We start from the raw sequence: 67,393 nt of genomic DNA, 5'->3' as shown, positions 1-67,393 counted from the left end.
GAGGAGAGACCCCCTCGAAATTCCTGGGGGCGTCTCCGAGATCCAGCAGAGGCACCTGGTCCAGGAGGGGACAGAAAAGGCATTTTACGGAAATTAAGGGAAATTTGGAGTATTTGGGCAAATTTTAGGGAATTCTGGGATTTTGGGGGGTCTTGGGGGGGGGTCTCGAGTTTGTGGGGTCTTGCATTCCAGGGCCACAGGATCATGTCCAGAGAGACCACATTTACAAGGAACAGGCATGGGACACCAACAAGATGGGATTCTACTTAGGAAACCATTTATTCAGCTCAGGAACAAACTCAGATCCAGAGACAGCCCCGAACAGAGGCAGGGAAATGGGGTTTGAGAACCAGAGTGGAGTTCAAGGTCAGGGACCACTGGGGACACAGCAAGGGAGAAACCCCAGGGGCCCAAACCCAATCAGAAATCCCTGGGCTGCCACCCCACGAGGGGTCCAGGGTGGCTTCTTCCTGGGCTCACAGGGCCCAACCTCTGAGGCAGAGGGATGGAATTCCCTCTTGCCCATGCCACTCACTTTAACACTGTTCATTTGAAACTCAATCTTTGCCTCCCTGGGCAGAGGCACCTCACACAAAACCTCACTCAGTAACAGGCACCCCCTCCATTCATCACCCCCAAACTTCGGCTGTCTCACTCCAGACCCCACCCCACCTCCCCAACCCTAACCCATCCCATCCCTGCTGGACATCAAGACCCACTTCCCAATCCCGATTTCCCCAATTTCACACCTCCCAATCCTCATCTCACCCCTCCTGATCTGCATCCCACTTCACCCAATCCCCTTCCAACCCCATTCCACCTGATGCCTTCAGAAGGCTGACCTAGAACAGAGGCCAAAGTTAAGAATAAAGTTTATTAAAGGGCCTTAAATGATACATCTAGAGCAGCACAAGAGCCTGGCCAGGGCTACACCAAGATGGACCAAAAATGGTCAAAAAAATGGACAACTGATCATGAGGTCTCACATTTTTAGAAGTTTAGGTCCATCTGCATATTTGGGTTCATTGTCCAATTGCAGCTTCAGATGATCAAGTCCCATCCTTCTTGTTTTCTCTCTTCAGTCTACCCTTGTTTATGCTTTTGGGCCTGAAACTTGTAACAATTGTCCTTGGTATCAAGCTAGAAAAGGAATTGTTTTGTCTACCTACTCTGTGAAGAGAGCTCACTAAGACTTAATATGAAGTTCAAAACTACAAACCTGGACAGTGCAGAATATGAAAAATATGAAAGCTAAAACTTAAGACATCACATCCTGAGTGGCTGTGGAATCCAGTAATTTTGGGTGGGACTGAGTAGTTTTCAGTGGCATTGAGTGGTTTTGAGGTGACAGATCAAAGCCTCTAGGCTCTTTGAGTGCCAAGAAATGGAGACAACTCCACCAAATATTCCCAAAATCCCCAAATACTCCCAAGTATCTCCTTGAATCCCAGATTCCCTTAAAGCACTAGTGAAAAGTGATGCTTTAGATGCCTTTGATGAAGTCATAGATTTTGCCCGTTTTGTCTGTTTTCCAGGAATGCAAATGAATCAAAAGATAGAACCAAACTAGAATGACCACCAGCCCAGTGTGTTGCCAACACAGATCACTGGGAACGTGGGTCATCAGGTCCTGCCCAACGTGGGTCCTCTGATGGGGGATGGAGCTGGGGCAGCACACGAAGCTCTTCCTCCACTTGGGGCACTCGCAGGGCTTCCCTTACCGGTGCCTCCGTTGGTGTCTGGTCAAGTGAGAGCTCTGGGTGAAGCTCTTCCCACACTGGGGACACTCGTAGGGCCTCTCCCCAGTGTGGATGCGCCGGTGCCTGATGAGGTTGGAGTTCTGCTTGAAGCCCTTCCTGCACTCAGGGCAGCGGAAGGGCCTCTCATCCGTGTGAATCCGCTGGTGCAGGAGGAGATTGGAGCTGGTCTGAAACCCCTTCCCACACTCGGGACACTCATAGGGCCTCTCCCCAGTGTGGATCATCTGGTGGATGGTCATTTGGGACCTCCGGATGAAGGTCATCCCACACTCCCCACACTTGTAGGACCGTTCCCCAGTGTGGGTCCTCTGGTGACAGATCAGGCTGGAGCTCCGGCTGAAGCTCTTCCCACATTCCCCACACTCGTAGGGCCTCTCTCCAGTGTGGATGCGCCGGTGCCTGATGAGGTTGCAGTTGTGCTTGAAGCCCTCCCCACAGTCGGGGCAGTGGAAGGGCCTCTCATCCGTGTGAATTCGCTGATGCTCGAGGAGATGGGAGCTGGTCTGAAACCTCTTCCCACACTCAGGACACTCGTAGGGCCTCTCCCCAGTGTGAATGCGCTGGTGACGGATGAGTTCGGAGCTGCAGCTGAAGCCCTTCCCACACTCCAAGCACTTGTAGCGCTTCTCCCCATCCTGAAGCTGCTCATGGACCACCAGCTCAGAGCCCCGGCTGGATCTCCGGCCACCTTCCCGGCACAGGGTGGGTCTTTCCTCCTCAGAGCACCCTGGGCTGGGTTTGGAGCCCCTCCTCCTGCGGGATCTCTGAAACTTTTCCTCCCCATTGGATTCCTGCACTGTGGAGCTGCTCAAAAAGGCTTCTTCCACCAGGTTCTGCTGTGGAGATTTGTCCTCCCTGGTCTCCATCCTCAGCTCCTTGTCTGGGGGAGGAAGGACAAGGAGAGGATGGGATTTGCCTCCGTGCCAGAGGGAAGGGGAAGGAGATCCCCTCAGTGCGTCCCCGGCAGGACGGCGTTGGCAGTGGGGTTGTCCTGCAGCCGGGGGCCAGGCTGGGCTGGGAGATGGAGCAGGAGAGAGGGGGAAAGGGGCACTGACTTCCTCCTCACCTGCCTGGGTGTCCTGGGGCATCTTCCTCTTCCTCACAGCCTCCTTCTCCATCTGACCAAGGTTTGGGAATAGGAAATCCTGGTTTAGGTAAAACGGGAGAAGAGTATCTTCAGTTTGAAAGTCCCTTGACTCAAGTTCATCTCTAGAAGTCACCGGGCATATGGGGTCCATAAAAACGTCCCAAACACCAAGATGCAGCCCTGAAAATGCCTCCCAGAAGTTCCCCATCTCTGTTCTCTCCCCTTTGCTGTTCAGGGGTTCCTCCCTGTCCCAGCTGCTGCAGGTCACGCTTGTACTGGGGGTCCCCTGTCTGCTCTGTCTGTCCCTGCCCACCCCAGGTTGCTGGGAGTGCCAGAAATCCAAAAACTTCCTCCCATTTCCATCTCCTCATTTAGGAAAGATGGGTTTTTTTGGATTCCCATGGTCCCTCCTCCCCTTATTCTCTGCTTGGGGGTGCAGGGGGTCCAAAGAGTCCCCCCTTCCCCTCTCCAGGCGGTTGAGTGTCCCGTGCATTGTGGCGCTCCCCCTCTCTGGGCTCCCCACTTTGGAGTCCTGGGGGTCACAGGGCTCTGCTCCTCCAGGCTGCCTCTGCCAGCAGCTGCCACCAGGACCCCCCAGTATCCCTCCAAGTAGGATTTTCCACTCAGCTTTGGAGTTCTTCATTCTCCAATCATCACCCCCAAAAAAACCCAACCGAGGGACCCCCCAGGATATCTGGGCCAAGCTCCCCTTCCCCAGCCACCTGTGGGATGGGGGGTGATGATCCCACAAGTGAGGGGCTGTGAATTCAGGGAGTGCTCGACCTCGTGTTTCCTTCTCCTTTCCATGATCTTCCTTTATCCCTCCTCTTCTTCTTCCTCCCGCTCCTCCTCTTCCATCCCTCCTGACCTTTTTCCTCCCTAACCTCACCTCCTGCTCCTACTTCCATCCCCTCTCTCTCTCCTTCTTCATCCCTCCTCTTCCATCCCACCTTCTCATCCCCCAGGAGCAGTGACTCCCTCGGTGCCCCGTTCCCAAACCCCTCACAGCCCACGGCAGGAGTGGGGATGGAGCCGGGACAGGTCGGGATGGGCAGCACGGGGCTCTCCGCTGCTCCCACCCGCTGGGGGCAGGGGGAACCCGGCCCAGGGAAAAGGAGAGGGAAACTGGGAAAATTGGGGGCTGCAGATCCAACCCAGGGCTGGCTAGGGACCCTGGCTGGGGACTGCCAGCCCTCGGGGCTCCTCTGGGGAGATGTGGGAGGGGGGAACACAGAGAGGGCTGGGGGATCCCAGGAGTGGCAGCACTGACAGGGACTGGTTTGTACTGGGATCATCCTGGCAGTGGCTGAGATTGCACTGGCTGTGTACTGATATCATACTGGGATCATACTGGCAGTCAGTAGGAGCCTGCAGGGGGCAATTGAGACCAAGTTGTCAGGAACTGGGAATATGCCCTGCGCTCCCCAGAAACCCGGGATCGACCCCCATGGGTCCCACAAGTGTTCCCCATAACCTCCGGAATCCACGAGTGCCCCCTCAGCGCCCGTTCGAGGCCCCCCAAAGCGTCCCTGGATCCCTGAATGCTCCCGACCCCACAGATTCCCCTTCCAGCCACTGCTGGGAATTCATCTCCCATCATCCCACAACACAGTTCCGCGCCCAAACCTCCTGCCATGCCCCCCGCCCTAAAGAGCACCGGATAGAGCTCCCCAGGTTCCCCCCAAGTGCTCCCGAGCCGTATACATTCACCCCGAGGACCTGCAGCCACGAATCAGACGCAAAAGTGCTCCCCAAGTGTCTCCCCACACGGCCAAACGCGCCTTCCGAGCCACTTCCGGGACTACAGCTCCCATCATGCTCCGCGGCGCCCATAGAGCGCAATTCCAGCCGGGACTGCATCTCCCGTCATGCCCCGCGCCTCACCGGAACCCATTGGCGCTGCGCCTTCAACTCCCGTGATGCTCCGTGGTTCCATTAAACCGTATTATACCGGCGCCTACACCTCCCGTCATTCCCCGCGCCCCACGGAGTTCCGTTACAGTCCCCCAAGTGCCCGCCCGGACCCCGAAGGGCCTCCGGATCCCCCTCCCTGACCTCCAAGTTCTCCCCCGGACCCCGAATTGTCCCACAGAATCCCTAAGTGCCCCTCCAAGTGCCCACCCGGCTCCCCAAGTGTCCTCCAGACCCCCAAGTTCTCTCTAAATTCCCTCCCCAGACCCAAAACTGCCCGAAACGTTCGTCAGAAAAATCTCCATAGACCCCAAAGTGGTCCCTTTTACCCTGTCTGAGAAAATTATTAAAAAAGATGATTGAAAGGCTAAAAATAGGAATAATTAGCATAAAGAGAGAGAAATAGAGGTCAATTAATTAATAAAGGGAATTATGATACTTAGAACCAAAGACCAATAATGTTTTTCGTCCCTGAAAATGTATAAATTCTTTTATATAAATATAAAAATTAGGTTATAAAAATACAGAATAATATTATTATAAAAATTAAAATTTTATTTTTATTAATTAACTAGATTTTAATGATAAAAAAGAAATTGATAAATGTTTTCAATGTTTTGGGATGTCAGTCCCAGCTGGGCGATGTCAGACATGCTGAGGCTCGGGGTGAGGAGCAGGTTGTCCAAACAGGGGCAGCTCACAAGGGGCTCATTCTTCTCTGTGACCAGACCTCCTCAGGAGACATTCAGCATCAGGATTGTAAAGAGCAAATCGTGACCTCCTGATCAGTACACAAAGATGTTTACAGTTTGAAGAGTAGAATGTTGTCACCGTAAGGTGCCTTCTTTGTTAATATACCTCACTTTGTGTCATGTTTGGTAAATACCAATGTTGTACCAGCCTTGTTAATGCCACCTGGCCTTGTCTATTGCCTCTGCTGCTCCCGGCACCCCCAATGGCACCGATGACAGCACCCAGTGTGTAGATGAGCCCAACTCCCATGGGGGGTAGCACCCAGGAAAAGTGGGATTAACATCCAAAGACCCCTAGAATCAGCGAGCCATGGCTCAAACCGGACTCCAAACTACACTCAGAAGCAAGGCAGAACACTGAGCAACTGACTGATATTCCGGACTTTGTCACCATAACTAAACAACATTTGCTCTCCACGACTACCCAAGATTTACAGTAAACCAGAGTCCTTCTAGAGGCTCTCCTGAAGACAGAAGCCCCAGCTCTGCCCTGTGGCAATATTGAACACTTTCTCCTCTGGGTCATCCATTGGGAGCAGCAGTGGTCAAGCTCCCCCACCTAGAGCTGCCCTCAATAAAGGCATTAAAGGAGCAGCTCTCCTTGCCTGTTCTTTTCAGAAGGACTGACCCTGTGGCAGTGACCCACGCTGCAGCACTGTGAGGGGCTGTTCTCCATGGGATGGACTCAGCTTGGAGAAGTTCCTGGAGAAGTCTCCGGTGGGAGAGAGCCCAGGGTGCAGCAGGGGAACGACTCCTGTCCCTGAGCAGCGGGAAAAGCCCCGGGGGATGGAGTGACCATGGCCCCATTCCCTGTGTCCCTGCACTGCCGGGGGAGGAGGCGCAGTTGGGAGGAGGAAGGGGTGGGGGGAAGCTGGTTTTAAGGGTCTTCCTTTACTTCTCATGATCCTGCTCTGAGTTTGTGGAGTTTTCTGCCAGAAATCTCTCTCCTCCCCCACTCATCCACAGGATTTGGGGCAGTTTTCCCTTTTTGAGGGAAATCCGAGCGATGCACTTATGCTCCCAATTAGAGGTGAGAGAAGTGAGGCTCCAGGGCTTCCCGCTGAGCCGGAGCCACCGAACACCCAGGGCAGGGAAAGGCGGACCGGGAGCTGCAGAGAACTTTGTTTGTGTTGGGAGCTCAATGGCGGCAGGGGCCGGGCCCGTTCCAGGGCTGTTCCTCATCTCCGCCCTTCCCCTCACACAGCCCGGGGGCGGGCCTGAGAGCGCGGGGCGGGACTGTGCCGTGTGCAGAGAGCCCGCCGCTGGCTGCGATTGGCTGCTGCTGCCGTCACTCGTGGTTCTGACGCGCGCTGATTGGGCAGAGCGGGGACAAGCCCGGCCCCGCTGGCGCCCCCAGGGCGGCCGCGGGGCAGGAGAGCCGCCATTGCCGGAGCGTCTGTGCGGGCCCGGGAGCGGCGGCAGCGGCCGGAGCCCGGTGAGGCGGCGGCGGAGCTCGGAGGCGGCCCCAGCCATCGCAGGTGGGAGCCGCGCTCGGTTCTGCGGGGGCTCGGGGCTCGCTGCGGGCCCGGGAGGGGGCGGCAGGGGGCTGTGGCGGGTTATTTGTGCCGTGGCCGGCCCGTGTTGGCCCTGGCGTGAGGGCGCTGCGGGAGCGGCTGCCCGCGGTCTCCTTCCCGCTGGGGCCTCGGCAGGAGCCGGTGCCGGAGCAGCGCTGGCTCGTCCCGGTTCGTGTCGGTAGCCCGGAGGTGGCTGCGCTGTGCCCGGGGCTGGGCGGGAAAATTCCCGGCGCCAGAGGTTTGTGTGGCCAAAGGAGCCCGAGGAGCGGTGTGAGAGTGACTTTATTGCTGCCCAAAGGGAGAGGCCATGGGGCATTTGCCATGTGCTCTCTCCAGTTGCTGGAGGACGCGGCCTCGTTTTTGTCCTGGTTTTCCCGGCCGCGTGTCCCTGTCCCTTTCCCCACTGGCGGAGGTGCTTGGAAGGTTCAGACTTCCCGATCTGCCTCCTGCATGTCCCGGTTAATATGTACCCACCACTTTTGTGTAACATCCGATATTGATGGCTCTGTTAAGTCTTTGTTCTTCGGGAAGTTCAGGAATTTAGCGGGACTTTGTCTGAGGAGCAGTCCTTGTCAATTAGTAACATTTTCTGAAACTGATGCTTTCTCACATTGCTTCCTTCTGTGCAAGTCACGGCCCTATCTGCAAGCAAATTCACTCACAGACTCCGTTTTTTCTTCCTGGATGTTCTTTGATTTTGGGATTGCTCTCAGTGCCCTCATTCGCTGTCCTTTTGTAGCTGTTTGTGGCTCAGGAGGCCTGGCTGCTCCCTGCATCCCCTTGCTCAGCTGCTGAATGAGCTGCACTCAGCAAGGTGTCCTGCATGGTGAAAAGATGAGAGTTGCTGTAGCACATAAAAGGAGAAACTGCATTCGTTTAACTCATGGTCTGCCAGGGAACCACAAAAAAGTTGCCCATTCCCATCCTTTCCATGTTTGGACCGGTACATGAGCTCTATTCTTATATCCTTTGTTATCTGTTTCTCCACTTTTCCTTTGTGATCTATTTGCCAACAGCAGTTTGAGCCATTTAATTTTCCACAAACTCTGCCTCCTTTTCCTTCTAAAAGATAATGTGACTCCATCCCATGGTGAAATGTTGTGTTCCTCATCTGAGTGGATTGGTTGGGAAGAAAGTCAGGAACTGGAGCTGTCTGGTTGGGTATTATTTCAAGGACATCCTGTAATCTAATTATGCCATGGAAATGATAAATAGTTTTTCTGGCTCCTGATATGAATTTGTTACGGTTCCCAGGGACTGGTCCATGGTGTTGCAGGATTTGTTCTGGTGGCTGTTCATCTTTTCCCCATTTTTGAGTGCTCCCTCCAGCCAGAGCTGCATCAATTTTTGGCTTTTCTCTAATTAAATCAGCACATACTTGGATTCCCAACTGATTTCCCTTAACTTGGGGTAGCAAATAAACCCCAGTGCTCTAATTCACCCTGGATAACACAGAAAGTGAGAGCACAAGTTGAGGTGGGGAGTGGGATGACTTCCCCGCCATTTTTTATAGTGAAATTTTCACAGCATTGTCCATTTGCAGTTTTCCTTTTCAGCTTAACCAATTTCTGCTGCAGTCACATATCCTCACTATGGGCTATGCCTTTAGCTGTGTAAATTCCATCTGTGCCCCCAGGCAGAGCTTGGGCTGAGGGGCAGAGGAATTCAGGCCAATTCCTCCCCCAGGCAGGAAGACCCTGGTACATTGTCCAGGCTTTGCCCCAGAGGTGTTAATTTGCATTTCTAAAGTTCCTCTCCTGGCTGCCTGGAATGAAGCTTCTCTTCCTGGGGAGCCATGGGATGACTCACATGGAGGGCTCCCTCCCCCATCTGCTGGTTTTTGGTTTTTTTTTAAACAATTTTCTACTAACTTTTTACCTTCTGGTAAGAAAGGTCTTCTGGTTTCCAAAATGCAGCTTAAAGGTGAACATTGAAAAACCCATACCATAATTTTGCTATCACTAAGAGCCATGCACAAACATAAAAACAAAAATTAGAAAGTAATCAAGTATTTTCTTTTACTTCTCCTCTGACTAAAAACTGATTCTCACACCACTGGCCCAAACAGGATGGACAATAGAAAAGCAGAATTATTACTTAAAGTTCTTCTAATGGTGTAATCCTTTCACTGGAACTGTGAAAAGCAAAAACTCTCCAAAATGTCTTTAGAGAAATAAAGCATTACTTGATTCTAAACAGAATCATTTCAACCACACCATAGTCTGCATGTGCAGAGAAAATCATTCCATGACATGTGAGTTTTACTTGATGTTTCTTAAACTTTATCCAGTCTGAACCCATGGAAATTCATTGGTTTGGTGTTCATTGTTTCCAAGTTGTGGAGTTCTCAGTGTTTGGTTTCCTGTTGCACCCGGATTTCTGTGCCTCTGATGTGAATGAGGTCTGCACTCCTGGATTTCCTGCTCAGCCTTTTCCAGACCAGGTGTCTCCAGCTGTGCCAGGGCAGAGTCTGGGGTAGATGTTGGTTGATGTTTGCTGCTGGGCCTTGATGTTTTGTTGATGGTCGTTGTCTTTGTGGGAATCTTTTGGGCTCTTCCCAGTCTATTGAGGTGTTAAGCTCATCTCTGCTGAGAGGTGGAAAATCTCTTTAAAGAACCCTTTAAAATTCCTTTCCCCAAGGCAAAGGCAAACCAAACCTGACTGGAGAAATCAGATAAAAAATAATTTTACACTTGGTATATTTTCCTAGAATCTAATCCCAGCCAGCCCAGAGTTTGAGTGTAATTGAGATCCAGAGTGGAATTCTCACGGTGCCTTCCCCAGCAGCTGTGGCGAGGGCAGGCACAGAAAGCCCTGAAGCTCCAGCAGTCAGGATTTTCCTGAAGTGGCTGGAGATGCCAAAGGAGGGTGCCCAGGCCGAGGATTTCAGCAGAGGATCTGTGTGCAGGCCCAGGGGCTTCCCCTGCTGGGGAGCCCTGGCTGCTGCTGCCTTGCCTTCAGTGCAGGCTCAGGGGCGGCCTCCCATCCTCCTGCTGCAGCCGGGAAATCCAAATCTCCGGGGCTTCAGAGCCCTTGAGCCGAGGCTGAGGGGTCCCCCCGTGTTCAGCTGTGCTGGGGCTGTTTCTGTGCTCAGGGACACTTGGAATGGGCCGTGTCACTTGGCCACCAGAGCTGCTTCTTTCCACTGCTTCGGCAGGACCTGATGTCCTGGTTGGGTGTGTCGTAGTAGAGATGGACAATGACACCTGTTTCTTCTTCCACCACAGCCAAAGCTTTATTGCACACAGCTTATATTTACATGGTTATCAGAAGGCACCGTGCTTAATTCCAGTTGGTTAGGAACTCAGTTCACTGGTTGGTAATGGTGAGTGTACACATCAATCCAAACTTTTCTCTCTAACAATGTTTTCATACTTTTTCTACTGATTCCCATGGGACAGATCCCTTGTTACTACAGGTGCACTTGTTTTTCTCCCCAGGAATAGTTTGTTATGTTAACAAACTTTTCATTCTCAAGATTTTTTTTTCATGGGAGCTTATCAGGCCAGCTGCTAACTACACTAAGCCCATGTATCAAGTCCTAAACCATGATTTTACAAGTTCTTTCTTTTGCAAGGTTTTACCTTTATGTGACAGGGTGTTGTGGACAGCAAAGTCCAAAGGTGGGTGTGTCTCAAATCTCTCCCAGCCCGGGTCTGGATCTCTCTCAATTCTTCCCAGCCCCCTCTCCAGGCTGTTCAAACAGGAGGCTGGGTTAAACCCTTCCCCTGTCCTCAATTCTAAATCCTCCTGTGCCACTGAACAAGTTTCATACTGCAGTCACCGAGCTCTGCTCATCCATTTAGGGGCTCTGTTGGGGTAAGTGGGAGAAGGTGAGGAGGGGTCCCCAGGGGTCGTGTCCCCCCCCGGGAGCACCTGTGACTCCCCCATGTCCCCCCCATGCCGGGCTCACCCCTTTTTGTCTCTGCCAGAGCTCCTGACCCAGCTCCTGCTGTGCCCTGGGAGGGGCTCTGGGGAGCCCCTCTGGGACCCCCTTGGATCCTGATTCCTGGGCCCTGGGACCCCCCCGCATCTCCTTCCCCAGCTCCGAGACCCCCTGCACCCCCTTCTCCTGCACCAACAGCGCCCTGCACCCCCTTTCCCGGGGATCCTCCCCTGCCAGCCCCTGGATCCCCCGGTTCCGTCAGCCCGGGGACCCCCGGAGCCCCATTCCCGGCCATCCCGGGGCACCGCACCCCCAGGCCTCCCTTTCCAGGGAAAGCCAAGCTGGGCACGGGGCTCTCCAGCCGCTCTGGGATTTCTGATCACCCAAAGGAGAGGAGAGAGCAGCAGAGAGAGAGAGAGAGAAGGAGATTGGGAATCGGGGCTCGGGCTCCCAGCGCCCGCTTCTGCTCCGCCGGGGCTGGGGAGCCGCAGCCGCAGGAAAAATGGGATCCGCGGATCCCGGGGCTTCCCCCGCTTTGGGCCGAAGCCGGCGGGTTCCAGGCAGAGTTTGAGCACAGGGCCCGGGAGTTCAGCCCAGCCCGGCGCGGGGGTCCTGCAGTGCTCGGCCGAGGAGGGTCCCGGGGGATCCCGGGAGGGGATCCAGGGGAATTCCCTGGAATTGCCCCGTCCCCTCCCCCCGCGCTCCCTCGGGCACTTTCGCTTCCGCCTTGCCCGCCCTGCGCCGCCGGGATCTGCCCGGCGACCGGTGACGTCACTGCAGCATCGGGCTGCCACTGGCAGGCAGCAAAGAGCGGCGCCAATGGCGGGGCCGGAGGCGGCTCTGGGGGCGGGGCCGGGGCTGTGGGCGGGGCCACAGCGGAGCAGCAGGATGGCTCCAGCGCTGGGGCCGGGGGCGCTCTCGGGGGGCGGCGAGAGGTGAGGGGGACCCCCGGCACCGGGACTCTTTGATCGCCCATTCCGGAGCGCCGAGGGGCCCCTAAACCCCCATTCCTGGGCACCGCCATCCCACTGAACCCCCATTCCCGGCCGTGCGTCCCACCCTGCACCCCCTTATCCGGCACCAGGAACGCCTGCACCCCTTCCCCGGCCATCCCGCCTCTCGCAGCCTTCAGAGCCCCCTTCTCCTTGACCCATTTACCCCCCGGACCCCTATTCCTGCCTCTCCCAGCAGCCAGCCTCTCCTTTCCTCAGCACTCAGGACACCCGGGACCCCTATTCCCAGCCATCGCGGCTTTCCCTGCCCTGTCCTGGCAATGAGGACACTGGGGACCCTTGGAGCTCCCTTTCCTGGATGCAGGAACGCCCTGAACTCCAGCACTGCCATATCTAGCCAGCCCTAGCCTCTTTTTTCAGTCCTGACATCCCCAAATGCCCTTCCCGGCTCTCCCCGTTCCCCCTTTCCTTCAGCCGTGACCCCCCCGATCCCAAATCTCCAAATGTCCCCCCAGTTCTCCTCTCCCTGCGTTCCCTGCACGCGGCGCTGTCGGAGCCCGGCCCGGGCTTCCCGCAGTCCATGTCCATGGGGTCCCTGGCTGGGATCCCCTTCCAGCGCCGCCGCAGCGAGCGGGGCCGGGCGGAGCTGAGCCGGGATCTTGGGATAGCTAGGGCTGGGATATTGGAATAGGCAGAGCTGGGATACTGGGATAGCCAAGGCTGGGATATTGGGATAGCCAGAGCTGGGATCTTGGGATAGCCAGAGCTGGGATATTGGGATAGCCAGGGCTGGGATATTGGGATAGCCAGAGCCGGCACAAGGAGCGGCACCGGCACGGGGCCAGCGGGGAGCTGCAGATGCTGCAGCAGCGGCACAGCCAGAGCGGGGCTGAGCGGGGGAAGCCGGGGCTGGGGGATCTGTGGGGCTGCGATGGCAACTGTGGCACCGCCATGGGGATCCCTGAGATCCAGGCTGAGGGATTAATGAATTCCCTGGCTCAAGCTGCAGGGAATGTCTCCGGAAATATGTCAGATATGGGCGGGAGGCGCTGGAGTGTAAAGGTGGGGAGGGCAGAATTCCCAGGGAATATGGGAATGGGAATGCGGGATTTGGGAGGGTAAATCCATGGGTGGGAAATCCATAGAAATTCCATGGATGGATCTCAGACATTCCATTCCCGTGAGACCTCCACGGATGGATTCTACTGCTGTCCTATTCCCATGTGAACTCTGTAGATGTATCTCACTGCCATGCCATTCCCATGGAATTCTATGGGCAGATCTTCCCATCCCACTGCTATGGGAGCTCCAATCTGGTTTCCCCCCAGCCCCATCCTGGGGATCGCCCTGTTTTTTGCCATCCCCACCCCATACTAGACTCCTGGGGGTCCCCCTCATCACCCACCCAGCCCCCCCCCAGACTCATCCTGTGTTCCCCCCCATCCCCTCACAACAGGAATTCAAGGGAGTCCCCCCATGTCCCCTCCCCCAGGACTTTGGGGGTCCCACCCAACCTGTCCGTGCACCCCCAGATTTCTTCCACAGCCCCCCTGTGATGGTGGTGGGTGGGGGCCGAGTGCTGGTGCCCCCCTGCCTGCAGCAGATCCAGCGATGAGGGCAGTTCGGGGGGTCCCTCAGCATTTGGGGTCCCTGGGATTTGGGGTGACCCCCTGGCCCCCCAGGATCTGCCTGAACACGCTGACGCTGTGCGCAGTGAGAAGGTCCCCAGCACTGCCACCCGCATTGCCCAGGTACCCCCAAACCTGCCGAGAACCCCCAAAGCCCCCAGGACACCCCAACCTCCCCTGATCCCAAATACATCCCTGGATGCTCCAAAAACTCCCCAAAACCGCAAAACCCCATACAGACATTGAGAAGGTTCATACCTGGCATGGGGTCCCCATCTCCATCACCAGCAGGTACCCCAAAACAGCCTTGGGACCCCCAATTCCACCCACAGGATCTCCCAAATTCCCTCATCGGGACTCCTGTAAACCCCTCTCAGGAATCCCCCAAAAACCACCATGGCCCCAAAAACACCCAGAACTTCCGAAACCCCCCCAGGAACCCCTCACAAAGTTTTATACCCAGCATGGGGACCCCATCACCTTCTTCGGCATCACCCAGGTACCCCAAACCCTTCCAGGACCCCCAACTCCTCCCGGGGCTCGACTGCCGGAACCAACGGGAGTGGTGTTGCCCTTTTAAGAGGAGTTACAGTGGGACCTAACAATAGTGGGGGCCCTTAAAGCGGCCATGGTAGAGAGAATCCCCCAAAATCCACCCTGGGGGACAAAACATCCCCTACAGGGGCTTGGGGTGGGGACACCCCTAAAAATGTCACTTAAAGCCGTCATGATCCCCCTTCAAAAGGGGTTTGTGGGGCTGTGGCCGCACAAACACCCTAAAATGGGGAGGAAAAAACACCCCTGTAGTGGTGGGATCCCCCCAAAAAAACCTGAAAAAGAGAAAAACTCCTCTTCAGAGGGGCCTGAAGACCCTGGAAGGCTCTCGAAGAGGGACAAGATCCCCTCCTCTGCTGGGGCCTCCCCGAGCCGGGAACACTCCCGTTCCTGCACTCGGGGGAGCCCCGAACGACGGCGGCTCCTGGGCTGAGCCCCCCTCAGCCGGGGCTGCGGGGGGAACTGGGGGGGCTGGGACGGGGCTTGGGGGTCCTGGGGTGAACTGGGGGACCCTCAGTGCTCCCACCTCCCCCTGTTCCCCTGTCCCGCCCCGTTCCCATTGTTCCCCCAAACCTCCGCTGTCCCCAGCTCGGTTTGGGGGGGACCCAGCCCTTTCCCATCGTGTCCCGGCCCGGCCCCGCTCACCCGAGGGCTCCGAACCACGCACAGGGACAGGGGAGGGACAGAGGAGGAGGAAGAGGAGGGGCAGAGAAGGAGGAAGAGGAGGAGCAGGAGGAGGAAGAGCTGGAGGAGGCAGAGGAGGCTCCACCTGCGCTCCCTGCTCTCTGCATCTGCAGCTCCTTTGGGACCCTCGCCCCCCATCCCGCAGGTGCTCGGGGAGGGGGAGCTCGCCCCAAATACCCCGGGGCTCCCTGGGTTTGGGGTTTTTGGGGGGGATGTTTGGGGATGGCAGGGCTCCAGAGCCGAGCCGCAGATGCCCCTCGGGGGCACCCCGGGGGTCCTCGGGAGGTGTTTTTGGGGTGTCCCGGTGGCGGTGGCGGCAGAGCCTTGGTGGGGCCGGGGGGATGTGGATCCCCCCATGGTGAGGGTTGGGCTTCCTGGGCCGGGCCCCCCGAGCTCTGCCGGGGCCGCGGCAGCAGGGTGACCCCGGTTTTGGGGAGCCCCGGGAGAGTCGCGGCTTCCCTGAGCGGGACCTCAGAGAGAGGAGAACCCCAGAGCCGCAAACCGGGGACCCCGAGATGGGGGGGACCCCTGGGATTGCCGGGACCCCGGCGGGGGGTGCTGGGGCTGGAGGGGCGGCATGGCCGGGAAAGGGGTTCGGGGCTCCCGGTGCCGGCAGTGGCTGCTCCCAGCATGAGCCCAGTTGCTTCCCCATGTGACTCCAGTTACCTCGGCACCAGGCTGAGCCAAATTACTCCCAGTCATTCCCTATTAGGGTACACCTTGTCTCCATTTTTCCCAAATGTTATCCTCATTTTCCCACATTTTTATCCGATTTATCCCAAATTTTTCCCATTTTTGTCCTGTTTTTATCCCATTTTTGTTCCATTTTTCTTCATTTTTATCCCATTTTCATATGATTTTTCCCCATTTTTATCCTATTTTTTTATTTTTCCACAGTTTTTTGCCCCATGTTCTCTCCTGTTTTCCCCATTTTCTTCCATTTTTCTCCCACTTCCGCTTCATTTGTACCATTTTTATTCCCATTTTCCCCCCATTTTTCTCTCAGATTCCCTCATTTTTTTTCCCCATTTTTATCCTGGCTTTATCTCATTTTTCCACAATTTTATCCCCATCTTCTTCCATTCCTTTCCTCCATTTTTCCCAATTATTCCTCTATTTCCATCCAATTTTCCCCTATTTTTATCCAGTTTTTTCCCTATTTTTTCCCATTTTGGCTTCAATTTCCCCCATTTTTGCTCCATTTTTTCTCTCCTTTTTCTCTCTTTTCCCCCATTTTTTTCTAGTTTTCCCCAACTTTTCCCCATTTTTTCTCCATTTCCATCCTATTTTTCCCCATTTCCTCCTATCTTCCCCATTTAATTATCCCAAAAATTAATATTTCGGAGGGGGGAAAATTGAAATTTTGAGGGGGTAAACAGAAATTTTGGCGGAAAAAAAGGGTGTTTTGGAGGCAAAACTCCATTAATTTGAATCACAACTTTCCCATGATTTTTCCATGATTTCCAGTTGGAAGGAGGTGTGGCATTCATCTGAACATTCTGGAAGCTGGAAGAGGACCAGGCAATCTACCTTCCCAAAAATCTGGACCAGCTCATCCACAATTCCACCTTTCCCCACTCCCTGGATTCCCAGGTCTGGAAATTCTTCTACAACCTCCCAGGTAGGCAATTCCCAAAATTCCATGGGAAAATGGGATGGGGGGAGTTCATCCTGTTCTTTCCCTGATTTTTCCCATTTTTTCCTATTTTTTTTTTCCCATTTCTTCCTACTTTTTCCCGATTTTTCCAGATTATTTTCCTCTTTATTTTCCTTGCTTTGTCCCTGATTTTCCTCATATTTTCCTGGTATTTTCCCCATTTTTTTCCCCTCTCTTTTTTCCCCATTTTTTCCTTTTTTTTTCCTGATTTTTTTTCCTTTTTCCACATTTTTTCCCCATTTTTTTCCAGTTTCCTGATTTCCCCTATTTTTTCTTACTTTTTCCCTTGTTTTTTCCCCATTTTTTTCCTGTTTTTCCCAGTTTTTTCTCTGTTTTTCCTGATTTTCTCCTAATTTTTCTAGTTTCCCTGATTTTTCCCATTTTTTTCCCTGATTTTATTCTCTTTTTCTTTTCCTGATTTTTCCCTCATTTTTCACAATTTTTTCACATTTTTTCCCCACTTTTTCCTGATTTTTGTTTCTGATTTGTCCCAATTTTTCCCCTTTTCTTCCTAATTTTTCCTGATTTTTGCCTGTTCATTTCCTTAATATTTCCTAGCTTTTTCCCAATTTTTTTCCATTTTACAAGGTTTTGTCCCCACTTTCTTTTCATCATTTTACCCTGATTTTTTTCCTTGATTTTCCACATTTTTTTCCTGGTCTTCTTCCTCTTTTTTTTTCCTGATTTTTCCCTTTTTTTCTTTTCCTGTTTTTTTATCTTTTTTTTTTTTGCATTTTTTTCCTGGTTATTCCCCAATTTTTTCACAATTTTCCCCAGATTTTCCCCTGTATTTCCTTAATTGTTTACTGATTTTTCCTGATTTTTTTCCAGGTTTCTTTCCCCTCTCATTTCTTGATTTTTCCCAATTTTATCTCAATTTTTTTCCTGATTTTCCCCATTTTTTTCTTATTTTTCCTGATTTTTTCCTCTTTCTTATTCTAATTTTTTAAATTTTTTTTTCTGAATTTTTTTCTCAAATTTTTCCTTGATTTTTGCAGTTTTTCACATTTTTTTCAAATTTTTTTTCCTGATTTTTAAAATTTTTTTTTCCCCAGATTTTTTTTATACTTTTCCTGATTTTACTCTGATTTTTCTTTTTTTTTTATGTTTGTTTTTTTTCACGATTTTTTCCCAGTTATTTTCCTGATTTTTTTGCAATGTTTTCTCAAATATTTCAGCTTTTTCCTTGACTTTTCAATTCTTTTCCCGATTTTTTCCTGATTTTTACCAGGGTCTTTTTGGCTTTCTTTTCCTGATATGTTCCCTAATTTTTTCCAATTTTTTCATGCCTTTCCCATTTTCTCCTGATTTTTCTCTCCTCTTTTCCGAAATTTTATCTAGCTTTATCTCAATTTCTTCTCAAATTTCCCTTAATTTTCCCTGATTTTTCCTGGGTTTTTTTCCCAATTTTTTCCCATTTTTTTTAGATTTTATTCCTTTTTCTTTTTCTGATTTTCCCTGATTTTTTCAAGTTCTTTCCCAGTTTTTCTCCTGATTTTCTTGGGGTTTTTTCCCAATTTATCCTGTTTTTTCCCAATTTTTCCTTCTTTTCCTATTTCTTCCTGTTTTTTTCCCCATTTTTCCTGTTTTTTCCAAGATTTTTTCCACTTTCTTTCCTGATATTTTTCCCCAATTCTTTCCCATTTTTTTCTTGAGTTTTCTCTTTGTTTTCCTCAAATTTTTCCTGGTTTTCCCCAATTATTTGTCAAATTTTTCCCTGTTTTTCCCCAAATTTTTCCCAATTTTTTCCTGATTTTTACTCCATTTTTTTTATTTCACCCTGATTTTTTTCTGGGTTTTTTCCCTGATTTTTCCCTTTTATTTTCCTTGAATTTATCCTGGTTTTTTCCCCATTTTTTCCCCAATTTTCCAGTTTCCTTCACACTCCCACTATCATCTCAGTCACTTACAATCTAATCCCAGTCACTCCCAGTATGAGGCCAGTGGCCCCCAGTTGCTCCCTGTCAGTTCCAGTATGACCCCAGTAGCCTCCAGTGTGATCCCTGGGACTCCCTGTCTCTCCCAGTATATCCCAGTCAGCCCCAGCACGCTCCCAGTCATTCCCAGCTCCTCCCAGTTGCTCTCAGCATGATTCCTGTTGTTCCCAGCCACTCCCAGTCAATCCCAGTATGACTCCAGTCACCCTCAGTGGGATCCCAGTCTCAGCCAGCATGGACCCAGCTGCTCCCACTGTGGTCCCAGTATGATCCCAGTTGAGTATGATCCCAGAATAGTTGCAATTCTTCCCAGTTCCTATCAGTATGATCCCAGTTGTCCCTAGAATAGTCCCAGTCCATCTCAGCATGGTCCCACTCACTCCCAGGTGCCTGCACTGTGATTCCAGCTGTTCCCAGTGTGGTCACAGACACTCCCAGTATATCCCAGTTGCCCCAGTAAGGTTTTAGTTACCTCAGAATGATCCCATTCTTGCCCAGTTACTCCCACTATGATCCCAGTTGTGGCCTCAGTCCTGTCAGCATGGTTCCAGTACCTTCCAATTGATCCCAGTTGCTCCCAATGTATCCACATTTTCCTCCCAGCATGGGCCCAGTAGCTCCCAGTAACCCCCAGTCAGGTTCCATTTGCTCCCACTGTAATCCCAGTGGTTCCCAGTGCTATCCCTGTAGGAGCCATAGTCACTCCCAGTATGGTTCCAGTCATTTCCAGGATGATCCCAGTCGCTCCCACTACAATCTCAGTCACTCCCAGTATGAGCTGTTGTACCCAGCCACCCCCTGTATGAGCCTAGTCACTCCCAGATCCTCCCAGTGTGATTTCAGTCATTGCCAGAGTGACTCCCTGACACTCCCAGGATGGGCCCAGTTGCTCCCAGTCACCTCCAGCATGGTTCCAGTCCCAGACAGCACCTTTTAAGTCACTCCAATTATGATCCCAGCTAGTTCCAGTAGGATCCCAGTATGACCCCAGCATGGGCACCGCTGCTCCCAGGATTATCCAGTGTGCTTCCAGTTGCTCCCATTTACCTGCACTGTGGTTTCAGTCTCTCCCAGTCTATCCCAGTTGCTCTCAGTCACTCCTCCGGTGCTTCCAGCCTGATCACAGTTACTCCCAGTCACCCTGAGTGCAGTCCCAGTTGCTGCCAGTATGGTCCCAGTCTTGCCCAGCATGGCCCAGCTGCTCCCACTGTGATCCCAGTAGGATGCCAGTTGCCCTCAGCATGGTTCCAGTCACTCCCTGTTCCTCCCAGTGTGATCCCAGTTGTACCCAGTTGCCCGCAGTGTAGTCCCAGTCCCTCCCCAGATGATCCCAGCCGCTCCCAGCATGGTTCCAGTCATGCCCAGTTGCCCCCAGTGTAGACCCAGTCACTCCCACTTGATCCCTGTTGTTCCCAGCATGGTTCTCATTGTTCCCAGTGTGATTTCAATTTCCCCAGTATGGTCACAGTCACTCCTAGTAGATCCCATGTGCCCTCAGCATGCTTGTGCTCATTCCCAATCATTCCCAGTTGCCCCAGTAAGGTTCCAGTTACCGCAGTACAAACCAGTCCCTGCCAGTGCTGCCACTCCTGGGATCCCCCAGCCCTCTCTGCGTTCACCCCTCCCGTATCTCCCCAGAGGAGCCCCAAGGGCTGGCAGTCCCCAGCCAGGGTTCCCAGCCAGCCCCAGGTTGGATCTGCAGCCCCCAATTTTCCCAGTTTCCCTCTCCTTTTCCCTGGGCCAGGTTCCCCCCACCTCCAGCAGGTGGGAGCACCTGAGAGCCCCGTGCTGCCCATCCCGACCTGTCCCAGCTCCATCCCCACTCCTGCCGTGGGCTGTGAGGGGTTTGGGAATGGGGCACCGAGGGTGTCACTGCTCCTGGGGGAGGAGGAGGAGGGATGGAAGAGAAGGGATGAAGGAGAGCGAAAAGAGATGGAAGTAGGAGAAGGAGGTGTAGTTAGGGAGGAGATGGAGGAGGAATGGAAGACAAGAAGCAGGAGGAAGAGGAGGGACAAAGGAGGATCAGGGAAAGGAGAAGGAACCACCAGATCAAGAATTCCCTGAATTTGCAGCCCCCACCCATGGGGTCATCACCCCCCATCCCACAGGTGGCCGGGGAGGGGTGATAGTAAAAGGTTTTAAAATCTTAGAAAATTCGGAGACTTAGAAAGAAATTAGGTTTGGCAAGCCTGGAAAAAGTAGGCCCTGGGAAATGTTAGGCCTTGTGCTTGCTAAAGATCAGGTGAAACTGCACCTGTGTAATCAGTAGATTATCATGATACAATTGTTAGATGTGATTAGATATAATTATTGTTTAAAGAACATGAGGAACGATGTTAAGGGGCTGGAGGAGATCACGAGAAATCCATGCTTGGGTAAAAACAATGCATACAATAGAACAATGTAAGTTTAATAATTAATATGTAAGTTAAATAACAATAGAGTATAAAACATGTTCAGTTCAAAAGCAAGATGGGTCAGATTTGGGTATGTGTACCCCTGACACCCAGAGCTCTTCAATAAAGCACCTGCATATAATCATTTGTGATTATGTCTGTTCCTGAACGCTAGCAGGGGGAGCTTAGCCCAGATATCCTGAGGGGTCCCTGGGTTGGAATTTTTGGGGGGCGATGTTTGGAGAATGAAGAACTCTAAAGCTGAGCAGAAAATGCCCCTTGGGGAGACATTGGGGAGTCCCAGCATCCCTAAGTGGGGAGATGGAAATGGGGAACTTTGGATTCCTGGCACTCCCAGCAGCCTGGGGAGGATGGGGGGAAACCCTAAACACCAAAGGGGAGAGGCCAGAGATTGGGAACCACTGGGAGGCATTTTCATGGCTGAATATGGGTGTTTGGGTGCTGTTTATGGATGGCTGGTGACCTCTAGAGATGGACTTGGAGAGAAGGAAACCCCTAATTCAATGTGCTCATGAATTGTACTTTTCCCCAAACCAGGATTTCCCATTCTCAAACTTTGGCTGAACGGAGAAGGAGGCTGTGAGGAAGAGGAAGATGCCCCAGGACACCCAGGCAGGTGAGGAGGAAGTCAGTGCCCCTTTCCCCCTCTCTCCTGCTCCATCTCCCAGCCCAGCCTGGCCCCCGGCTGCAGGACAACCCCGCTGCCGACGCCGTCCTGCCGGGGACGGCCCTGGGGGGATCTCCTTCCCCTTCCCTCTGGCACGGAGGCAAATCCCATCCTCTCCTTGTCCTTCCTCCCCCAGACAAGGAGCTGAGGATGGAGACCAGGGAGGACAAATCCCCACAGCAGCACCTCGTGGAAGAGGCTGTTTTGAGCAGCTCCACAGCACAGGAATCCAATGGGGAGGAAAAGCCTGGGAGATCCCACAGGAGGAGGGGCTCCAAACCCAGCCCAGGGTGCTCTGAGGAGGAAAGACTCACCCTGTGAAGGCGGCCGGAGATCCAGCCGGGGCTCTGAGCTGGTGGTCCATGAGCAGCTTCAGGATGGGGAGAAGCGCTACAAGTGCTTGGAGTGTGGGAAGAGCTTCAGCCAGAGCAACAGCCTGATCCGCCACCAGATGATCCACACTGGGGAATGGCCCTACGAGTGTGGGGAATGTGGGAAGGGCTTCAGCTGCAACTCCAAACTCATCATTCACCAGCGCATTCACACTGGGGAGAGGCCCTATGAGTGTGGGGAATGTGGGAAGAACTTCAGCCAGAGCTCCAACCTGATCTGCCACCAGAGGACCCACACTGGGGAACAGCCCTATATGTGTGGGAAATGTGGGAAGACCTTCTGCTGGATGCCAAATTTGGTTGTCCACCAGATGATCCACACTGGGGAGAGGCCCTATTAGTGTCCTGAGTGTGGGAAGATGTTTTGGAGCACCTCTTACCTCCTTCAGCACCAGCCGATTCACATGGATGAGAGGCCCTTCCGCTGCCCCAACTGCAGGAAGGGCTTCAAGCGAAAGTCTGAAGTCACTATTCACCAGCGCATCCACACTGGGGAGAGGCCCTATGAGTGTCCCCAGTGTGGGAAGAGCTTCTCCAGGTGCTCTCACTTGACCAAACACCAACAGAGGCACTGGTAAGGGAAGCCCTGCGAGTGCCCCAAGTGCAGGAAGAGCTCTGTGCGCTGCTCCAACTCCATCCCCCATCAGAGGACCCATGTTGGGCAGAGCCCTGATGACCCATGTACCCAGTGATCTGCGTTTTGAAGACGCTGGGTTGGTGGTCATTTTGATTTGGCCCTAATATTCTTTTGATTCATCTTCATGCCTTTAAAACAGACAAAATTGGAATAAAAGTCTACAAATTCATCAAATCATCTAAAACCTCACATTCACTGGTGATTCAAGGGAATCTGGGATTCAGGGAGGTACATGTGAGGGCTTTGGGGGTTATTAGGTGTAGTTGTCTCCATTTCTTGGTACTCAAGGAGATGAGAGAGTTCGATCTGTCACCTCAAAACTACTCAGTGTCACTGAAAACTACTCGGTTCCCACCCCAAAATTCCTGGATTCCACAGCCCCGCAGGGTGTGTTGCCTTAAGTTTTAGCTTTCATATTTTTCATATTCCGTGCTGCCTTGGTTTGTAGTTTTGAACTTCATATTAAGTGTTAGTGAGCTGTCTTCACAGAGTAGGTAGACAAAACAATTCCTTTTCTAGCTTGATACCAAGGATAGTTTCAATTATGTTTCAGACTCAAAAGCATAAACAAGGGTGGACTGAAGAGAGAAAACAAGAAGGATGGGACTTCATCATCTGAAGCTGTAATTGGACAGTGAACCCAAATATCCAGATGGACCTAAACTTCTAAAAATGTGAGACGTCATGATGAGTTGTCCATTTTTGTGACCATTTTTGGTCCATCTTGGGTGTAGCCCTGGCCAGGATCTTGTACTGCCCAAGGTCTGTCTTTAAAGGCCTTTTAATAAACTTTATTCTTAACTCTGTCCAGCCTCTGTTCTAGGTCAGCCTTCTGAAGGCATCAGGTGGAATGGGGTTGGAAGGGGATTGGGTGAAGTGGGATGCAAATCATGAGGGGTGAGATGGGCATTGGGGGGGGCAGGATGGATGGTATGGAGTTTGGGAGGTGTGAAATGGGGGAAATGGAGCTTGGGAAGGGGGTCTTGATATCCAGAAGGAATGGGATGGGTTGGGGTTGGGATTGGGAAGGTGGGGTGGGGTCTGCAAATGAGACAAGCAATGTTTGGGGATGGTGAAGGGAGGGGGGAGCCCATTACTGAGTGAGGTTTTTATATATTCCATGTTCCTGAGGAGATTTTGGGGTATCTTACATTTCTGAGGCAGATTTGGGGCACTTCCCAACTTTTGGGGTGTTCCTGAGAGCAGCTCCATGGAGCCCCATTGCCAGGGCTGGTTGCCATGGGCACAATCTCAGAGCTGGAGCCAGAGTGCGTTGCCTCGGCGCTGGGGAGCAGAGAAATGATGAATGGCCCCAGACATCACCAGGGCGTGTTTGGGGGCAGAGCAAGTTCTGCCTGTATGGGGTGGTCACTGCCCCAGCCCAGCCACTGCAGCCTCTGCTCCAGCCCCAAAGTGGCTGCCAAGCCCCTGGCAGCCCGAAAACCCCAGCTGGGAGAGGGAGCAGAGCAGGTGAGGCTGTGACGCGGGTGTGACACTGACATGTGCCATTGCCCCGGAGCTCACAGCAGCTGAGATGGCACTGGATCCAAGGCTGACTGTGGATCTCTGTCCCTCTCTCTCTTCTCCTGACTTCCTTTTCTCCAAATCAGGATAACTTGAAGTTAAGATAACACCAACCCAATATTCTCAACATGGACAGATGCAAACAATATTCTTGGTAGGAAGGGACCCACAAGGATCATCAAGTCCAAGTTCAATCACTGTGTGAATGGCCCACACAGTGACTGAACCCACAACCTCGGTGACACTCGCACCATGCTCTGACCAACTGAGCTAAGAGGTCAAAATGACACAAAATTCTACTGGCAAAATTCCCAGACAATCAAGGAACTTTGGCAAAGGGTTTAATACAACATCCAGTTCAGCATCAAACTTTTATGAAAGCATAAACTTATTTAATTAAGCCCACTTAACCCAGAAACCTTTAATCCTTAAGATGTTAAGTTACTCAAAAATGTTCCAGGTCAGTAAGATTAGAAGGAGAAGAAATAGAGAAAACAGAAAGACAGAAGGTCTAAAGCAAGACACACCAATTGCTCGGGTTCCAGTGTCGCTAACAGAGGGACCCCAGGGGAATACAGGATCCATACCGTGGGCTGACCTCAGGCTCCATCTTTTCAGCCCTTGGGCCTTCATGGGCCTGACCCTTGCATGGGACTTCCAGTTGCTTGGCCAATCAGAGTCTGGGTAGGCACCAGGTATGTGATTGATTGGCAGCTTGGCCAATCAGAGCTGGGTTAACACAGCATCTGCTCTGTGATTGACAGCCCTAACAGGGCTGGGGTCGGGGCTCTTTCCCACCACACACCAAGGCCTGACCCACCCCTGACCCCACACGGGCATTCTGAGCATCCCAAGTGTCCTGTTAAGGACTTTTGGGTTAGGTTCTTTTTCCCTTTGAACTGAAGATTGACAAGAGGGAGGCAATTTTCTCTTATTCAGTCTCAGTTGTTTTTTCTTATCAGCATTACAAGGTACAAGGAGCTAGGTTCACTATGATAGAAAACGGGTAAAACGGCTAACAAAGATTCTTTGCAAGGTCTTTTATATGTCCATTTACCCAATTAACACATGCCAACTACATTATTTTTCTTAGTGACCCAATGATCCAACACCTGTGTGCTGCACTGCGGCGTTCTCTATCCAATCACTTACTACCACCACCCAAAAACCTCTAGGAGAAGAACATGAAGAAGAAAGAAGAAAGACAAGAGACAACACCCTAAATCTTCCGTCTTGTCTTTTGCTCTCTAAACTACTTTTTCACCCAGTGATTTAAGAAACTTTCTAATCTACACACTTGCACTTTTTCTATCTAACTTTAACATTTGTTCTTATGTATCACCATGAAAACATGCTCATGAATTTCATGCTGTATGAAATTCAGTGTTTCTTTGGATCTTAGAACTAAGTATTAGAAACAAGGGCACACACTCTGTATCTCAGATTCCAACACCCAAGGTGTCCCAGGACATCAAACTCATCCTCATCCAGCCTCTGACAACGACCATGGTGACACTACAGAACCTCATGGGACCATGGGTCAGTTGTGACAATGCGGGTCCAAGGATACCATGGTGACACTACAGAACCTCATGGAACTGTGGGGCCATTGTGACACTGTGGGGTCCCACAAAACCAAGGGAACATGGAACAGCTCTGTCTGGCTGGGCCTCTTGGGGACCACATGACAGGTCCAGCTGACCTTGGCATGTCGAGGGCTGCTTCTCACCTGCCCCTGAAGCACTTGGGCTTTGGGCCTTCCTTCCTATGGGAGAGAACTGTCCTCCTCCAGGGGCCAATGGCCAGAATTGGGATTCCTCCTCCAAATTTCCTTATATGCAAAGATTGTTGCCAGATGAAATCTGCCAGGAGAGACAGATCTGACTGCCTTGGCTACCCAGGGGCCACTTCTCATCTGCCTTTGAAACACTGACACCATATGCTTTTCTTTCTTCTGGGAAAAAAACATCCATCTTGACTAGCTGCCCATGGCCAAAATTGGGAATCTGCCTCGAGAGTTCCCTATAGCCATGGATAGCTCCCAGACAAAAGCTGTCAGGACTAACAAGTCTGGTTGGCCTTAGCTTCCTGAGGGCTGGCACTCATGTGCCTTTGAAACACTGTGGCTCTGTGCTTTCCTTCCTAATAAAAATAATTCTTCTTCCTGTCCAGACATCCACGGCCAAAATTGAGATTCCACCTCCAAAATGCCCTATGTCCAAGGATAGCTCCCAAACAAAAGGTGCCAGAAGAGACAGGTCTGGCTGGTCATCTTCCCAAACACTTGGAATTTGTGCTTCTCTTTCCTATGGAAAAAACCCATCCATCTTTACCAGGTACTCATGGCCATAATTTGGATTCCACATCCATACATGCAAGGATTAGTCCAAGCTGAGACCTCCAAGACAGACGGATCTGGCTGCCCTTGGCCTCTTGGGGCTGCCTCTCTCCTGGTTTCCAAACACTGGGGCTTGGTGCTTCCCTTCCAATGGAAAAGAACCATCTTTCTTCTCATGGTGTCTGTGGTCAAAACTGAGATTCCTCCTCCCAAATTTCATATATCCAAGGATTCATCCATGACAAAAGCTGCCAGGACAAACAATTCTGGCTGGCTGGGCCTCCCAGGAGCCACCTGTCTCCTGCCTTTGAAACACTTGGGCTCTCTGCTTTCCTTCCTATGGAAAAGAACCATGCTTCTCCTCTGGGTGTCCATGTCTGAAATTGGGAGTCCACCTCTAAAATTCTGTATATCCAAGGGATGCTCTGTAGTGGTTTAAATTCACTAATTTGGGTTTCCTGGCCAGTGCATCAAGTAACTAAAATCACCAGAGTACCTATTCATTTCTTGCTGTGAGATACAGGTTAGGAAAAGGGCAAAACAGACTTAAAACTTAAAAGGAATAAAGAAACTTTATTAACAGGACTACAAGAATAAGAAACCAGAATAAAACCTCCAGAAACCTTTTGTCCCCCACCCAACCTTTTTCCTTTCCCAACTGACAACATAGAGACAAAACCTGGGATGTTAAAGCAGTACCAACTATACAATAATCTTTTCATCAGCTTTTGTAGGGAGAGGAGTTTTCTCCTGTCATTCCATGGAGAGTTCTCCACAAGAAAACCATTTTCTCATGGCTTCTCATTTCTATAGCTGGTAGCCGCCTGAGCACAAATTCTGCCATCTCCCATTTTCACACCACTCAGAGGTGTGTTCATGGGCCATGAACTGAAGGAGTATTATTTTAAGGATGAGTTATTCAAAGGCAAAAGTTCGCTCCATCTGTCTCTGTGATCATCTCTGGGAACAGAGATTTTTTTCTTGTTTCCCTGGAGCAAAGGGTCTTCATCAGCTCTCATCTCTCTCCCTGCTCAAGCATCTTTATGGGATCACAGCTACTCCACCATCTGCTTAGTTCCATCAATGGATGCCTTTGCTCAGATCTCCAGCTTGAATAGTTCATTCCCCAATACCCTTTCATGAATTAAAGGAGTTATTTTTTAGAACATTATTGTCCATCTCCACGGCCCTACCAAAAGAATATTTCAGATTATTAGAGCATCTTCTCATTCTCCTTCCATCTGGGGCTTGACTCCTTCTTTTACTGACCTTGATGTTTCATCTTGTCTCTCTACGTGTCGACTGCTCTTGTCCGCCTCTCTCTGGAGAGAAGATTAAAGTCTACAGGTCTCATCTGTGTAGTGAAAGGGTTAAATCTGGCCCAAGCCACAGCAGGCAGTCATGGTGTTGGATTTCAGCCCAGAAGCCGCTGGAAGGGAGCGGAGGATTTTCAGCCTGGAGCCATTTGTGCGGGCTGGGGGAAGGAGGAGAGGTGTCGGTGAGGGGGGCAGGGGTTCTCCTGGGAAGGGCTTCAGCCACCCCACTGGAACAGGGCCCAGAGGGTTTTCCCGGGAGGGTCCACAGCAGATCCCGGCCCTGCCTGGGGCTGGGGGTGCCCCGCAGTCTCCATCCCACGCCCGGGAGCCGCTGGAGTCCAGCCCAGCCCTCCCCCGCAGGTTGCACAGATCACAGGGGAGCGGGCCAGCCTCCCCAGAGTTCTGCTACCTTTAGAGGCCAGAGACAGAGACAAGAAGTTCTCGGGCTTGAGTTTTTGAAAGGTGGTAGTCACAAAGATGATCTTACTTTTCAGTGGTGCAAAATGCTGTCAGTTCTCAGAACTGGACAGCAATTGGCCTGATCTTAAGCAGAGAAGAAACTCCCAGCAACCTCTCTCAGACAAATCACTTCCATGGGCGTTCTCTACCTTTTTTCCCTAAAATGCCGAACTACCACAACTGCAAATAATTGCAAAACCAAAAAAGACCCAGGAACGAGAAACTAAGTCAATGATAACTAAAGTGTGTAAAGACAATTATTAAAAAAATAAAAGAAGAGGGATTGAGAGTAATGATAGATTTGTCTTTACAAACAAGCTGTGGGACTTCTGCCAAATAAAAATAGCACTGAGAGATAAAAGAAAGAATGGGAAAGATTCCAGTGATTGATGAATGGAAAAAAAAGATATTTGCTTTTACAAACAAACTGTAGTTTTGCTGATAAATGAAATTAGATATTGAAAGAAACAATGGGGAAATACCATAAATTCCTAAGAATTAAAAATTAAAGAGGGAGGGTTATACATTAGAGGGGAATCTTAGGTATCAGGCACTCCGGGAAGTCTGGACCTCTCAGGTACCTCAGCCAATGGGGAGAGAGGGACATATGCCCAGGAAATTAGGATAAAAAGGAATCTGCCAGCTCGAAGCTTTCCTCCTCCTCCTCCTCGTTCCAGGGGACCCCCCCATTCATCATTGGTCTCAGGCTTGGGGGGGGGGGGGGGGGTTCTGGGGGGATTTGGGAGCCTTGGGGGGGATCTGGGGGTCGGTGACAGAGAAGGAGTGGAGGGGGAGCGAGGGGGGCAGGGAGGGTGGACATGGCCAGGCTGGGGGGGGAAAGGGAGGATTTGGGGGGGGAAAAGTAGAAAAAGGGAAGCAAATGGGGGGGGAAAGGAGAATTTGGGGAGAAAAAGGGGGGAAAATAGTAGAAAAAGGGAGTTAAAAGGGGGGGAAAAGGGGGATTTGAGGAGGAAAAGGGGAAAAATAAGGGAGACTGGGGGGGGAAAAAAGTGGAAATGGGGGAGGAAAAAGATGAATTGGAGGGGGAAAAGGAGATTTGAGGGGGGGAAAGTAGGAAAAGGGAAAAAAGGGGGATTTAGGAGGGAAAGGTGGAAATTGGGATTTTGGGGAGAAAAGTGGGGGAAATAGGGGAAAATGGAGATTTTGGGGGAAAAGAGGAAAAAGGAGGGGAAAGTTTAGAAAATTGGGATTTTGGGGTGGGGAAGAGGGAGAATTTGGGAAAATTGGTATTTGGGGGGGAAAAGGGATAATTGGGGGGGAAGGGGGGAAAAAAGGGGGGTAAATTTAACTTACAAGGGGAAAACTGGGATGGAAGGACCCCAGTCTAATCTCAGTGCTCCCAGTTTGATCCCTGAGGGACTCCCACTGCCTTTATTTGGACCTCTGGTAAGATCCTGGTGCTTTTCTTTGGATCCCTGAGGGAATCCTGCTCCACATTTCCCAACATTTCGAAACCCCCCCGCCATTTCCCCTCACGGCTGCCACCATCTTGCCCCATGATGTCACTGTGACACATCCTCTCTAATTCCCTCCCGCCACCTAATTCGTCTCCGCCAACGTTGTGACCCCCGTGATCTTCCTGGGCCTCACTCACTGACCCCTGGCCTTGCCCTGGTGGCTCCGGGATGCTCCGAAGCGGCGGGGCCAAGCCCGAGCCCTCACTCAGCTCCTCACTGCCATCGTGGCCCTGCTCCCACCATTTTTTACCGCGTGCTTCCTCCCTCCCTCCCTCCTTCTCCTCTCTGCCACCGCGCATGCGCGGAGTGCGCAAAACTACGCCTCCCATCAACCCCCTTGCTAAAAACCAGAAATGAGGCAGGGCGTTATGGATGCTAACCAATCAGCTCAAAGGGGGCATGGGAGTGGCAGCGGCACCACCCAATCGGAGCAGAGTGATGGCGGCAGCAGTGCTGTGTGTGGTGGGTGTGGCACTGTCCCTGTACACGCTGCACGTGGAGGACGAGGCCATGCGGGACCCGATGTGCTGAGCTGCCTGCAACCTGGTGCCCTCCGTGTCCTGCACCCGCGTGTTCTCCTCCCGGTAAAAAAAAACCCACACCCGGAATATCCCAGGAATAACGGGAAAAGAAGACTGGGAACAGGGAATGGGCGGGGCTTGGGTGCGGTGGTGGCCAATGGGGAGAAGGGGAGGGGCAGGCCGCCAGGGGGTGCTGTCGGCAGGGGGACATGGCAGGAAAAGGCGCGGCCTTCACATAAAGGTGGGAAGGGGCAAGGCTCGAATTAGAGGCAGGCTTTATTCTAATTATATCCATTTATGACATAAAGAGGGGTAGTTTATGCCCATATTTGGGTATGTAGGTGTAGCTTGTGTTGTGAAGGCGTGGCTTGTGTGTGGTTGTACCTATATATGAATGTGGGGGCATGGCTCCTGGGTGTGACCACAAACAGTCATGAGGGCGTGGCTGTGTTGTGCCCACATTTAGTTAAAAAGGCCACAAAGGTGTGGTTTAATATAGCTATGACCATATATGGACATGGAGGTGTGGCTTAACATAGCTATATGTTAAATACATACATAAATATAAACATATATATACAGACATAAAGATGTGGGATTGGGTGTGGCTTAGCTAAGGGAGCATGGCTTAGGACACCAAAGCACCAATGGGAGCTGGGGGGCGTGGCTTAGAGCCAAGGAAAGCCACCTGCACACCTGTCCACACCATATATGGGCACATGGATGTGTCTACCTGCTGATGGGCATGTCCCAGCATTGCCACGTCCCTTTTTTTCTGCAGGTGGGGACGTGGCCTGGGGCTGATGGAGCCAGTGCTGGGCAAGGAGAGCACCCTGAACGTGCCCAATGGGGCCATCGGGCTCCTCTTCTACCTGCTGCAGGGGCTGCTGAGTAATGGGAGGGAGTGGAAGGGGATTGGGAGGGACTGGGATGGACTGTGAGGGGATTGGGATGGACTGCAAGGGGAGTGGGAGGGACTGGGAGGGGACTGGGAGGGACTGGGATGGACTGGGGACACTGGGAGGGACTGACAGAGACACTGGGAATGAGGTGGGCACAAACTGAGGACACCAGGGAGCCCTTGGGGTCACTTTGGGGTCACTGTGCCCCTCCCGGTGACCCCTGCCCTTCCCCCAGGTGTATCCCAGAGCCAGGCGGCCTCGGTGACGCTGCTGGGGACCTCGGTGGCCTTGGTGGCGGCATCACTCTGGCTCGTGGGGGTGCTGCTCTTCGGCCTCCGGGACCAGTGCCTCATCTGCCTCAGCACCTACGGCCTCAACCTGGTGCTGCTGCGGATCAACCTGCACCGCCGGTGCCGCCCCAAGAGCGACTGAGAGCCCCAAAACGGGGGAAAGCGACCTGGGACTGGGGGAAAGCGACACAGAATTGGGGAAAAGCAACGCCGAATTGGGGGAAAGTGACCTAAAATCGGGGGAAAGTGGCCCAAAAATTGGAGAAAAGTGACCTAAAATAGGAGGAAGTGGCCTAAAATTGAAGAAAAGTGATCTAAAACTGGGGGAAACCGACCTAAAATTGGAGAAAAGTGACCCAGAATTGGAGAAAAGTGACCCAAAATTGGAGAAAAGTGACCCAAAATTGGGGTAGAAGGAGGCAAAGTTACAGGACGTGGAGGAAAAGTTACGTTAAAGTGTCTTAAATAGGTCAAAAATGGCATTAAAGGCAGCTAAAATTGTATTAATAGCAACAAAAATGGCAGTAAATGGGGCAGAAATAATATTAGACATAACAAAAATGGCATTAGAGGTGGTAGAAGTGCATTTAATGGAGCAAAAGGGGCATCAAAGGCCACAAAAATGGTATAAATGGATTCAAAATGGTATTTAATAGATCCAAAATGGCATTAAGTGGGTCCAGAAAGGCATTCAGGGCAGCAAAAATGGCACAAAAGTGACCAAACGTGACATTAAAGTGTCTGAAATGGCTCAAAAACTGCATTGAAGTGATCATAAGTTACAGAAGTGTACAAAATCCCCCAAAACTGCCCCAAAACTGATTGAAATTGCCTCAAAACCCGCGTGGGACCCATCTTTTCCTCAGTTTTCCCTCAAAAAGGCTCCAATATTCCCTTTTTTCCTCAATTTTCAACCCAAACAGGAATTCAGGATTTGGGATCTCCTTTTCCCCTCAATTTTCCCTCAAAAAGACTATGGGATTTCCCTTTTCCCTCAATTTCCCTGCAAAAAGGCCCCGCGATTCCCTTTTTTCCTCAATTTTTCCCCCAGAATGGCATTGGGATTCACTTTTCCCCTCAATTTTCCCCCCAGAAACCGAATTCAAGATTTGGGATCCCCTTTTCCCACAATTTCCCCCCAAAACATGGAATTTAGGGCTCGGGGGGGGCTTTTTTCCCCCTCACAAAAAAAGCCCCCAAATCCCCTTTTTTTTCTCCTCCCGAGAGTCGCCCTCTTGCCTTACCTCCCGCCGCTAGGGGGCGTCGTTTCCCCGTCCCGCCCCCTTCCCCTCCAGGGCCTCGCGCACGCGCCTTGCGGCCGGACAGTACCAGCCTGAGGGGAACGCGCGGGGGGAGCCACGCGAGGGGCAGGAACGGGCGAGTCCATTGCGAGACGAGCCCGGGGAGGTGTCGGGGAGGCTCCGGGGCCGCTGGTTGGTGAGAGGGGAAGTTTGGGAGGGGGGCTTGGGGCAAAATTGAGGGGTTTTAGGGGTAAAATGGAAGGGTTTTGGGGAGAAAATTGAAAGGATAAGGAGAGTCCGGACACTGGGGTTGTGTCTGGGACACGGGGCTGGGGAGAAGGGGGGGCGGAGAGCTGGGAATGGACGGGGATTGAAGGGAAAAGGGTGTTCCGGAGCGGTTTTGGGGGGATTCTGATGGGAAAAGGGGGTCTCGGAGCGGGTTTGTAGGGATTCTGAGCTAAAAAAAAGTGTTTCGGACACTTAAATCCCTTCATAGGAGTATCCTGGAGCTCCTGGGTTTCTATTTTGAGGGAAGTCTGAGGGGAAAAATATGTTCTCGGTTTCTATTTTGGGGAAACTCTGAGGGGAAAAAGGGATGTGGACACATAGGTCCTCTTTTCAGGGCTCCTGGACCTTCTGAGTTTCTATTTTGGAGGAGCTCTGAGGGGAAAAAGGGGTCCCGGAGCGGTTTTGGGGGCGGATTTTGAATTAAAAAATGGATTTCGGACGCTTAAATGGTGTTTTTGGGGGGGTTCTGGACCTTCTGAGTTTCTATTTTGGAGAAACTCTGAGAGGAAAAGGTGTCCCGGATACTTAAATCCTATTTTTGGAGGGATTCTGAGGGGGAAAAATGGGTCTCAGAGCACTTTTGGGGGGAAAACTGAGAGGAAAAGGGGCCCCTGAGTGCATTTTGGGGGGTCCCTGGGGTGGTTTTGGGGTAATTTGGGGCTTTTTGGAGTCCTTTATGGGTTTTTGGGATCCTTCAGGGGGGTCCTTTAGGGGTTTTTGGAGTAATTTGCGGGTTTTGAGGTCCTTTGGGGGGAACCTGAAGAGGTTTTGGGGGTCCTTGAGGGAGTTGGGGGTCCTTTTGGGGGTTTTGGGGGGGTTTCCTGGTGTCCTTTGGGGGAATCCCTGGGGGGATTTTTGGGGAGATCCCTGGGGGTTTTTTGGGATCTTTTGGGGAGATCCCTGTGGGGTTCTTGGGGTCTTTTGGAGAGATCCGTGAGGTGATTTTTGGGATCTTTTGGGAGGATCTCCGAGGGTTTCTTGGGAGGGGTCCCGGGGGAAACCCTGAGAGGTTTTTTTGGGGCTCCCTGCGTGTTTCCTTGGGGGGATTTCAGGGTGAGGGTCTTTTATCCCCCCTCCCCATTTAACCCCTCCCCCCCACAGGAGATGCTTTGGCGCATTTTTGGTGGGGGGTCTGCGGGGGGAGGGGCGGCAGAACCCCCTCTGCACCCCTGCCCGCGCCGCGGCCTACCAAACCCACCTGGACCTGGTGCAGGAGCGCTGCAAGACTGTCACCTCCTTCTACCAACAGCTCGCCATCGATGCCACCTCTGAGAGGGTGAGAGACCCCTCCCCAAATCGGGGAGAGACCCCTCCTCAAATTCCTGGGGTATTTGGGTCACTTTGGGAGGAATCTGGGGTTTGGGAGCCATTTTTGGGGATACTGGGGGGATTTGGGGAGTATTTGGGACCATTGATGCAGCCACAGAGAGGGTGAGATCTCCTCCCTGAATTGGGGAGGGACCCCTCCTCAAATCAGGGAGATCCCGCCTCAAATTTCCAGGGGATTTGGGTCACTTTGGGAGGAATTTGTAGGATTCGGGAGCCATTTTTGGGGGGATTTTGGGCCATTGATGCTGCCACTGAGAGGGTGAGAGACCCCTCCCCAAATCAGGGAGAAACCCCTCCTCAAATTTCTGGGGGATTTTGGGTCACTTTGGTGGGGTTTGGGGCTATTTTTAGGGGATACTGGGAGGATTTGCAGTGTTTTTTGGGGGGGTTTCTGGGCCACCGATGCCTCCTCAAATCCCACTAAATCCGCAGAGACCCCACCCCAAATTCCCCGGAATTTTGCGTCACTTTAAGGGGGATTTGGGGCCATTTTGGGAGGAATTTCCGGGCTGATTTTGGGGCCATTTTTGGGAGGCTTCTGGGGGCATTTGTGGGGAATTCTGTGCCATTTTTGGGCTGATTTTGGGGCCATTCTGGGTGGGATTTTCAGAGGAATTTGGGGATGCTTTCCCCAAATCTGAGAAGAGCCCCAAATCTCCTTTTTTCCCCAAAATCCAGCCCTCGGTGCACCTGACCCCCACCACCATGCTGTACTCGGGGTGCTCACAGGACGGCAGCCATTTTCTGGTGAGGGGCCCCAAAATCTGTGTGTTTTTCCCAAAATTTGGATTTTTTTCTTGAAAATTTGGGGTTTTTTTCCCAAAAATTCAGGGCTTTAACCCCAAAGGTAAGGGTTTTACCCCCCAAATTGTCTTTTTTTCCCAAATTTTGTGTTTTCCTCCAAATTTGAAAGTTTTTCCCCCAAAATTTGGGGATTTTCCTCAAAATTTGGGGTTTTTTCTCCAAAGTTTGGGGTTTTTTCCCAAAATTTGTTTTTTTCCCCAAAATTTGGGTGTTTGGGAAGATTTTGAGCATGCAAATCCCAAAGATTTTGCAGTTTGGGAGGAAGTTTGAGAGAGGAATCCCCAAAAATTTGGAATCATGGGGAACTGAGTTAAAAATTGGGGTGAAACTCCAAGAATTCGGGGTCATTCTGTCCAGGAATTTCCGTGAATTCATGTGGGAGGGAAAAAACCCCCAAAATTCGGGTGGGAAAACAGAACTGGGGAAGGGGGGATTTTCCCAAAATCCTAGAAACCTTGAGGGTGGTTAAAAAATTTGGGGAATTGCCCAAAGTCAGGTTTTTCAGGGCAGAAAAGCACCCGGTACCTGCAGCAGGAGCTGCCCGTGTGCATCACCCACCACATCCAGGGCTTCTGCAACCTGCCCTTCATCATCAGCTGCAACCCCACCATCCTGCACGTGGTGAGCCCCCAAATCCCCCAAAACCTCCCCAAATCCCCAGTGGGGGTCCACAAATACCTGATGGAATCCCGAAATCCCTGTGGGAATCGGAAATTCTGGGGGGAACCTGCGAAATTTGGAGGTTTCCTGTTTGTTCAGCCCTCCTAGTCCTGCGTGGGTGGGGTCCTGAAATTCCCAGGGGGATCCCAAAATTTGAAGGAGGGGAATCCCTGAAATCCCCATGGGAATGAGAAATTCTGGGGTGAATCTGTAAAATTCCGGGGATCCCAAAATTCTGGGGAATACCAAAATTCCCTGGGGACCCCAAAATTCCAGAGAATCGTGGAATTCCAGGGGGATTCCCAAAATTCCCAGGGATGCTGAAATTCCCGGGATTTGGGTTTTCCCAGGAGCTGATGCTGTTCCCTCCCCACAGCATGAGCTCTACCTCCATGCCTTCCAGAAACTGAGTGACTTACCCCTGGTGAGTGACACCTGGGCACACCTGGGGGCACCTGGCACACCTGGGATACACCTGGGAATACCTGAGATATACCTGAGACACACCTGGGCACAGCTGGGGGTGTCACCTGTCCCACCTGTCCCACCTGCCCAGATCCAGCTGCACAGTGACGAGGTTCAGTACTGTGCGTTGCTGCAGCAGCTGCTCGAGGACCACAAGGATATGGTGACGCTGCTGGCAGAGGGGCTGCAGAAATGCTGGAGACACATCCAGGTAACCTTACCTGAAGCAGGTAACCGCACCTGAGACAGGTAAACTCACCTGGGACACATCTGAGATACACCTGATGCACACACACACCTGGGACACACCTACCCTGATGGCTGAGGTGCTGTGGGAGTGCCAGAGACACATCCAGGTAACCTCACCTGGCACAGGTAATGTCACCTGGGACACACCCAAGACACACCTGGGACACACCTGGGATACACTTGGGATACACCTGGGCCAGGTGACCTCACCTGGGTCACACCTGAGATACCATCACACACCTGGGGAAGTCCCACCTGAGCCACACCCACTCACCTGTCACTCATCTGTGTCTCACCTGCCTCACCTGTCCATATCTTATCTGTCCCACCTGTGCAGGACGAGTGCCTGCTGCGGTCGTTCCTGGATAAGACACTCACCTCGCGCCTGGGCATGCAGATGCTGGCAGTGCATCACCTGGTGCTGCACAAGGACACGGTCAGCTCACCTGGGCAGGTGGGGCAGGGACCGTATTCTCCCAGCTTTTCCTGGGATTTCCCCATTTTCCCCAATTTTTTCCCCATTTTTCCTATTTTCCCCAGTTTTTTCCCCATATTTCTCCAGTTTTTTGCCAATTCCCCCCCCCCATTATTCCCCTTTTCTTTGCCATTTTTCTCCATTTTCTTTCATTTTTCTCCTTTTTGTCCCCATTTTTCCCCAACTGTTTTCACATTTTCCCCGTTTTTTCCCCATTTTTTCTCATTTTTCCCCATTTTTCCCAATTTTCTCCCCATTTCTCCCCGTACTTTTCCCCATTTTTTCTGCAATTTTTTTCCCCTTTTTCCCCCACTTTTCCCATTTCCTTGGGTTTTTTTCCCCTTTTCCCCCATTTTTTCCCTTTTATTCTCTTTTTCTCCATTTTTCCTGTTCATTTTCTGATTTTTCCCATTTTCCCCTGTTTTTTCCTCATTTGTTTTTCCCCTTTTTCCTGGTTTTCCCCCCAAATTTTCTAGCTGGATTTCATGGGCATCATCTGCACATGCCTGTCCCCCAAGAAACTCATTGAGAAGTGGGTGGACTTGGCTAGGTAAGCGCACCTGGGCACACCAGGGGGAACACAGGGCACACCTGGTGGCAGCAGGTGACTGTGGCTGCCAGGTGAGACGTCCCAGGTGTGCCCCAGGTGTTCCCCAGGCACGTCTCAGGTGTGTCTCAGGTGTCTCACCTGCGCAGGAGGCTCTGCGAGCACTAGTATGGGAATGCACCCAACAATGGTGTGACACTGAGTGACAGGGGGGTGTCAGAGGGTGCCAGGTGAGGTGCTTCAGGTGTGTTTCACCTGCCCCAGGTGCATCTCACCCGTCTCAGGTGTGTCTCAAATGTGCAGGCGGCTCTGCGAGCACCAGTACGGGAACGCGCTACATGTGCACATCAACAGGCATGTGGCTGCGCATTTCCCGTTCATCTGCCTGCCCTGGACTATGTCCTGCCTGAGCTGCTCAAGAACACCAGGAGATACCTGGAGACAGCTGTGGGCCATGCCTGGGGAGGCTGGGAGGGTCTATAGGGGTTTTGGGGGAGATTTGGGGAAATTTGGGGGTGCTTAAGAGGTACTTGGGGGAGTTGAAAGGCGTTTTGGAGAATTTAAAGGGGTTTTGGGGAAGATTTTGGGGTAGTTTAAGAGGGATTTTGGGAGATTGGGGGATTTGGAGAGAATTGAGAGGGATTTGGGGGAATTTCAAGGGAATTTGGGGGCATTTAAGAGGGACTTGGGGACAAAATGGGATTTTGGGAGTTTTGGGGGAATTTGGGGGAGTTTAAGGGGGTTGTGTGGGGGATTTGGGGGAGTTCAAGGGGGTTTTGGGGAGATTTGGGAGTTTTGTGGGGATTTGGGGCTAAATTGGGGGATTTAGGGGAAAATAGAGGGGATTTGGGGGGAATTTGCAGGAATTTGGGGTAATTTGTGGTAATCTGGGGTCAGAGCAACGATGGAGTCACACCTGGACACTCCCTACAACGTCCCTGACATTGTGGTGACCCTTGCCAACAATGACATCAACCTTGTCATGTGGTACGGGGGGCCCAAACTGTCCCCAGGATGTCCCCAAAGTGTCCCCAAGGTGTGTCCCAGGTGTCCCCAAAATGTCCCCAAAGGGTCCCTAAAATGTCTCCAAAGGGTCCCCAAAGGTTTCCCATGGTGTGCCCAGAGTGTCCCCAAAACATTCCCAAAATGTCCCCAAAATGTTTCCCAAAGTCCCTGAACGTCCCTGATGCTGTCCACATTGTCCCCATTATCCCAAATATCCCCAACGTCCCCAAAATCCCAAAGTGTCCCCGGTGTTCGGCAGGATCTTGGACCGCAGCAGGGGCATGCTGGACAAAGTGACCGAGTACCACTACAGCATGGGGTGGCCCTTCCACAGCCTCATTGAGCCCAACGGCCAGGCCGGGCCCAAGCAGAGGTCAGGGACCCCTCCCCAAAATCGGGGTGACCCCAAAAATACAGGAACAAGGGAATAACCCCTCTGAAATCAGGGGTTGCTCAAGGATGCGGTTTGGGGGGGGGTTTCAAGGGGCTTTGGAGGCTTCAGGAGGGTGTTTGAGGAGTTTTAGGGGGAATTTGGAGGGGTTTAGGGCACCCCCAGGATCCCTCCCCAAATTGGAGAGCCCCAAAAAATTGAGAACAATCCCAACCCCCCCACCAAAATCAGGGATAATCCCCCAAAATCATGGACCCTTCAGGGCTGGGACTTGGGAGGAATTTTGGGAGTTTTCATGGGATTTTGGGGGTCTCTGATAGGAATTTGGAAATACTTGGGGCCACCTGATTCCCAGTGAACCCTGGTGTCCCCCCAGCATTGGTTTTGAGGTAAATTTAGGGGGTTTGGGGGGATTTGGGGTGGGGATTTGGGAAATTTGGGTGGGATTTGGGGAATTTAGGTGGGATTTGGGGAATTTAGATGGAATTTGGGGAATTTGGATGGGATTTTTGGGATATTTGGGGACACATTTGGGAATATTTGGAGCCACCTGAGTCCCGGTGTCCCCCCCACCGTCAGTTTTGGGGTAAGTTTACAGGTTTTGGGGTTTCTGGGGTGGGTTTTTTGTGGGATTTGAATGGGATTTTTGGGATATCTGTGGGCACTTTTTGGAATTTTTGGGAACACTGGGTGCCCCCACAGGTTTGGCTTTGGGCTGCTGACATCACGCACCTATGCTGAGTACCTGGCGGGGTCCCTGGTGCTGCAGTCGCTGCAGGGCGTCGGCACTGACATCTGCCTGAGGCTGTGGCACATCGATGGCAAGGCCAAGAGCTTCTGCATCTAGGGGGGCTTGGGGGCAGCCATCGGGGGTGAGGAGAACCCCTGGGAGGTGCACAGCAGGGCAGTGCAGAGCCCCAAAAGTTGGGTTTTTGGTCACGGAAAGCCAGGAGGACCTTCCAAAGTTGGACTTTTTGGTGGAGGTTTTCCAGTTGAATCCCCAAAGCTGGAGCTTGGTCATTAAAATCATGGAGAGATTTCAAGGGCTGGGTTTTGGTCATGGAAACTGAGGAGGAGCCCAAAAGTTGGACTTTTATGGTGAGGTTTTCCAGTTGAAGCCTCAAAAGTTGGGTTTTGGTCATAAAGGTCATGGAGAATGTTCCAAAGTTGGATTTTTTTGGTGGAGGCTCTCCAGTTGAAACCTCCAAATTTGGCGTTTGGTCATCAAGGTCATGGAGAACCTTCCAAAGTTGGGTTTTGGGTCATGGAAACCAAGGAGTACATTCCAGATTGAGACTTTTTTGGTGGAGGTTTTCCAGTTAAATCCCCAAAGTTGGGTTTTGGTCATCAAAGTCATGGAGGACCTTATAAATTTGGATGTTTTTGTTGAGGCTCCCAAAAGTTGGGTTTGGTCATTAAAATCATGGAGAACCTTCCCAAGTTGGTGTTTGGTCATTGGGGTCAAGGAGGACCCCAAAAGCTGGGGTTTGGTCATGGAAACCACGGAGAACCAAAAGTGGCTGTTGGTCATCGTGAGGGCCAAGGCCACGCCCCCATTCTGGCCACTGACTGCTGACCGTTCAGGCCCTCGGCCATTGGGATGGCCCCGCCCCTTCCCCCACTGAGCAGGGCTTCATTCATGAACAAGGCCCTGCCCCCACTGAGGCTGCAGCTGTGCTGGGGTTGGGGCTTTATTGGGGGAGGGGTGAGGGGAGGAGGGGAGGGAGGAAGGCTTAGGGTGGAGGGGCGTTGGGTGGGCTGAGGATCTGGATTGGGCTTGTTTTGGCCCAAAATTCGTCGTCATCATCATCATCATGGAGGCCATCTTCATGATCTTCATGTTCATCATCATGGAGAACATCATCATGGAGAACATCATCAGCTTCATCATTGTGGAGAGCATCTTCAGCATCATCATGGAGGCCATTTTCATCACCATCACAGAAATCATCATCTTCATCATCATCATGGAGGCCCTAAGGTCCATTTTGGGCTTTTTTTGCCCCAAAATCCCTCCTCATCTTCATCATCATCATCCCTTCCATCATATTCTTCCTCAGCTCCTCCTTCAGCTCCTTCCCCCACCCTCCTCCTCCTCAGCCCCGCCCCCTAATCTTCATCACCTCCACCTTCATCCTCCTCGGGGCCTTCATCACCTCCATCTTCATCCTCGGGGCCTTCATCACCCCCACCTTCATCTTCCTCAAGGTCTTCATCACCTCCATCTTCATCATCCTCGGGGCCTTCAACCCCTCCACCTTCATCATCCTCAGGACCTTCATCCCCTTCACCTTCATTATCCTTGGGGCCTTCATCTTCCTCAGGGCCTTCATCACCTTCACCCTCGGGGCCTTCATCTCCTCCACCTTTATCATCCTCGAGACCTTCCTCCCCGTTTTGGGCCTCTCCCTCCTCCTCCTTGGGGCCTTCCTCCCCACTTCGGGGCTGTCCCTCCTCCTCCTCCTCCTCACACGCCCCCTGGGGCTCTGGCTGGCAGCAAGGACAGTCTGAGCGGTGTGTGGGCGCCGCGTCGCGCTGGGGGTCATAAAAATCTGCGGGAAACGGGGAAATCCCACCCAGGAGTGACCCCTGGAGTGACCACGAGTGACCACCAGGCACTGCCCCTCCCCCCCTAGGCCACGGCTGGACATCAGAGCGGTCACTCATTGAACAGGGGTCATAAAAATCTGGGAAAAATGGGAAATCCGCCCCCCCCAAAAACCCAGAAATGAGTGACCACCAGCCACTGTCCCCCCAGGCCACGGCCAGATGTCAGAGTGGTCACTCACCGAAGGGCCCCGGCCGGGGCGGCCCCTCCAGCCCCTCCAGGACGGTCAGCAGGACACGGCACGTCTGGTCCCCTCTGGCCACGGCCAGAGCGCACAGCCGCCGCACCCAGCCCGAGCTGCCCGGCCGTCCGAGCGCGGCCACCTCGGGCTCGGTCACAGCTCCAGCTGCCCGCAGCCCGGCCAGCAGCGCCTCGGCCGGCACCGAGTCCAGCCGGCGCTCCAGGCCACGGCCGCCCGCTTGGACACGCTCTAGCCACGCCATGGCGGCCGAGTGGACAAGGGGAGTGGACACTGGACACTGGGAATGGACACAGTGAGTGGACACCAGGAGTGGAGCCTGGGAACAGGGGCTGGACACTGGCAATGGACACTGGGAGTGGACACCGGGAGTGGACACTGGGACTGGACACTGCCCCCTGGGGTGGCTCTGGACACTGCCCCAGAGGGGTCACTCCTCTATGGGGGATGGGGAGCGCTATAGGGGACCTCCCTCTCCTAACCCCTCCCCCACCTTCCACAGGGATGTGTCCCCTATAGAACCCCCTTGTCCCCTACAGAACCCACCCCATGCCCTATAGAACCCCCCAATCCTGTCTAGAACCCCTCCCGTGCCCTATAAAACCGTTCTGTCCCCTATATAACCCCTCCCGCCCCCTATAGAACCTCCCCCACCTCCCCTCCTCCCTCCCTCCCCCCCCCACCAAATCCCCTATAGAACCCCCGTACCTGCTCCGGGCCCCCACAGCCCCTGTAAGCGCCCCCTGCTATTTAAAGCCCCGACCTTTACGGGCAGCGCAGACCCCGCCCGTTACCGCGCCAACCGCCACGCCCCCGCGGTTCGTGCAGCCCAATGACCCGCCCATTTCCCCGCCCTTTGTCCCCGCCCCCCTTTCCCGCCGGACCGCACCACCGCGCGGGACTGCAGGGGCGGGGGGGCGTCCCCGTTTCCTTCCGGACGCGAGTGGGACGCGCCGGCCGAGGCTATAAATGCGCGGGCGGGCGTCATGTGGAGCGGCCGCGGATCCAGCGGCACCGCTGTCGCCTCCAACGGTACCGGCACCGTGGGGACCCCCCTCAACCCTGGGCAGGGACCCCCAGGCCCCTCCGTGCCCTGCGGACCCCTCCTCACCGCGGGGGCTGCGTCGCCCCGCGCCATCTAGGAGTGCCGGGGGTGGATCATGAGGGAGTTCCGGCGGTGTTGCTGCGCTTGACACGGCGGTGGTTGTGTCGTTTCTAATTAACGTGATTCTGAAGGGGCATTTCCTCGTTAATTGGTGTAGTTAAGGCGTTGTTACATTGTGGATTTCTCGTGATCAGCGCTCCTCTGGGGGCTCCTCTGTGTGTGATTAGTGCTCTTGTGATCCGGTGCCGCTCCGTTTCCGCCACGCCTCGCTCCTAGTTTTAAGTTTTTAATTCATTTTGCTTTTTACTTTTAATATTTCCCCGCCTTAACCCTCACAAACATTTTCATTTTAAGGCCAAACCGCAAATTTCGGCCGCTGTTTTGGGGTGTTATTACCGCTAAAACGACCGCGGATGGGGCGGGGGCCGAACAAAGCTCGGAGCCCGGATGCTCCGCGCCTGCAGCGGCAAGGAAAGTTAACCTCAGAACGCCCAGTTATAACAGAAAAACTTCAATTTTGGGTGACATTCCCAGGCATTTATTTTTTTTATTTCGGGACAATTTCGGAGTGTTTTAAGTGCTCTGGGATTCTCTTTTTTTTTTTTTTTTTTCCCCGCCCACCATTTTGTGGTTTTGCCCCTGCGGAACCGCCGCCACTTCGTGCGCGCGGCGCTCGCGCGGCGCCATTGCCGCGGTGACACATCCGCGTCCTCCCGTTAAATCAAACCAAAATCAATCCGATTTAATCAAATTAAACAAATGCGCTAAAAAAAAAAAAAAATTTAAGCCCTATACCTTCTGTTTCGGCACTAAGAAACCCCACGGTTTCTTCCACGCGAGGCGGGAAAGAGCCGTTGAGGATTTGTGAGGGAACTTTAAGCGTATTTTAATTAAATATGGCTTTTTATAAAATACAGATTTTTATAGTTAAATTCGGGTGTTTTTGTGCTGTTTATGTCGCTTTCCAGGGAAATTCGATGGTAAACGCAGGTTTTTACACCCTCTGAATCCTTCCCCCAGGCGCCCCTTTTGTTACGCGAAGCCTGAGGGGAGTTTAAAATTTCCCCTTCATTTTAACTTCTTAATATTTAAATTTACATTCATCCTAAAAATCGAAGTTTATCCTTTTTAATTTTATGCAGAAATAGTTAAATTCATTGATTTTCTGAGGTTTTAGAGCCTTTTTGCCCTCAGACCCATGTGCCTACACACCCCCTTTTGTTGTGCGGCGCCTGGGGAATATTAAATTTTCCCTTCAATTTTTCTGTCTAAACCATTAAATTTATTTTAATTATTGTTTTTTTATAACACATAAGTAACTAAATTCGAGTTCTGAGTGCTTTTTGAGGGGGATATTTGCTGTAAAAACGGGAATTTTAGGCCCTTTTCCTTGCGCTGAGTCTGACTGGGCTTTAAGACTTTGCATCCATTTTCACATTTAAATAACAAAATCCGACTTCAATTTTGCTTTTTATAACTAAAAAAATAAAATTTTGCTGTGATTTTTTAAGGATAAATCCATTAGTTTTATTTTCAGGTGGGAAATTTCGCTCCTCAGCAGGGTTTTGGTGCTTTTGGGTGGCTGAAGCACCAAATTTTCCTTTATTTTGTGTTGAAATTTCACTATTTCTGCCCTAAAATCAAAAATAACTCCAAATTGTCTAATTAAATTGGTAAAATTTTTGTAAGGTGGTTTTTATTTTTTTTTCTGTAGTTAAAAGCTTCCTGTCAGTAATTAATAGCGTTGATCAGTTGATTTCTTAATTTTAATAGCATAAATCAATTGATTTCTCTAAGGATATTTTTGTGCTTGTAAAGTGTTACATTTTTGTTTATTTGAAGGTATTGAATAATTTTTTATAACGAAAAGTCTCTTGATATCAAATGAATGCATTTTATAAAAGATGTTTAAATATTTTCACTTTTTATAAAATTTAGGTTTATAAACCTTAATATTTTAGGTATTAAGAGAGGACATTTTTTCTCATTATTGGTTAATAAAATGCTTCTAATTACAGAAATAAGCATAACGATAAAATCAGTTTATTGATAAATAATTGGCTGTTGGTTGGATTTTAGTTATGGAAATAGATGTGGAATAATAACTTACGTTATTAATCATTAAAGGATTATTTTAATTATAGAAAACCGTATAAAAACACTTTTAAATGTTTTTAATGTTAGTTTTGTGTTAATTTTCCTAATTAAAAGCATGATGTATATCAAGCAAGAGATTTTTGCTCTTAATCCCCTAATTAAAAACATTTTTTTAATAATTAATAATACTTAATGAGTTAATTCCAAGATATTTTTGTTCTTAATTCCATCATTAAAAATGCTCTTTTAATAATTAATAAGTACTTAATAAATGAGTTGCTTCCAAGAGATTTTTGCTCTTAATCCTGTCATTAAAACACTCCTATATTTATTAATTACTTAATAAGTGGGTTAATTCTAAAGTAGTTTTGCTCTTGATTCTGTAATTAAAATACTTTTTCAATAAGCATTGATTACTTTAATATAGAGTTCAGATATTTTTAATATTACATATATTGCTATAAATAATATAATATATTTATAAAATAATGCATTATTTATATTGATTAATTATTTACTAATTATATTGAAAATTTAAACTTAAAAAATCTTAGAAAATTAATAAACTTGAAATACTCATTTATTATTTATACTTATTACTACAATTAGACTTAAACCCATAATTAAAAGGCTTTTATTAGCTCATAACCTCTCACTACATTTAAAAATCTCTTTATTTGGGGCCATTTCCCATGGATTAACCCCATTTTAATTCTGCTTTCCCCAGATGACGCAAGGGTACGGCCCCCTCCCCCCATCCCTAAGGAATCCTTTTCTCACGGGATTCCCGGGAATTTTAACGGGATTTGAGTTTTCCCTCGGCAGCTATGGCACCTACCCTGCCCCCACAGCCAGAGCTACTCATGGGGGGGCCGGGGGGCAGGGCTACTCCCAGCAGAGCTACAGCAGCTACGGCCAGGGCTCAGCCAAGGGCTTGGGCTACAGCCAGGGCGGCTACAGCGGCTCTTACAGCCAGAACTAGAGCGGTGAGCGATCCCAAAAATCTGGAATTCCCAAAAATCCCCATCCCTCTATCTTGCTAGACCTGAAATCTGCGCTTCTGTACCTGAAACTGCCCTAAAACTGCTCTGAAATCCCCCAAAGTGAGCCCAGAGCTGCCTGGGCAGAGCCAGAGCAGTGAGTGATCCCAAAAATCCTGGAATTCCCAAAAATCCCAGGTGTTATATCCCCCTGTACCCAAAATTGCCGCCTTTGTACCTGAAACTGCCCTGAAATGACCAAATCTGAGCCCAAAAATGACCCCAGTTTTTGACCATCCCGTTTCTCCCGGTTTACTCCCATCATTCCCACTTTCCCCATTATTCCCATCATTCCTGTTTTTCCCACTTTCTTCATTTTCCCCCCGTTTTCCCCCTGTTTATCCCCGTTTTTCCCCAGTTTATCCCTATTTCTCACTGTTTTTCCTGTTTTCCCCCCATTTTTCCCCAGTTTATCCCCAGGTTACTCGGTGCCAGCGGCTCCTCCCTCCTACAGCTCTGGCGGCTTTGGCTCCGGGCAGAGCTCCTCATACCCGGCCTACTCCCAGCCCCCCACTGCTGCCTCTGCCAGGTCGTTAATTAATCACTAATTAATTATTAATTGGTTATTGATGGCTATCAGTAACCCAGACTCTAGACCAGTAACCCCAGACTGCTTCCCAGTTACTCCCAGTAATGCCAAATGCATTCCCAGTTACCTTGGTAGTTCTAGGGATTTTTAGGTGAATTTTGGGGTTTTTGGGGTGATTTTTGGGTGAATTCCAGGTGATTTCGGGTAAATTCCAGGTATTTTAGGTGATTTTGGGTGATTTTTGGGTAAATTCTAGGTGCTTTTGATGAATTCCAGGAGATTTTTGGGTGCATTCCAAATATTTCCAATAAACTCCACATTCCCGCTCATTCTCCCCCTTCTTTTTTAGCCAGCCCCCATCCCTCCCTCCCCTCATCCCACTTCTAATTCCTGGTTTTTGGGCTGAAATTCCCATTTTTTATGTTTTTCCCACAGTTACGGCAGCGGCTTTGTCAGTTCCAGCTATGGCCAAGCCCTGAGCAGGGGCCACAGCCAGCAGAGCTACGACCAGCAGTTGTCCTACGCCCCACCCCCTCCCCTGAGCTACAGCCAGCAGGGCCAGTACAGCTCTGGTGGCTGTGAGTCATGTTCCTAAAAAAATCCGGGGTTTTGGGGCAAATTCTGTGGATTTTGGGCAAAATTGGGACTGAAATTGGGGGATTCGGGGTGGAATTTGGGGGTTTGGGATAGGAACAGTTGTCCTACAACACCCCCCCAAGATACAGTGGTAGAAATTCCCCAAAAATTGCGGGATTTTGGAAAAAAAAATTACCAAATTTGGGGCAGAATCCCTGGGATTCGGGGCAGAATTTGTGGGATTTAGGGGAGAATTCTTGGAATTTGGGGCAGAATCCCTCAGATTTTAGGCAGAATCCCTGGGATTTAGATCAAGATGGACTGGATTTGGGGCAGAATTTGGGGCAGAATCCCTGGGATTTGGGGCAGAATGCCTGGGATTTGGGGAACAATCATTGGGATTTGGGATAGGGTCACTGGGATTTGGGGCAGAATCCCTGGGATTTGGGGCAGAACCCTAGGATTTGGGGCAGGATCCCTGGGATTTGGGGCAGAATTTGGTGCAAAACCCCTGGAATCTGGTGCAGAACCCCTGGGATTTGGGGCAGAACCATGGGATTTGGGGCAGGACCAGTCACCGCCCCCCCCAGCATTCCCTGAGCCCAGATTTTCCATCCCAGTTGGCAGCTATTCCCAGGATGGCTTGGCGCTGAGCTCTGGGGGGGTTCCAGGAGCCAGGCGGGACCTTCAGCTCTCGGGGTGGCTTTGTGCGCGGGCGCAGCCACAGGAACCGCGGGGCCATGGGGTGAGTGCAGGAGCCTCCAAGTGGCTGAGGATGTCAGCAGCCCCCACTGAGGCCATCCCTGCTCAGAGACTGTGAGGGAATGGGCAGACAAGGAGAGCGTCCGTGGGGCTGGGGAAGCAGAACTTGGAGGCACCAGCAGCTCCAGGTGGGAAATGGAGTGTGGAATGGGGCTGTGAAAGCCCTGCCTGGGCTGTGCCAAGCAGGACAGACAAGTGTAAGAGAGGGTCCGAAGATTCCCTCATCTGTCTCACAACCGTCTCAAGGACAGAGACTGAGACCCTGAATATCATAAGGGACTTGGTTTGGGGATTTGGGCCTAGCTGAGATGGATGTTTGCCAAGTGATTGTTTGCAGGTGGTTGCACGGTACACTGCTTTTGTTCCTGCTGGTGAGCAGAGGCTTGTGCATGGTAACCTGTGCAACATCTTTTCCATGACTCATGGCTCTCATTCCTGCTGGTGAGCAAAGACTTGCAAGACATGGATCGCTCCGTACCCTACACCTGCTCCCCACACAATGAAATTAGTCACAATGATCATCTATCTCCTCTGTTTTTGGCCCTGTGCCCCTCACTTTGCAAAAGTCTATAAAATTATACCCCAAACTTACCTTCCTTTGAGATCTCTCCAATGGACAGAAGACTGCGTTGTTGGACGGCTGAGTGAACTTTGATGTTGGTAGCTATAATCCCCTTACTCTCTTTCCTTATGCTTTGCTTTCTCCTCTTTTCTCTCTGTCACATATTAGTGCTGATGAACACTCAATAAAGTGAGTTTTGCTGTTTAAGTCCTTGGTTTGCTGATAATCTTTTGTACTCTAAGACCAACTAAAAGAACCACATCACGAATCCCACCTTGCGGATTGTGACACCATCATGTGCTACGACCGCTACGTGTCCATCTGCAAACCCCTGCACTATGAGACCCGCCTGGGCAGCAGAGCTTGTGCCCACATGGCAGCAGCTGCCTGGGCCAGTGCCTTTCTCTCTTCACTGCTGCACCCAGCCAATACATTTTCCCTGCCCCTGTGCCAGGGCAATGCCCTGGACCAGTTCTTCAGTGAAGTCCCACAGATCCTCAAGCTCTCCTGCTCCAAATCCTCTCTCAGGGAACCTGGGCTCTTTGCTGTTAGTGTCTGTTTGGTATTGGGTTGTTTTGTGTTCATTGTTTTCTCCTATGTGCAGATCTTCAGGGTCGTGCTGAGGATCCCCTCTGAGCAGGGACGGCACAAAGCCTTTTCCACCTGCCTCCCTCACCTGGCTATGGTCTCTCTGTTCCTCAGCACTGTCATGTTTGTCTACCTGAAGCCTCCCTCCATCTCCTCCCCATCCCTGGATCTGGCACTGTCAGTTCTGTACTCAGTGGTGCCTCCAGCCCTGAACCCCCTCATCTACAGCCTGAGGAATCAGGAGCTCAAGGCTGCAGTGTGGAGAATGATGACTGGATCATTTCAGAAACATTAAACTGCTGGCCAATTCCTGCAAATAACTTGTAATAAAACTTATTTTTGATACTTCTTGGTGGTTTCATTTAGGAGGTTTTTTTTCTTAGTTGTATGTTTTAAAATTGTCTTCAATAAAATATCATTGTTTGTGCCATTTCTCATTTTGTTTCTCTCTCCATCTTCCCTTTGGCCACAGACTCTGCCAATGAGGGGCTGTGCCCTTGGTGGTTTTAAAGGAACTAAAGGATCTCCCAGCAAAGTTTCCTCCAGAGATCCCCCTTTTGTTCCTGTCCTGGGGTGACTTATGATACTGGTATCCCCAATCGTCTGGTTTATGTTATATATTTTCTGCACCTTTAAGACTGGCTTTGAGTGCAAGAGAGGGGGAAGAAGAAGCGTGCAGTTTGTGTTAAAGAAAAATATCACTCCCACACATCTCGCTCCTGGACTGTGGTGTCTGCAGCACGGACAGACAGCGGGACAGAGCTTCACTCTGGCTTTTAGTTAGCTTTAGCTAGCTGAGGCAGAGGAGTTCCCTGGACTTTTTTTTTTTTCTTTTCTTGGATCTGTGCAAACCTGCTCTGGACTGAACACCCAGCCAGATCCCAGGAGTTCACGCCTTTGGCCCACTGGGGCCTGGGCCTTGGCACTTTTCCAGCGCCAAAAGGACTGATAAGGGACTGAGCAAGCCAAGCTACACCACATGAAAAGGACTTTTCTTCCTAGACTTGCCATCCCATCAAACAGCGAGAGGTTTTATTATTTAATATTATTCAATTTCTGTTAAATAAACAGCTTTTTCTACTTCTCTCCAAGGAATTTATTTTTCCTTTCCCAGACCAGTTGGTGGGGAGGGGGCATTTCCCTGGGGAAATCCCCATTTGGAGTTTTCCTCCCTAATTTGCCCTAAACTAGGACAGTTCCCTTCTCTGGAGCTGCAGCAGCAGTGTCTGTGTGCAGAGCTGGGGCAGATCAGTGCTGGCACAGCAGCTGTGCCCAGGAGCAGCAGTACTTGGTGTTGCCAGTGCTGCTCCCGTGCCACTGCCCCGCTGCCCTCCTGGCCCTGGTGTTGCTGCAGGGCCTGAGTGCTCTCGGGGCCGGGCACAGCCCTGGGGGTGGCAGTGCCGGGGCTGCAGCAGGAACAGGCCATGGGCACTGCTGGGGCAGCGCTCACGCCTCAGGGCAGGGCCTGGGGGCTCAAGGCTCCTTGTCCAGGCTCTCTCAAGAACACGGCCAGGCCAAAGCTCAGCACAGAAAACCCCCGTGAGCAGCCCCAGTGTGGCTGTGGGCAGGCTGGGGGCAAACAGCATGGCTGGGGCTCTGCAAGGTCCCTGGGCGAGACGGGAAGGAGCAGAAGAGAAGGGACTGACCCATCCCCACTGTGCTGGACACCCCAGGCCAGCTTGGAGGACAGGAGGGAAACCACTCAGGTTTGTCATTGTGATGAACAGGCCAGGAGACCAGGTCCTTTTAAATAAGCCTTTATTAAACAGGACAGCTCTTGGGTGGGGGCCCAAGGGGTCACGCACACCACGACTGCTCCCACTGGACATTGCAGAAGAGGATCCACACAGCTTTATCACTAGGGCAGAGCTGGGCCTTCCTTCCTCATGGGAGTCGCTGGGAAGACTTGTTGTCTTGGTCTCATAGTCTAGGGTGTCATCCCAGTTGAGTCCCCTCGTGGTTATGTCGGCCTCTGGAGGGAAGTCAGGGGACTCCTCTGGGTCTTCCTTGTTCGATGGTACTGTTTTTATTCCTTCCCTTTTGTGTGGCTCGTTGTCTTGGGGGTTTTTTCCAGTCTGTGTGCGTCCCATGAGTCTCTGGTCTCTCATTTGCATAAAAGTCCTTATGTCATCCTCCTCCTCAGGGCCCAACTGAACAAGGTACAGCAACTTGGGGGCAGGGGTACAGTGCTGCCATTTGGGAGTCTAGGAGCAGTGGGGGCAGGGCCTGGCTGAACACAGAACAAGAGACACAGGGTACAGCAACTTGGCAGTGGGGGCAGGGCCTGGCTGAACAAGGAACAAGAAACATGGGGTACAACAATTTGGGACAGGGGTGCAAGGTAAGTAAACCTGGGACAGGGGTACAAGGTAAGTAAGGGGTTTACAAACAGTAACATGGTAACAATCTTCTAATTACTCTTAACATCGTGGCCTCTGAAGTCACACAGAAAGTTTGTTCCCATGATCTGTGTGTTTCCTGTGCAGCTGCAGATGTTGTTGCTTAGAGCCAGGTAATCCCAACCCTCTGAATCGCGCCTGGGAGAGATCTGTGGAACTGCCAGGATGACGAGGACTGGAATGCTGGTGGAAAAGCCTGCACTTTAATTAACTCCATTTCCTGATGGAAAATAATCCAGGAATTTCCTGCTTGGAATTGGAAAAGCAAGGAAACGTTTTTTTAGGAGGTGTCATAGGCACTCCCAGACTGAGGGACTCCCTAACCCATCCTTTCCAGATTGAGGAATGGATGTTCCTGGGATGAGCCAGGATTAACAAACCCCTCCCTCAGGTGTGTGTTCCAGGATTTTCCCAGGTTTTCCCAGCCCAGCTGAGCCGTGTGCAGCATTCCAAAGGGATTGGTTAAAACCAGGAAGGATTTTGTTCTCCGTGAATAAAACTGGCTCCAAAACCCTCCCAGAAAGGCCAAATCCCGATTTTGGCAGCTTTTTCCACCTCCACTGGGTGAACCAAAACTGCTGGGTGTGGTGTCACCCACTGACTGGTCCTTGGGGAGATCTTCTCCTCGCTCCCCGCATGGTCCTTGGAGGGTCCCGGTGTCCCCTTGGATAGCCCTTGCTAAAACCCAAGGGGGTTTCCTCAGGGAAGTGACAGACCCGAGAGCGACTTGCTTTCTGCAGCTGGTGCTGCAGGAGACGCTTCTCCAGGGAACCGCTGGCAGAGCTCCCTGTTGGGCCCCACTTGTCGCGGCGAGCAGAGGTGGTCAAGGTGCCGCGACCTCCCCAGGGAAGCGTCTCCTGTGGCACTTCCCCTGGGTGCACAGGCATGCTTGCCTTGTCCCCGGGATTCAGCTGTGAGCCCTTCAAAGGGCTTTTGGAATGGCCGCTGTTCCTCGGGTGCTGCTGAAGAAAAGACATGGGAGGCACTGTGTGGGGTTCCAAGGAGGTCTTTATTCTTCTCTCCCGAAGGGTCCCAGAGACAACAACTGGCCTGGGCTCAGTGAGAGCAGGGATTATACAGGAAAAACAGGGGGCGGGATGGAGCAAAAGGGACAATGGTCTGAGGATTCAGGGGCGGAACAAGAGGGAAGGGCCAACAGGGTAAAAATAATATGCATACAGGGGGAAAGACATGTTGGGAACCACTTAACGTGTGGCTCTAAAAATAAAAGCTCCCCATCGAGGCCTTTAGCCTCTGGGGGAGAGTGGTAAGTGAAAGCCTCCTATGGGCTTTTCCTCCAGGGAAGAGTGGCTACAGCATTGGCTGCTTCCTCAGCCCCCACAGTTCCCAGTACCCAGTTAACATCGCACAGTTCTTTGCATCATTCGGGCCCAACAAAGGGTTTACAATAGGGAAACAACTGGTCCACTGTACCTTGTAAGGCTCCACTAGCAATTTCTCCCTGCACACGTGCTCTGACCATCTTCATCACCAACTCTTTATCTGTTTTCTTTAGCGCTGTCATCATGAAATCACCTCCGTTTGGTCTTGGTTCTTGACTATTAACTCCAGTCTTTTTGCCACTTTGCTAGGGTTTCCTCTATGATTGTGAACTTCTTCCTGCCAGTTATTCAGGTCACCAGTAGAAAAGGGGATCTTTACCCACACAGCTTCTCCTGTGGGACCCACTGCTTGCCTTAAGGGGGTGATGAAAGGGAAAGCTTTCTTGGTTTTATTCCTTGTACATGTTGTCACTGGCATCCCCACACTTGTCCCCTCACCAGGATTATTCATCTCATTCTCACTTTCATTTAATTGAGGGAGAGGAGTGGTTGCTTGAGGGGGAAGGTAGAGCTGGCCTGGAATAACTCGGCTGTGAGTCTTGGACATCTATAACAGTGTCTTCCTTGTGCTTCTTGCCAATTTCAAACATCTCTGCCCTAAACTACATGCTGAACAACATCTCTTTATTTTCCACCTGTTATCTCTTTCCAAAGGAAGGACCAAAGTCTCCTGGGGGTCTAAATCAAAGCCATATTCTTTGTGCCACTCAGGTTTATTCTTCAGGGTAAAAAAATGTTTCTGCACATATCACTTGGTCTCATTTGTCTTCTTTTCTTAAAAATAACATCAACTGTAACAGTGGATGATCATTTAAATTTCCATTAGGCAGTCCATTTTCACCACTTTCTAATTTTTACCAAGCCTACCGTTGGTTACAGTATTTAATCAGATCACTTTGCTTCAAAAAATGACCCTCTGGGATTCCTCCCAAGTCTTTCTAATGTGCTAAAATACATTCTAGTGGACTCTTCGTGCCTTGGCCCAGATGTTCTTTGTGTCACACCTGTGAGTTTGGAATGGTCACCAGCTGGAACGTGTCCCAAGGAGGCCGTGCCAGCTTCTGTGCAAGGCCCGTGCCCTTCCTGCTGCGGCTGCGTCGGCAGCCGTGGGGGCTCCTTCTGCTGCCCTGAGCCTGCAGAGCAGGGCAGCGTTTGCTGATGGTTTGAGGCGTTCCTAAAGATCCTGTCAGGCTGTCTTAGACACTTTGGGCAAGGGATTCCTTCCAAGCTGGGCCACTTAGGCGGGGATGGGGGCGGCCCCAGGGCAGGTGGCAGTGTGTGCAAGGGCCCTTTGTGACACATGGTCACCATGGGATGGAAACGGACAGGGTGTCAGAGGGCCCTTTGTGACATGTGGTGACATAGGAGCTGGCGGTGATAGGACCATGCCACAGTGCTCGGTGCACACGACGGGACAGGACGCGCCAGAGCGGTGCTGTTAGGAGCCCCGCACAGCGCACTCGTTTGTGTCTGACCCGGAGCTTTTCTGAGCTGTTATTCCTACAGGTGACCTCAAGGCCAGACCACAGGACTTGCTGACCCGTGGCCTTGCTGAGGCTTCTCTTCTGCAGGTGACCTCGAGAGCAGACCGTGGGACTTGGTGACCTGGAGCTTTTCCAAGGCATCGCCCATCCCTGCAGTCACTGCCCTTGAGACCAGACCACAATCCTTGATGAGAAGCCTCCTGTCCTTGTAGCAGGAGCCCTCAAGACCCCAGTGCAGGACTTGCTGTCCTGCAGTCTTGCCAGGACTTCAGTCTTGCAGGTGCCTTCCAGGCACGACTGCAGGACTTGCTGCCTCGGAGCTTTTTTGAGGCATCTTTCCTGCAAGTAGCCATAAATCCAGTCACTGCCATGGTGCAGCGACCCCCAAGAGTGCCCAAGTTGGCCTGGGTTGAGGAGGAGGAAGAAGAAGGCCCTGGAGCTGCCCCAGCACAGGAGACTGAAGAGGTGCAGCACTTCCAGCCACTGCAGGAGGGTGAGTGGCAGAGCTGGGCAACAGGGCTCTGCTTGTTGCCAGCTTGGCCACATCCCATCCCATCATGTCCTGTCCCTTTCCATCCCCTCCCGCCTCTTCCCATCCCCTGGGGACGTGCCCACAGAAAGGGTGGAAGAAAGCCCCCCCAGCAGTGGCCACACTCCATCCCCTGTGGCATCCCAGAGCTGTCCCTGCCTGGGGAGTGCAGGGCTGGGTTGTGTTCTCCAGCCTCTCCCGCAGCCCCTCAGCTCTGGCTGCTCTTTGCCAGATGCAGCCATGGACCAGACACAAGAGCAGGACCTTGCCGGTGGCCTCTTCCACAGAACAGCGCAGGTACCTGCAGCCATCCCCACCTGGGCTGGGCCTGCTGGCACTGCTCAGCCCAGCACCATGCTTGGAGCACTCCATGTAATATCCCTCTCTTCCCACCCTTCCTTCTCCTTCCTGACTTGCAAATTCATCAAGTGCATTTGGCAGGAAGAGACCAGCATCATGGGCACTGGGTCCATGGAAAACGGTGACGACTACACCACCGACACCAGTGCTGCCATGCTGGAACTGATTTTGGAGGAGGGTATTTCCATTCCAGAGGAAGTAAGCAGCCTGTGGCCAGGGTTTGATCCTCCAGGCATAGCTTAGCCTCCCAAGCCACGCCTGCTGATCACTGTAAGCCTTTGAGGCCATTGCAGCGTGGTGAGAAGGGAAGCACTTCTCTGGGGAATCTGGAGACATTCCTGACTCCCTCTGGCAGCTTTCCAAGTCTCCCTGTGTCTTCTCCAGGTGCTTGCCATGGTGAGGTACATCCACCAGTGGCTCATGGCCAATGAGTCTGCTGAGCACAGGCTGGACAGGACCCTGTTGGATCTCACTGAGGCACAGCCTGCTGATGTGGTCATTGCTCTCCTGCGTGTGGCCCCAGCATGTGACAGGTATGGGGCCCCTGTACAGCCTGGCCCAGGTGTCTGACCAACAGAGAGTTCCAGGGCCCTCTGGCTGCTCCCTTTCCCAGGCCTGCTACATCGACCCCCAAGCCTGCTGCCATGCCATGGCCCTCAGGGCTCTGTCCCCACAGGGCTGGGCTGCCTGGGTGCTGCTGCTGGCGAGGGGCAGCAGGCAGAGGCAGAGCTGGCAGCCAGCTCAGCTTCTCCCCACTGCTGCCCAGGCCACCGGGATGTGTCTGAGACCGCCGTGAGACAGAGCTGTCACCCCGCAGAGCTGCTATGACCATGTGGAAGACGATCTTGTGCTAGAGCAGGACTGTGGAGCCAGTGGTGCAGATACTCCTCGATGTGCTGGGGAACTGGCCAGAGCACAGCACGTGCACCTCCGATGGGGACAACACAGGTGTCTTTGCCCTGGCTGTGAGTTTCTGCAACTGGCCTTTGCTCACCCCATGGCTGGCCGTGTCTTCAGCAGCTCTGTTTCCTCCTTCCCCCACTGCATCTCCCTGCCTCAGGCACCAAGCTGAAACCTGGCCTAGGGGCAGCTTCAGGGGCACCAGGCCTGATGCTCCCCCTGCGTCTCCCCCGGCCTCTCCCTGCCACGCTCAGGCCCTGCCACAGAGACACCTCGGCACTGAGCTCTGTCTCAGGGTGCTTTGTCCTCTGCAGGCAACTCTGGTGATGTGGAAGTTCCTTCAGGTGCCCTGTGTCCCATGGGTAGTGAATGTGTATTTCCCCTGCCTCTTTGTGCATCTGCTCTTCCAAGTGCACTTTGGATATGCCAGAGGAAATTGATACCTTCTGGACGGGATGCCAGGAGCAGCACAGCCTTGCCACCAGCCCCAGCAGGTGCTCCATCCCACTCCTCCTGTCCCTGCCATGTCCTCATGGCAGGAACCAGTGCTCCCAGCATGACATGGGCCTTGCTGTGCACACAGGTTTGCAGTGCAGGCCCTGAAGTCCCTGCTCTGCCTTCTCTGGTGTGAGCATGTGGTTCTGGAAGTGGAACGCAAGTGTGGCTGGGACACGCTGCTCTGTGCTGACACCCAGCACTATGCTGTGGATCTGCTGGCCAGGTGAGACCCCCTTCTCCCCACTGCCTCTGGCATTTGTGCCCTGTGTGTCCGGGTGCCCCACACCATCCAAGTGGTTGTGGGCCCAAGGGCCTCGTCACCAAGAAACAACCAAGGAGACTTCAAAAGGCTGGGAGAGGAGGGTGCCCAGGAGCAGCCACCTCCCCAAGGGCCCACGTCCCCTTGCAGGCTGGTGGGGAAAGATCAGCCCTCTGTGAGTAATTCCTGGGAGAGCTTTACTGCTGTTGGCTCAGAGTTTTGCTTCCTTTTTCCTCCATTCAGAGAAATGTGTTCTTCATCCATACACTTGCGTTCTGGGGTAGCATTCTACCTGCTCAGTCTGCTCAGCAAAGAGATGCCATTCTGGGATTTTGCTGCCCTGGCATTCCTTGTAGAGGTGAGCCTGAAGGCCAGCTGCTTTCCACCTCTCTGCCCTCTCATAGCTGCAGCTGCCTGGGATTTCACCGCCCGCGCTCTGTGCTGCTGCCGGGGCCCAGCTCTGTGTGATTCCGGCCTCCTGCCGGCTGGCTCCCCTGTCACTGCCCTGTGCCTTTCAGGTCCTGGAGTGCCTGGACTTGACTGACTGTAGTGACAGCATCCTGGACATCATGTTGTAATAAAGAATTGGGTAAATAAAAATTCGGAATAAAAGGTTTAAATAAAGTATGTGTAATTATAACTAATGAAAATATGGAATAAGGAATTCTCCTCCAGGTCGAGGCAGAATTCCTTTTCCAAAGTCACGGATTGCAAAAGAACCCCCCCCAGATAACAAGCTTCAGCAGGCTCATCAACTCGGAGGAAAGGACAGGACACAGGCCATCATAGAAACAAAAGAACTAGCCTGAAAGTCTACCTCCAGATAAAGGCAATGCCCGGCCGATTTCGGCCGGAGACCATCAAGCAAGACAAAAGGGACGAGCCCCAGGAAAATGGTCGTTGCCAGAATCGAACACCACACCCGCCAAACCCATACTACAGAAACTCAATCAAGAAAGACAAAGAAGAGACTACTCCTCCGAGATATCCATCGGCGCTAGCCCGGATCCCTCGATTCTGCTGTGATGAAATATGTTAAAATACATACAGACTCACTTTGCATTTGAGGAGACTCTGCCCGGACACTTACTGACTCAATGTTCTAGGCCAGGAAATCCATTCACCCGACAATCATGGACACTTGGTGAATGGAAACTGGTTGGAATTCTAGCCTGGGGACATAAAATCCCTATAAAAACCCAGGCCAAAGAACCCTCAGACGTGGATTTGGGAACACCTATACCTTGCGTATAGACCCTGTCCACCCAGCGATGCGCTGTCCATTTATTGTGGTTTTTCCTCGCTGTTCGTTGCTTTATTAATTTATAATAAATTTATCTGTGTTAATCTTTAATCTGCCGTTGCATTTATAACAGATTGGTGCCATGACTCGGATCGGAAGAAACTGTGGGAGAATCTCGCTGTCCAGGGGGGTACCCCCGCTGATTTCAGCGGCCTGGGGAGCAGAGACCCTCCGCAGTTCGCTCCGATTGCCGAACCAAATTTAGGCTGAGGAAAAACCATAATAAAAAGGGAAACGGATCCAGAGAGCTCGGGAAGGCGAGGAGCCTTCGGGAAAGCCGCGGCTTGGTAGCTCATAAAAAGTCATACGTGCACGAAGACGCCCTCGCAGGAAATTGCTGTAAGTACTGTGAGGTTGAGTGGGTGATCGGGCGAGTTTGTGAGAGACGTGACCTGGTCACGAAGCGAGTGTGGACTTCAAGGCCGCGTTTCCATCCTCCCGCGAGGGAATTGGCCGGCCGCGAAGGAAGCGATTCTGTGTGAAAGGGTCTCTCTTTCCTTACTCGTAAAGCCTGAGGCTAAAGGGAGTCTCAGGGGACCGATCAAAGGGGGGCTGAGAGAGGAAGGAACGTCCAGTCGAGCTCTGGAACTGGTAAACTCTCTCAGCCAAAAGATTTAGAAAGTCGAAACACCGAGAAAACCCCGGTACAGCTAACCGAGAGGTAAGTATTGGTGCGATCTAGGACTTTCGGAAGCGGAAAAAAAAAAAAAAAAAGACGAACACAACGCAGAGCAGGTAAGAATCGTAAGAAAATGGGGCAGAGAAAAAGTAGAGTGCAAAAACTAGATAACGAGAAAAGCCCATCAGAAGAATCAAAACAAATGCTAGACATCCCACCGGAGAGTCCTTTAGGGTGGATGTTGAGAAATTGGGAAAGTTGTCCCGAGAAACGAGGAAAATCCAAGGCAAAAATGATTTATTACTGTGCCGAGATTTGGGGAGGACAGGAATTAAGAAACTGTCTCACTTGGCCAGTATTGGGGACATTTGATAAATGGACGTGCAGAGAATTACTCGCACACATAGAGAGAAAGGCCTCGTCAGACGTTGAGGAGAAAGAATATGCCAAACTCTGGTTAAATACCAAAGTACGGCTGTTTCCAGTGAAACAGAAAAACGAACATAAGACAGAGACCTGGGAACCCCTGGATCACTTACCCCCTCCGTACCGCGGGCCAGTAGAGCCTCCGGTGATGGACCAAGTAGTACCATCAGCACCCGAGGGTTCCATGGGGCAACTGGCAGAAGCACGCTCCCCTCAACCACCGGGAGTAGTGCCGGAAACCCTCACTACCCCCCCCACCTGCAGAAAACCCAGCCACCGCACCCTCTTTGGAGTCGGTATTGGCGCAAGGATGGGGCTTACCCCCTCCACAAATCCTGGTCCGGCCACCACAGCTGGGACCACCGAAAGTATCAGAGGGAAACCCTCTGAGTCACTTAGCTGCGGCAGACATCCCGCCAGCAATGAGGGGAAAACCTCCCGCAAACTCCAGTTCCCCTCCTGCAAGCAGGACTCGGTGGAAATCAAAAATAGGGAATGGAGAATGGGGAGAGACAGAAAATGGGCATCGAATGTTCCCTCTCAGGGAAGTGCCAACTGCCCCCGGAATAATTGGATTTGTAAACGTGCCCCTTAACTCAGGGGATGTACGAGCATTCAAGAAAGAAATGGGGCGACTGCTAGATGACCCATTTGGGGTGGCCGAAAGATTAGACGATTTTCTAGGGAGTAGTATTTACACCTACAAAGATCTCATGGCCATCCTGAGATCCCTGTTTAGCCAGGAGGAGAGAGAAATGATTAAGCAGGCGGGCATCAGAGATTGGGAAAGGCGGCACCCGCAGGGAACACCCGGTGACCAAAAGTGGCCGAGTGTGAGCCCAAGTTGGAGTGCCCAGACCGAGGAAGGAAGAAGAAGCATGATAGATTTAAGGAATATCATCGTGCAGGGAATAAGAGAGGCGGTCCCCAGAGGACAGAACATTAGCAAAGTATTTGGGGAATGTCAAGGAAAGGAGGAATCCCCTACCGAATGGTTAGAAAGGTTGCGGAGAAGTCTGCAGATTTACTCCGGGACTGATCCCAGTTCCCCGGTGGGGGAGGTCCTGCTTAAAACGCAGTTTGTGGCTAAATCATGGGAGGACATTAGGAAGAAACTTGAGAAAATTGATGGATGGCAGGAGAAGAGTCTCCAAGAGCTTCTAAGGGAAGCTCAGAAGGTTTATATGAGGAGAGAAGACGAAAAACAGAAACTTCAAGCCAAAATATTAGTGGCTGCAGTAAAAGAAGTTCAAAAAAACGAACAGAAACAGGGTAAACCGATACCTAAAAAACAAAAGGGGTCTCAGAAGGAGGAAACTCCTCCTCGAAAAGATCCTCCAGAGTGTTTCTACTGTAAGAAAGTAGGACACATAAAAAGGGATTGCAGGAAACGAATGAAAGATGAACAAATATTTAAAGAAGATTAGGGAAGTCTTGGGCTCTTTCAAATGGGGACAGTAACAGCAAAAGAGCCCTTGATAAAATTGAAGGTAGGTCCCCACCGCCAGGAAGTGAGTTTCCTGGTTGATACCGGGGCCGAGAGAAGCACCCTGCAGAAGTTACCTATAGGGTGTGAAACGAATAAAGAAAAAGTAATTGTAATTGGCGCAAAGGGAGATCCATTTAAAGTCTCGGGAATCAAGGAGGTGGAAATCGAGTCGGAAAATAAGATATGTTTAGGAAATTTGTTGCTTGTGGAAGAAGCAGACTACAATCTATTGGGAAGAGATATGATCATAGCTTTAGGAATAAATATCGTTGTGAAAGATTCAGAGTTAGTAGTGAAGGTGTTACATTTGACTTCAAAAGATGAAAAAGAAATTGACCCCCGAGTATGGCACTCAAAAGGGGAAGTGGGAAAATTAGATATTGCTCCCATCAAAATTGAAATTGAAAATCCAGAGAATCCGATAAGGATCCGACAATACCCCATCCCAGCCGAAGGGAGGAAGGGTTTGAAATTAATAATTGACGAGCTGCTTAAAGGAGGCACGCTCGAGCCCTGCATGTCCCCACATAACACCCCCATCCTGGCAGTAAAGAAAGCCGATGGGAACTTCCGATTGGTTCAGGACTTGAGAGCTGTAAATGCTAGAACCCGAACCAGGTTTCCGGTGGTAGCAAATCCTTACACTCTACTAAACAGACTCTCACCAGAGGATGTATGGTATAGTGTAATTGATTTAAAAGATGCATTCTGGACATGTCCTCTGGATGAAGGGAATAGGAATTTTTTCGCTTTCCAGTGGGAGGACCCAGATACCAATCGAAATCAGCAATTGCGGTGGACAGTCCTTCCACAAGGATTCGTCGAATCTCCGAACTTGTTCGGACAAGCCTTAGAGCAACTACTCACTCAATTCACTCCAGAGGAGGGGACAAAACTATTACAATATGTAGACGATTTGCTAATCGCCGGAATCACGGAGGAGCAGGTGAAGAAATGTACCATTTCCCTGCTGAATTTTCTGGGACAAAAAGGGTTGAAAGTATCTAAATCCAAGCTGCAATTCACAGAGCCCGAAGTAAAATATCTTGGACATTGGATATCACAAGGGAAAAAGAAATTCGATCCCGAGAGGGTGGTGGGAATTCTTGAACTTCCTGCCCCACAAACCAAGAGACAAATTAGGCAATTTTTAGGTCTCATGGGATATTGCAGACAGTGGATTGAAGGATACAGCGAAAAGGTGAAATTTCTGTATGAAAGGCTAAATACAGATCGATTAAAATGGACAGGGCAAGACGAAATTAAATTTCAGGAACTAAAGAATGCCCTCGTCACTGCTCCAGTTCTAACATTACCAGACATAAGTAAAGAGTTTCAACTGTTTGTTGATATAAGTGGACAAACAGCACAGGGAGTTTTGACCCAGGAATGGGCAGAAAAGAAGAAACCCATAGGGTTTTTGTCCAAAATCCTAGATCCAGTCAGTCGGGGCTGGCCTACGTGTCTGCAAGCAATTGTGGCAGTAGCACTGTTGGTTGGGGAAGCCAAAAAGGTAACGTTTGGAGCTCCCCTGATAGTTTATACTCCACATGATGTAAGAAACATCTTACAACAAAAAGCAGAGAAATGGTTGACCGATTCAAGGCTTCTGAAATATGAAGCCATGTTAATCAGCTCGCCAGGACTGGAATTAAGGACAACCTCTGCACAAAACCCTGCGCAATTTTTGTACGGGGAACCAACGGGAAAGCTACTACACAATTGTATTGAGGCAGTAGAATTACAGACTAAAGTAAGACCCGATCTGGAGGATCAGGAATTGGAAGGAGGAGAAAAATGGTTTATCGATGGTTCCTCGAGAATGATAGAGGGAAAACGTAAATCAGGATATGCCATCATAAACGGCATAACAGGACAGACTGTAGAATCGGCCCCCCTAAAGGCAAATTGGTCAGCACAGGCATGTGAACTCTTTGCTCTCCTAAAAGCCCTCAAAGGCTTGAAGGGAAAAAGGGGAACCATCTATACCGATTCAAGATATGCATTTGGGATAGTGCATACCTTCGGGAAAATTTGGGAAGAAAGGGGTCTGATCAACACTAAAGGAAAAGGATTGATACATGAGGAAATAATTAGACAAATTTTAGAAGCGGTCAGAGAGCCACTGGAGATATCTGTGGTTCATGTAAAAGGACACCAGACCGGACGACAATTCCATACAAGGGGAAACAATTTAGCGGATAAAGAGGCGAAAAGAGCAGCATTGTTGACCGTAAGTATTTCTGAGCTAGTCCCAAGGGAACCTCCAGAGGTTTCAGTGCTTCCTTCAGAAAAGGAGCAGGAAGACTTCAAAAAGGTAGGGGGACATTTCAAAGAGGGTAAATGGTGGTTACCTGACGGGAGGGAGTTGATCCCGAAGGGGATAGCAAAAGGAATACTCAAAAGACTACATGCACAAACCCATTGGGGGACCAGGGCATTGGCTGAACAATTTTTAAAATTCTTCGGGTGTAAAGGAATCTTCGAGCTCGCAAAACAAGAGGTACCGGGATGCGTGATATGCCAAAAGGTAAACAGAGCGAATTTTCGGCAAACCAATTGGGGAGGTCGGCCAATCTCATATCGACCATTTGAAAGAATCCAAGTGGATTTCACAGAATTACCAAAGATTGGCAGAAACAAATATTTGTTAGTTATAGTAGATAAATTGACACATTGGGTAGAGGCCTTTCCCAGAGCTAAGGCTACGGCCCAAACAGTGTCTAAAATTCTACTAGAAGAAATAATTCCTAGATATGGTATTGTAGACCATATTGATTCGGACCAGGGCACACATTTCACCTCAAAAATTATCAAACAGTTGTCCGATGCATTAGGGATCAGATGGCAATATCATACTCCTTGGCACCCTCAGAGCTCGGGGCAAGTGGAAAGGATGAATCAGACGTTAAAATCACAAATATCCAAACTGACAATTGAAACAAAAATGTCCTGGGTCAAATGTCTCCCCTTGGCATTGCTGAATATAAGAACCATGCCGAACTCAGAAACAGGACTGTCCCCCTTTGAAATGTTGTATGGAATGCCGTACAAGCATGGTATGCCGGTTGAACATCCTCAAACAGAGGATGTTCAACTCCAACCTTATCTCATTTCTATAAATAAAAACTTACAGGAGTTAAGGAGAAGAGGATTGATTCCTCAGAGCAGCACATTGGGATTTCCGATCCACCAAATTCAACCAGGGGACAAAGTACTGATCAAAGTGTGGAAAGAGCAACCCCTCAGTCCTCACTGGGAAGGACCATTCCTCGTCCTCCTGACTACAGACACCGCGGTTCGTACGGCTGAAAAGGGCTGGACACACTCTTCCCGAGTGAAGAAAGTTTCGGTTCACGATCCCCGCGAGTGGAAAATTGTAACCCCTCCGGGAGAATTGAAAATCAGGCTTCAGCGGAACAACAAATGAGCAGCGAAGACAGGATAAGTTGCACCCATTTTGAATGTTATTGTTTTCCTTTTGTACATTTTAAGTGTGCATATTGTAAACAAACGTGGGTGACTCATTGTTTGGGAGGGCAAAAACCAAGAGGGTTGTGTGCCGCGTGTTACAAAGAGGAATTAGAACAGACCAACCTTTTTCTAGCACTTGCTACCCGGGTGGGCATCTTGGAACTCGACTCTCCGGAGTGGTTCCGATTTTTTCAAAAGGGATTACGAGGCCATTTGGACTGTAAAGCGGAACCTCTAATAATTGAGTGCCGCCGAAACGTAAAAGTACCGTGCAGGAGTGGCACGATCAAGGCAACTCGGTGGGCAACCTTTAAAAGGAGGTTTGCCATCAGAACGTCAAGGGCCCCTGAAGACAGTCCTTGCTGCCGAGAAGATGGTTATCCCCGCCGTATGTTCTTGTACGGGCGGAGGGAATGGCAGAGGGATGCGATTGTGGGGAATCCTGACAATCCTGAACCTAGCCATGTGCTGGACCGAGAGAATGGGCCCCGAGGCGCCTCCAGGGACGACCTCCCTGGGGAAGTGTGAGCAGTGCCAAACTGCCATGCGAACCGAGCCATTGATCACTTGCCCTCCGGAATTGCACACAGGAGAATGTTGGGCCAATGGTACCCAAATGGACCTGTGTAAGCTGGAAGGGAAAATTTGGTGCTTCACCCCGGGGATAGGTACTGGAAAAAGGCAACCCCATATCACAGGGGAAAAAGGGGTCCAAGCGACCCATCTACGAAGTAAGAGAGACATAGGAGGGGTTTCCCCAATCTCGGTCTGCGGGCAGTGTAATAAAACTGTCTGGATTGGAGGAAAGAAACAGTCGACGTTCATTGCGTATCACAGAGTCAACCCCTTGTGTTACAATAAAGCAAACTTAAAATATTGTACCATGGGGGGGAAATTGTACTGGGAAGGGAGGAACCTGAAACACGAAACGAAAGTGTCATTCAGTAATGAACCGATAGTTTTGGATTTACTGAAAAATGACGATGACAGAGTGTGTCTACAGTTTGATCAGGTGATCTGTTTTGCAAAAGACAAGGATGGTTCAGACCCTGAAAATAAAATAAAACAATTGACTCTTGAACTAAAGAGGCAGGAAATGGAAAATAAGAGAAAAAGACTCGAACAAGAGAGGTTAAACTCTCTCAGTGAGCAATACGAGCAGTTAGAAAAACAATACGATAATTGGAAGCTACCTAGCCCTAATCAGAATCTATTTATAGATCTGATGCAGGAAATAGCTACCGAATTAGGATTAACTAATTGTTGGATATGTGGCGGCCTGAAATCAGCCGAAAGATGGCCATGGAAGGGAGAAGGATTAACCCCGTAACAATTACTTAAGTGGACAGGATTGAAATTATCCAAAACAACCCGGCGACCAGAGGGGTGGGTGATTGACAAAAGAATCATTGGAACTTTTTGTGTCAGTCAGGAAGGAAGGGAATTCACTGAGCTAGTTGGTTACACCCTGTGTGTAAAAACTCTCTCGGTAAATTCAGATAAAAAGACAAAAATTTGGCAGCCGGAATCACCCGAGGGCTATTCGAGCCAATCTCGGGAAAATAATTGCGAATGGGTAGATCTAATTGGTTTATGTTGGAACAAACAGGACGGGGCGAATCCCTTCCATGCCTTTCTCGGCCTGAGGGAATATTGGGAGGACCCGGCAAAACTTAACAGAGATTGGAAGGCACCGGATGGGATTTACTGGATATGCGGAAAAAAAGCATACAGTGAATTACCCAGAAATTGGAAGGGGTCATGCACACTCGGAATAATTCGGCCTTTCTTCTTTACATTACCTAAAGATGAAAGTAGGTCTTTAGGTGCTCCCCTCTTTGAAACTCTAGCCCGACAAAAGAGGGAATTGAAACGGGAGCTACCAATAGCCGGAGGTAACCACAAATGGAAGGGGGAGGAATGGCCCGCCGAAAGGATCATACAATATTATGGACCGGCAACATGGGCAAATGATGGCAGTTGGGGATACAGGACCCCAATCTACCTCCTCAATCGGCTCATTAGGTTACAGGCTGTGGTAGAAGTTGTTTCAAACCACACTTCAGAAGCCCTGGAACTCCTAGCAAAACAACATTCTCAGATGAGAGCTTTTGTATACCAAAACAGACTCGCTCTCGACTATTTGCTAGCTGAGGAGGGAGGAGTGTGCGGCAGATATAACGAGTCAGAGTGTTGCATGGAAATAGATGACTTCGGAGAAACTATAAAGGGTCTAGCTGCTGAAATAAAGAAAGTAGCCCATGTACCCGTCCAGAAATGGAATTCGATTTTACAAGCCTCTTGGTGGGATCAAATTTTTGGGCAAGGGGCATGGTGGAAAAAGCTAGTATTCTTTATAGGATGTTCAATTGCCGGAGTCATCTTCATACCCTGCCTAATTCCTTGTCTGATCAGACTGATACATTCTGTCGTTCAAGGAATGCAGATTGCCTCTCTCCCAATAGACCCAGAAAAGGCACAAGGAAACGCTACCCTTCTTTCAAAAATCATGAAGTTAGAAGAAGAAAAAGAGAGTAGAAATGCGGTCAAAGCATTGAGAGAATTTGAAAACAAACATATGTTGTCCCCAGAAAATGTAGGAGAGTCAGACAAAGAGGAAAACGACATTATCTAACCCGATATTCCTCTGAAAAAGTATGTAAACACGAATTTTTAATATGATCAAATTATTAGGTGGGGGACTGTAATAAAGAATTGGGTAAATAAAAATTCGGAATAAAAGGTTTAAATAAAGTATGTGTAATTATAACTAATGAAAATATGGAATAAGGAATTCTCCTCCAGGTCGAGGCAGAATTCCTTTTCCAAAGTCACGGATTGCAAAAGAACCCCCCCCAGATAACAAGCTTCAGCAGGCTCATCAACTCGGAGGAAAGGACAGGACACAGGCCATCATAGAAACAAAAGAACTAGCCTGAAAGTCTACCTCCAGATAAAGGCAATGCCCGGCCGATTTCGGCCGGAGACCATCAAGCAAGACAAAAGGGACGAGCCCCAGGAAAATGGTCGTTGCCAGAATCGAACACCACACCCGCCAAACCCATACTACAGAAACTCAATCAAGAAAGACAAAGAAGAGACTACTCCTCCGAGATATCCATCGGCGCTAGCCCGGATCCCTCGATTCTGCTGTGATGAAATATGTTAAAATACATACAGACTCACTTTGCATTTGAGGAGACTCTGCCCGGACACTTACTGACTCAATGTTCTAGGCCAGGAAATCCATTCACCCGACAATCATGGACACTTGGTGAATGGAAACTGGTTGGAATTCTAGCCTGGGGACATAAAATCCCTGTAAAAACCCAGGCCAAAGAACCCTCAGACGTGGATTTGGGAACACCTATACCTTGCGTATAGACCCTGTCCACCCAGCGATGCGCTGTCCATTTATTGTGGTTTTTCCTCGCTGTTCGTTGCTTTATTAATTTATAATAAATTTATCTTTGTTAATCTTTAATCTGCCGTTGCATTTATAACAATGTCAAACCATCTGCAGAG

At 50.8% G+C, this 67,393-nt stretch overlaps 4 protein-coding genes, 3 long non-coding RNA genes and 1 pseudogene across 13 annotated transcripts; 5 read left to right on the top strand and 3 right to left on the bottom strand.

The window, feature by feature from the left end:
* Positions 1-254: 254 nt before the first annotated feature.
* LOC111944709 (uncharacterized) lies at positions 255-4,660 on the bottom strand. Of its 3 annotated transcripts, none has more exons than XM_086873609.1 (3): positions 4,567-4,660; positions 2,827-2,905; positions 255-2,640 (listed from the first exon to the last, which is right to left on the bottom strand). In XM_086873609.1, exons 2-3 carry the CDS (start codon positions 2,876-2,878, stop codon positions 1,718-1,720), a joined length of 975 nt encoding a protein of 324 aa, XP_086729735.1. In that variant the 5' UTR covers positions 2,879-2,905; positions 4,567-4,660; the 3' UTR covers positions 255-1,717. The 3 variants fall into 3 exon arrangements, with proteins under 3 accessions (XP_086729735.1, XP_086729736.1, XP_086729734.1); XM_086873610.1 differs by having other exon boundaries at positions 4,558-4,653; XM_086873608.1 differs by having other exon boundaries at positions 2,827-4,215; positions 4,567-4,640.
* Positions 4,661-16,265: 11,605 nt separating this feature from the next.
* On the top strand, positions 16,266-21,680 carry LOC147646344 (uncharacterized). The gene is made up of 3 exons (XR_015281905.1): positions 16,266-16,351; positions 21,279-21,357; positions 21,545-21,680. It is a non-coding gene; the product is annotated as an uncharacterized LOC147646344 (long non-coding RNA).
* A 69-nt stretch (positions 21,681-21,749) lies between these two features.
* LOC111945447 (uncharacterized) lies at positions 21,750-23,243 on the top strand. Its single transcript, XR_015281904.1, has 2 exons — positions 21,750-22,374; positions 22,991-23,243. It is a non-coding gene; the product is annotated as an uncharacterized LOC111945447 (long non-coding RNA).
* A 3,609-nt stretch (positions 23,244-26,852) lies between these two features.
* LOC147646343 (uncharacterized) lies at positions 26,853-27,773 on the bottom strand. Its single transcript, XR_015281898.1, has 2 exons — positions 27,569-27,773; positions 26,853-27,488 (listed from the first exon to the last, which is right to left on the bottom strand). It is a non-coding gene; the product is annotated as an uncharacterized LOC147646343 (long non-coding RNA).
* Positions 27,774-29,833: 2,060 nt separating this feature from the next.
* On the top strand, positions 29,834-31,407 carry LOC111922267 (vitamin K epoxide reductase complex subunit 1-like protein 1; annotated as a pseudogene).
* A 418-nt stretch (positions 31,408-31,825) lies between these two features.
* LOC111922266 (branched-chain alpha-ketoacid dehydrogenase kinase-like) lies at positions 31,826-40,159 on the top strand. The gene is made up of 11 exons (XM_086873588.1): positions 31,826-31,890; positions 32,561-32,698; positions 33,896-34,070; positions 34,802-34,870; positions 35,420-35,548; positions 35,964-36,011; positions 36,144-36,263; positions 36,639-36,755; positions 37,253-37,326; positions 38,588-38,701; positions 39,422-40,159. The coding sequence occupies exons 1-11, from the start codon at positions 31,826-31,828 to the stop codon at positions 39,564-39,566; spliced, it is 1,194 nt and encodes a 397-aa protein (XP_086729714.1). The 3' UTR covers positions 39,567-40,159.
* Positions 40,160-40,355: 196 nt separating this feature from the next.
* Positions 40,356-42,348, bottom strand: LOC147646342 (uncharacterized). 2 transcript variants are annotated; one of them, XM_086873582.1, is made up of 3 exons: positions 42,235-42,348; positions 41,509-41,806; positions 40,356-41,271 (listed from the first exon to the last, which is right to left on the bottom strand). In XM_086873582.1, exons 2-3 carry the CDS (start codon positions 41,768-41,770, stop codon positions 40,829-40,831), a joined length of 705 nt encoding a protein of 234 aa, XP_086729708.1. In that variant the 5' UTR covers positions 41,771-41,806; positions 42,235-42,348; the 3' UTR covers positions 40,356-40,828. The 2 variants fall into 2 exon arrangements, with proteins under 2 accessions (XP_086729708.1, XP_086729707.1); XM_086873581.1 differs by lacking the exon at positions 42,235-42,348 and having other exon boundaries at positions 41,509-41,868.
* Positions 42,349-53,890: 11,542 nt separating this feature from the next.
* On the top strand, positions 53,891-57,181 carry LOC147646341 (uncharacterized). 4 transcript variants are annotated; one of them, XM_086873615.1, is made up of 8 exons: positions 53,891-54,504; positions 54,773-54,837; positions 54,982-55,098; positions 55,285-55,433; positions 55,667-55,865; positions 56,115-56,294; positions 56,384-56,915; positions 57,076-57,181. In XM_086873615.1, exons 1-5 carry the CDS (start codon positions 54,381-54,383, stop codon positions 55,683-55,685), a joined length of 474 nt encoding a protein of 157 aa, XP_086729741.1. In that variant the 5' UTR covers positions 53,891-54,380; the 3' UTR covers positions 55,686-55,865; positions 56,115-56,294; positions 56,384-56,915; positions 57,076-57,181. The 4 variants fall into 4 exon arrangements, with proteins under 4 accessions (XP_086729741.1, XP_086729740.1, XP_086729739.1 ...); XM_086873613.1 differs by having other exon boundaries at positions 53,915-54,504; positions 54,970-55,098; positions 56,384-56,521; positions 56,801-57,181; XM_086873614.1 differs by having other exon boundaries at positions 56,384-57,181.
* Positions 57,182-67,393: the final 10,212 nt, after the last annotated feature.

The sequence above is a fragment of the Cyanistes caeruleus genome, unplaced genomic scaffold (genome assembly GCF_971803275.1).
Source record: "Cyanistes caeruleus unplaced genomic scaffold, bCyaCae1.hap1.1 HAP1_SCAFFOLD_101, whole genome shotgun sequence".
Classification (NCBI taxonomy): Eukaryota; Metazoa; Chordata; class Aves; order Passeriformes; family Paridae; genus Cyanistes; species Cyanistes caeruleus.
The sequence above is the reverse complement of the archived record's forward strand: the minus strand, read 5'-3'. Positions and strand labels throughout refer to the sequence as shown.

Bases quoted from the DNA above. Each gene is read 5' to 3' on its own strand.
- LOC111944709 (XM_086873608.1), bottom strand. From the start codon at position 3,055: ATGGGGAACTTCTGGGAGGCATTTTCAGGGCTGCATCTTGGTGTTTGG. The intron at 2,641-2,826 runs GTGAGGAGGAAG...TTCCTCCCCCAG, and splicing joins GCCCCAGGACACCCAGGCAG to ACAAGGAGCTGAGGATGGAG.
- LOC111922266 (XM_086873588.1), top strand. From the start codon at position 31,826: ATGGCATTAGAGGTGGTAGAAGTGCATTTAATGGAGCAAAAGGGGCAT. The intron at 34,071-34,801 runs GTGAGAGACCCC...CCCAAAATCCAG, and splicing joins TCGATGCCACCTCTGAGAGG to CCCTCGGTGCACCTGACCCC. The intron at 35,549-35,963 runs GTGAGCCCCCAA...CCCTCCCCACAG, and splicing joins ACCCCACCATCCTGCACGTG to CATGAGCTCTACCTCCATGC.
- LOC147646342 (XM_086873582.1), bottom strand. From the start codon at position 41,770: ATGGCGTGGCTAGAGCGTGTCCAAGCGGGCGGCCGTGGCCTGGAGCGC. The intron at 41,272-41,508 runs GTGAGTGACCAC...CGTTTCCCGCAG, and splicing joins GCCCCGGCCGGGGCCCTTCG to ATTTTTATGACCCCCAGCGC.
- LOC147646341 (XM_086873613.1), top strand. From the start codon at position 54,381: ATGGTGCAGCGACCCCCAAGAGTGCCCAAGTTGGCCTGGGTTGAGGAG. The intron at 54,505-54,772 runs GTGAGTGGCAGA...GCTCTTTGCCAG, and splicing joins CTTCCAGCCACTGCAGGAGG to ATGCAGCCATGGACCAGACA. The intron at 55,099-55,284 runs GTAAGCAGCCTG...TGTCTTCTCCAG, and splicing joins GTATTTCCATTCCAGAGGAA to GTGCTTGCCATGGTGAGGTA.